At 41.8% G+C, this 72089-nt stretch overlaps 3 protein-coding genes across 7 annotated transcripts in view; 1 reads left to right on the forward strand and 2 right to left on the reverse strand.

Moving 5' to 3' along the window:
• The window catches only part of DUSP16 (dual specificity phosphatase 16), a 68815-nt gene extending 68179 nt beyond the window's left edge, over positions 1-636 (reverse strand). For 4 of the 5 annotated variants that reach the window (XM_042834893.1, XM_042834899.1, XM_042834895.1 and 1 more), the window contains exon 1: positions 329-441. The gene's annotated coding sequence lies outside the window, so the exon portion shown is untranslated. Of the gene's footprint in view, positions 1-328; positions 442-554 lie in introns of those variants that run through there. The other variant, XM_042834898.1, reaches the window with a different exon arrangement.
• Positions 637-20641: 20005 nt separating this feature from the next.
• On the forward strand, positions 20642-30215 carry CREBL2 (cAMP responsive element binding protein like 2). The gene is made up of 4 exons (XM_042835054.1): positions 20642-20752; positions 27344-27541; positions 28245-28392; positions 29086-30215. Coding segments are annotated over exons 1-4 (363 nt in total). The 5' UTR covers positions 20642-20737; the 3' UTR covers positions 29088-30215.
• Positions 30216-41722: 11507 nt separating this feature from the next.
• GPR19 (G protein-coupled receptor 19) lies at positions 41723-49286 on the reverse strand. The gene is made up of 2 exons (XM_042835095.1): positions 49273-49286; positions 41723-42992 (listed from the first exon to the last, which is right to left on the reverse strand). The coding sequence occupies exons 1-2, from the start codon at positions 49284-49286 to the stop codon at positions 41723-41725; spliced, it is 1284 nt and encodes a 427-aa protein (XP_042691029.1).
• Positions 49287-72089: the final 22803 nt, after the last annotated feature.

The following is a 72089-nucleotide window of genomic DNA, read 5'->3' on the forward strand; positions in this document are numbered from 1 at the left end:
TTTCTCTGGGAGTCCCGCGGGGTTGTAAAAGCATCCTCGACCTCTCTGAACGGCGAAACTCGTCGTCGGAGCCAGCACTGCTTGCTGAGCTCCGAAACGCGGCCGCGCGCACCGAGGCTCTTCGACGCGCCGCCCGGACGCCCTCGGCAAAGCCCTACGGAAGGCAGCGGTCCCTCACGCACCCCTACGCGGCCCTGTCCGCTCCGAGGCCGCTGGCCTCCCCCGCTACAGGCAGGTGGCCGTGCCCTCTCGGAGGTGAGCAGGGCGGTGCGCTGCGCAGGCCGGGAAGAGCTGCCGCCCCCCGCTCCCTCTCAGCCCCTCTCCTTACCGGGAGGAGGCGGTCAGAGCTGCCGGTGCGGGGCAGCGACCTGCCGGCTGCAGAATCTCCTACGGAGGTGAGGGGGCGGCGAGGAAGGGCATGGCAGAGGAGGACGGGCTGCGGGAGCCGTCCCTCACCTCCCTCCTCCTCCTCCTCCTCCTCCTCCTCCCCGCCCAGCCCGGCCCCCAGCCCCGGCCCAGGCGGGGTCCCGGCGGCGGCCTCTGCTGGCACTTACTGTGGCACCTCCCCCCGCTCCCGTCTGTCTGACTGCCTGCCCCGGGTCTCTGCCCGCGGCAGGGATGAGAGCTGGTACCGGCCTTTCACCGCTCTGCCGCCAGGAAACAACTTTCCGTCTCCTTCTACACGCTGGGGAAGCGCCTCTTCCATACAAAATTCATCCTTCTTTCATGCAAAAAGTAACAGACATTAAAAATAAATATATAAATAGAAGTAAATTGTTAGGAGGGGGAAGTGTGAAGATGGGAGGGGAGAAAAAGGAAATACTGGGAGCTTTTCTCCCCTCCCTCCCCTTCTTCCTCTCTCCCTCCCTCCCTAGATGGCTTGAGAGAATTAAAAAGTGACGGTGGGGGGAGGAAGTTTGGACGTTTTTGGTTATTTATTTTTTCAAAGTCTTCAGTTCCCAAAAGGAACCGAAAAATTACTAATAAATGGGAAGAGCAAACAGGGAGAAGGAGAATGAGGAAGGGAAAGATAGTGAGTTTTGCTGGTCAGTAAACTCCAGGCTGCTGGGATGAGGTCATCGGTGTAAAAATAAAGCGATGGCGTCACTTGAAACCAATCCCAGTGAATGAACTCAGCCGAGGGGGGAGGAAGGGGAGGGAGGGAGGGAGGCGAAGAGGGAGAGCGGAGCTTCGCCAAGAGTCCGGACAGCCGCGGCCGCGCACAGCGGACTTCGCTGCGCGGCCGCACAGGGACCGGAGAGCTTCCGCTACAGTCCTGCCACGAAGCCTAACGAGCGGTGAGAGGACCGCGACGGCGTAAGATCTTCACTTCGAGCTCCCCCTCGAGCTGCCCGGGGTCGGCCCCCTGGGAGGAGCCAGGGCCGCCGAGCGATTCAAACGCGCTGCCGCTCCCGCCCTGCCGTGCCGGGATGGAAGCGCCTTATCCGCGTCGTACCGTTCCGTCCCTCTCTGTATACAGTCGCGTGCCCTGCGGACCGTGCAGCAGCGGTCTCCGCTCCATCGCCGAGGCGGGGAGGGAAGGGATGGATTCGTGCCCCAACGTCCCTGGCAGTCCCGAGTCCCCTCTCTGAGCCTGAGCCTGTGGAGGAGATGGGCACAAGCCAAGACTGCCCTCAGAGTGCTCTGCCCCACGGTCAAGCGGACTGTGCCATTGTGGCTCTGGTGCTGCACAAAGCACAATCCCACTGGCTGAAGGGTCTCTGGTGCCACCTTCCTCCTTGGCCAGAGGTGCTTCAGGTGACTGTTTTCATTTGCCCAAAAGTAAAGCTGTGCGTGATACAGCATAGTTAAGAAGTTAGGACTTCGGGTCCTTCTGCTGTTCGGTAGCTTGCTGTGCACTGTTGGCTCCATGACATTCTAAGGGCTTTCACCCTTTAAGTAACCTTCAAGATTAAAAAAAGCACCACTGAAACCAATAACATGAGGAAAGTGAATATTAAGTCTAAGCTAAGATACACAGAAACAATTATTTTGTCTAGTGTTTACATTCTGGCTACTACTAGCTAACAAGCTACTCTTGCATCCTATTCAGGGGTCTGCTGGATGGTCTCTGTCCTACCCAAGAGCTCTGCAGACCTCCCACACCCAGAGATATCTCAACCTTCATCACAATCATCTGTCAGTTCTGCTGGCTGTGAAAGACACCTTACACTTTGGAATTCAAGCTCTGGTTAGTCTTTTGCATCTCTGTGCCACAAACTCTTGGAAGATACGAAGAGGAAGAAGATTAATTCACAGATTCTTATGCTCCAGGGGCTGTCTCTTCAAATGAAGCACTTTTGGAAAGGCAAATGCTTATCACTCACAGGAAAATGTTTTGTGTAGTTGGTATTTTGAATTGTCCCAAATAAATTATGTTCTGGCGGTCCTCGTCCTGGAAGAACTGACTGAAAACTGCCTCGACAAGGGTCTGGCATTAAAATGTTATGAGCTGTCTCTCAAGGGGAACTCTTGTTAGCAGTCATACTGAACAGCAGTATTCTCTCCAAAAGAGTGCAGAATGCGTGGAAGAGAGACAAGTCCAAAGTGAAGCCCTATCTGCATAAGACACTGATCAAAGAAAGATCAGAGGCAATGAAGTTGTGGCAAAGCAATTTGCATAGATGTCTTTACTATTTTGTATGGATTTATCTTGAAGAAGCTAAAGAGCATCTTTGCCTTCTTGCCTCAAGTAACCAGTAGCCCAAAAGATTCCTTTTGTAGCCCCCCGCACATTAACTAGTGGCTGATGGATCTACAAGTGACTCATTTCTATGAAGGAGAGATGGGAATGTGCCAGGGAAACTCTAGGCGAGAGCCAATGACCCAGCTCATTCAGACAGAGGAGTGCAAGAACAAGTAGTCCTAGTATCATTATCCTCATAAATAGCAGTGGCACCAGAAAGGGTTATGTGCTGAGGAAGAAAGATGTTTGAATTCTCTCTTCCCTTTTATCATCTGAACCTGGTCACATGTTATGGATGTTCACAATGGGGAAACTGAAAAAGTTTTCTGACTGTAAAACAGTAAGCAGAAAAAGTACTCGTGGTCTTTTGGAATACTTTAATTTGTAGCTTAAAAAGGATGTTTACAGAAAAACCTTGGACAGCAAGGTAAAGCTTTTCCAACACAGAGTCAGTATTTCTTTTCCTAATACAGTAAGAGGTGCAACTGAACCACTGTTACATTACAATTAATTTTTGCAGGCTGAGGTAGCACACAAACAAGAAGTCTGGCAGGCTCAAACACATCAGCATCTGCCCTTGCTTTGTAAAGGGCCACTCTCTTTGCCTCATCTCTGCAGCAGGCTAAACATGCACATGCTGGCAGTTAGCATGCCTCAGCCAGCAGGTGGTCACTCATGTAGGAGCAGTAATTCGTCTGAATATTGGTCTAACTTCAGCCTAGATTTTTTTTATTGAAATTTTTTTCTTTCCCCTTAACTGCTTGCCCAGCAGGTTCCTGGAAAGGGCTTGAAATGCATTCACAAACCACAGATCAGGCTGTAGTTCCATAAGCAATTGAAGATGCACACCTGAACCATCTGTGAGTGGGACTGCCCATCTGACATTCCCTCCCCAGCTTTCCCAAGTTTTATTAAGTGTCTGACTGTATGTATATATATATATATATATATTTTTTTTTTTTTTTTTCTTTGCTCACAATCTTTCGCCCCCCCCCCCCCCCCCTTTTTTTTTTTTTTTTTTCAAAGCAGCGATGAAAGAGTTAATGTAATTTCTAGTGTCCATTTATCAGGCTCAGAAGGTAAAAAGACTTGAAGTGTCAGCATGAGGTGAAACAAGGGCAAAAGATAGGACAGTGGCTATCCAACAGACTGTATAACAGCTTTTGAACTTTGACACACCCCAATGTCCTGCAGTTCATATTTGGCTTCTGTCAAGAACGAACTGCTGCATGCTGTCCCTGTTGTTTGTGGAGCAGAGAGGGAAAATTGATGTCTACTTTTGAGAACTGGAGGTTATGCGCCTTGTTTATAAAGCTTTCTATTTATTAACGTGTACAAGCCAGCTTGTCTGACTTCTTGTTTCTTTTCCATCTAATATTTTTGTTGTTTTTGTTTTGTGGCAATTCATTTGGTTAATCAGTTATCCGTGATTAAACATGGGAAAGAGGATTGACAGTCTGAATAACATCATCATGTTTTCTGCACATTGGAAAGGAGTGGCTTCCCAAAGGGGCCCTTCCCAAAGGGGCAAGAATCAAATTTTAAGCACAGAATTTACCATGCTTTCAGGTCCCTGCATGGGCCCTCATTTCCCGCACAGGCTGAGGCTGCTGAAGAGGTTGCTATCCCCAGCCAGCTGCCCAATGGCAGCTGTCACAGCCATTTTCTGTGAAAGGTTACCACCTCTCCTACCTACTTGCAAGCTACTCATGCAACCTGCTCCCAAAGTTGTTGCAGTCGAAGTCGTCCAGAGTAGCTTAAGCACTTTAAATAGTTGGTGTCAGCTGAACTGGTTTGTTTTGGCTGAAAAGGGTTAGGGGAAACCCAAGTCAGCACATGGGAAGTGAAGTGATGACCTTTTTATGCACAGTTTGAGAGACATTGGGTAGTTTGGTCTAATCTGCTTTCAGAGCAGACTGCTATACCAGACATATCTGCTACAGACAGCTCTTCAGGGTATCTAAAAATAGAAGGGTTGCCGACATACCTACGTTGAAACATTCATAGCATTTTTAGCTACCACTAGTTCTGTTGGCATACAGAACAGGGTATGGCAGCTGCAGATTTGTGTGAGAGCAGCAATGGGAGTGAGGATTAGGAGAATGGCAACCATTAGAAACAGAAGATGCGGGACCTAGGGTAAGGAAAAGAGCAGCAGAGAGGAGAGTTTGCAAACTGTGATCAGTTGGAGACCACAGACCTACAGAAGAGGAATTTGAAAAAAAACGCGGGCATCAGAAACATAGAGTGCAGAGTTGCCTTGCTTAGAGGAAAATAGTGAATTGAAACAATTTGCATCTCCCCATTTTTCTCTTCCATGTCTGCAAAAGACCTTCAGAAACTTCGCCCCTGCAGAAGATTTCAAGTAAGAGCAGCCTCACTGCTCTGTTGCTATGGGTAGTTTTCATGCTTTTGCTTCCCTGTAGATTCTCCAAGACTGCCTGAGTCAGAACATGTCACAGAAGCTGGAGTTAGTATGCAAGTGGAGAGCTCCGGGCTCAAAAGAGATGGATAGTTTTGAGCTGGTCTCCAGAGTAAGACAGAGCAATACACCTGTTGTCTGAAGGACAGTGGAGGAAATATTGAGGGACAGAAAAAGAAAGGAAAATTACAGGAACTGCAGAAAGTACAATGGTAGAAAAAACTGGAGTTGTCTGTATCATCTGCATGCTTTCCCTTATCTCCTTACTATATAAATCTTATATCCATTACCCTATGGGAATTTACATGATTCCTATCTTTATAGTTTCTGAACACTCTTCATTTTTTGTAAGCCTTCTGAGGAACAGAGGAGTGTTGTTATACCATGTTTTCTGGTTACAAGAATGAGTTACTCAGATCCCTTACCTTTTGGTAATATAACAAGCCAGTTGCAGATTGGAGAAGTAAACAAAGTTTTCTTTAATTCCAAACCTAACTACTGATTCATCCTTCTCCCTCTCCTCTTTTTCCATCTCTCAAAGGAAGAGTAACTTTTGTTTACCTGAGCATACACATTTAGTAAAATCAAGATCTTAGACAAAAGTTTGTTGGCTTAGTTTGCAATCTGAGATGACGGAAAAAATAAAACAACTAGACAAGCTATAAGATAGACAACAGGAAACAGTGAGAAGGAGACAGATAATAATTCCTGATTCTATAGACAAGCTTTATAAAGCTTAGGGAATATTGGTTGATCTTAATAATCTTATACAGAGAAAAAGGGTGGCTATCTTGATACTAAACCATTTCTGTGATTATTTCTGTGTGAAATAAGATTACATGTTAAAAATGCATTTGAAATTGGAGATCATAATAAATATTGTTTAGAAAAAAAATACTGTCATCAGGAAACAGAATAATGAAATACTGTTTTACAGAAACAGCAAGTTCAGACAAATCTACAACAACTGAGAAATCTCACTAGTAATATTTTTCACTTTTCTGCATGTCTAAGGAGAAAGTATGTAAAAATAGCAAATCACAAAAATAAATGAAGGGATAAATTAAAAAAAAAAAATTAAGATAATCATCATAATAACCACCCCTCTCACCTTGTTTCTTTAACTCTTACTCCCTGATAGTCTCTTGCCTGCAGGCTGGAGTACTGGTATTGAAATCAGCTTGTAATGGGCTGTAAGCACAGATGGTACAAATCATTGTTGCTCAACCAGCATTTAAGCAGCTATGTCAATTTATATTATCTGAAGTGTAGCTTCATCTGTTCACGTTTTGTTTGTGACCAATGATGAGTCAGAACTAAAATGTATTTGTGTTTATTATGAAGGCAACATAAAATGTATGAGGTCTTTGACTATACATATCCTTCCTTTTAACTACTTCAGCACTTAAATGATAGAACGTTATAGTAAATTATCAACCTTAAATACGTTTTACACTTTTTTTTTCCTTACTGTTTGTAACAGTGCCAAGGATCTAATGAAAAAGAACAGCACCCATAAAATGCTTTAAAGTTGTGATACGTGAAATGTAATTTGGGTCAATTAAAACATGAAATGCACAATTACTGAACTGACAACATAATGAAGTAAGCTCACAGTGAGAAAGTTCATTTCAAAGTTTGAACATAGAAAGTAAATAATAATCTGTGGGATTGAAGGCCAATTTTGCATAGTTTTATTTTTATGATGTAAAAAGAAGAGGAAATTTTCTGGCAGTTCTTGAGTTTTCATCATTTTTCCTAATCCGTATTGTATTTCTGCCTACCTTTCACAATTCCTAAGACTAGCTGATATTCAAAGCCTTGTGCATTTGACAGACTGCTGTTTATGTTATCTCTATTTCCCAGCTGCATTTTGTGTGATGCAGTAGTACTCAAGCTAAACGATATTGTTATTCAACTGCCTTTGAAAAATGCAGATTTGTCCTGTGTGGAATCATTAAAATGTTCTTTACAGATAAAAAGGGCCTTACATCAAAAAAGGAAAAGATAGGCAAAACTGTGAGGTAAATAAAGAAAAAACTCTTGAATTCTTAAAGAGGAGAAAGAAACCCCAACCTGATTTAATTATTGCTTGCCATTAGTGTGGGAAAGAAAAGCACAATGACCTTCATTTATAAGCTTTTGTTCGTATAAACCTTTAAGTGGATAACATCCCTAACATCATTACTTTGACCTCACAGTAAAAACATCCAGGAGAAAAAAAGACTTAACTCTGATGAGTTTCCTGTCTTGTCAAATGTTGTGGTCAGAAAATTGTCAGTCTGGTATTATCCCAATTGTCAACAACAGACAGCAATTTGTCAAGAAGGATGGGTGAAAATATCAGGTTACATGGAAAAGAAGCAGGTGAAAATTTCGGAGTGTGTCATTTTATTTTTTTCCCAGGAGGCAAGGTTAGAATATGCCTATTGTAGTAGCAGTCTGGTTTCAAAAATCTGAGGTGGAGGTGAGGTGAAGGACTGCTTGTTTATTTTTATACTGCCTCTTGACTGCTCTTCGTCTGCACAGGAACTCATTGGCTTCTGTGTGTTAGATATGGGTTCAGTTCTCTGGGCTGTTGACAATCTCTCAAGAACATTTCTGCTTCAGTGCAGTTTGCCACTTGTTCTTGTAGCTGAGGGAAGAATTATTAACATATTAAAAATGTTTAATCCCTTAGCTTATGTTCAGCCTGCAAAAAGAAAGGAAGAAAAATTAAAGAGAGTGAAGCAAAAGGGCTGCAAATCAAACACTTTGTTTTCTGTGTTTAGGTCTGCCACAGACTTCTCATGACTTAGTCCAAGTTTCATCCGCTTACCCCAGATACAGATTTGGCTTGTTTACTCTTCAGTCATTAAAAAAAATTGCTTCAAACCACTGACCAAATGATGATAACTTCCAGAAACATGCACTGAAGAGTGTGCATCTTCACAGTCATTTAATATATAAATGGGATATTGTGAAATCAACTGGGGTAGAAGACTTTTTAAGAAAGGGAATTTCAAGTAGAGGACATGGCTTTGCAAGACATTATTTACTGGCAACTGTGTTAGCTTAAGAGAACTCCTTAAATGAATATATACAAGGATAGATTCTTCTGTGACCCAGTCAGTGGGTCATTTATAGAAAAATGGTAGATGCAATTTGAGTTCCAGAATATAAAAGGAAAAAGAAGTCCCTGTTAGAAGGGCCTGTCTAATTACTAAGTTGCAGAAATTGCATGTTTGTTCATCTGTTATGATGTACTAGGAGTTACAATTGAATGATGTCAGCTACAGCATAAGGAAAATAGTTATTATAACAGATGATTCATTTTAAAAATCGTTTTTGCTTACAGTTTCAGTAGGAGGATGCAGTTGCACAGACACTGAAAGCTGTCTGTCACTGAATGAAGAGGCTCTGCCTCTGTGCTGCTCCATTCTTCAACTGTGACAAGGAGTTGCTAACCTCTATAGCGAGTTACATTGGAGACAAGATCCAAGCTAAAACCTTCCCCAAAACCAAACAAAAGTTGGCTTTAACTCAGCTTCCCCATTTGTTTTACAGTGTATGAATGAACAAAAGCTTGAACCAATGAAAAAGACAAGGCAACAGTGGATCAAGAGCTTGTAGTAACTGATAAAGAATGAAGCTGCTTGTGCCAGTGTCAGCTCCTGTTTATATGGGTGTGCTAGATTTGAGCAGATACAGGCAGATGTCCTGGTTGAGCCTATCTAACAGGTTGCCAATGATAAAAGATGCTCCAGCATTCAGTTTACAATCCCCTGCTTCTGACTGTGAGACCTTGCCACTTTCCACATTGCACATGTGACATTGTTGTGTTGAAAAATGAGTTGAATCAGTTTGCTAATCCAGTGGAGATAGAATAAGTTACCCTTTCTGATAGTTGCAAGACGGGCTTTTGCTTTCTAATAACATCAAAACAGAACACACAATGAAGATGATCAAACACTGGAACTGGTGCCTAGAGAGGAAGTGTGATCTCAGTCCTTGCAGAAGGTCAGCACTTGAATGGGCCTGCTTTAACTCAGGAGTTGGATTTAACTTTCAACTTGCCTCTGCTGCATTAGACCAGCTGGCCTCCAGTAGTCCATTCCAACTTCAATTACTGTATGGTGCAGATGCAGCAATTGTGATTCCTCTATCTTGTATTTTACACCATATCTTGTAATTTACACTGAGAAATCTTGTAAATCAGTATCCCCAGCTGAATATTTTTCTATCAGACACTAAGATAGCCTTGTAAGTATTATGAAATGTCAGCATATAGATTTACATGTATAAATTTCATAGAATCATAGAATCACCATGTTTAGGAAGGACCTCTCAGGTCATTGTCCTCCAGTACAACTGTCTACCTATCACCAATATTTCCCTCTAAACCATGTCCTTCAGTACAATGTCTAAACTATGAAATTTCAATGAGTATGAATTTCTAATTCTGAAGGATGTTTGGTTGGACAGCGTATGTCATTACTCGTAATGTATGTGTTGCAGGGTAGATCTCAGGGATTGGTATTGGGACCAGTGTTATTTAACGTCTTTATAGGTGATATGGACAGTGGGATTGAGCGCACCCTTAGCAGCCTTGCAGACAACACCAAGCTGAGTGGTATAGTTGACACCCTAGAGGTAAAGGATGGTATCCAGAGGGACCTAGGGAGGCTTGAGTGGTTGGCGTGTGCCAATTTCATGATGTTCAACAAGGCCAAGTGCAAGGTCCTGCACCTGGGTCAAGGCAATCTCAACCATAGATATGGGTTGGGGTGGAAAATGGCTTGAGAGCAGCCCTCAGGAGAAGAATTTGGGAATGTCTGTTAAGAGATTAAACATGAGCCATCCATATCCTGGGTTGCATCAAGAGAAGTGTGACCAGTATGTCGATGAAGGTGATTCTGCCTCTCTAATCTGCTCTTGTGAGACACCACTTGGAGTACCACATCCAGCTCTGAAGCCTCCAACACAAGAAGGACACGGAATTGTTGAAGCAGGTTCAGAGAAGGGCCATGAAGATTATCAGAGGGCTGGAACACCTCCTCTGTTAGGATTGGCTGAGAAAGCTGGGGCTCTTCAACCTGGAGAAAAGAAGGCTCCTAGGTGATAGTGGCCTTCTAACACTTGAAGGGGGCCTCCAGAAAAGCTGGAGATGGACTTGTCATTAGGGCAGGTAGAGACAGAACAAGAGGAAATGGCTTTAAACTGGAAGAGAGTATATTTAGACTAGAAATTAGGAATAAATTATTTCCTGGGAGGGTGGTGAGACACTGGAAAAGATTTTCCAGTGAGGTTCTGAATGCTTCCTCCCTGGAAGCATTAGAGGTCAGGCCGGATGGAGCTTTGAGCAACCTGGTCTAAAGAGAGGTGTCCTTGCCTATAGCAGGGGGCTTGGAACTAGATGATCTTAAAAAGTCCCTTCCAACAGAAACCACTCCATGATTCTATGATCTCATTACTGCTAAACCAAAAAAGTATAAAGCCAGGTTATTAAACTGGAATTTATACTGTGGAAGTTGTTGAAGTAACAAACACAGTTAAAGTTTACATACAATGTGTTAAATCCATGTTGAAGATAGTCTGCACAGTAGTCATATGAGAATGCATAATGTATTTATTGCTAATTATTAGCTCAGATTTCAGTGGACATTAAAAACGTAATGTCAGATCCCATCTCTACTTTGTCTCTCTGTGACATGCCCCAATGCAGCATAGCATTGGGATTTTATTGGACCAATTGAAGTCATTGTTGTACTTTGCAATATTTTGGTAGCAAATTACATTTACATCCGTTTAGAGGCCCTGTCACAATGATAGGGCCCTGGAACAAAATGAATCAATGTTGTATGCAACTGAAGGAATGAAGGTATTAAATCCTTAAGTGTCATCAACAAAAAAAGTCCTTAGTAACAAATGAAAATATGAATGTGAAAATGTATTTGATCCTTATTTTCACTTACACCCCTCCCTTTCCATGGCTGCCCTTAACATGACATAGGTATAGGTGTAAATGGTATGTTTACTTTCATTTAATTGTTCTTCAACAATTCTGGGGTGGTGCAAAATAGCTCAAGTGCACCAATCTCTTCTTTCTTCCCATAGTATTGTAGCTAGATTATAAACACTACAAGTCAAACATATATAAGGACAAAGCAACAAAGCTATCTTTGGCTTTCATGTATTATTACCATGCCAATGAGCCCTATGATTTTTTAAATTATCTCCATTGTACGCAGCTTTTCAGCACTATGAATTCAAAAACTTCTTTTTTTCCCTGCATTTAAGGAGAAGCTAGTGCAACTCCACACTGATCAATAATGCCCCGTCCTGTTTTCAGTGTTTTAAGCAAGTATGCTCAAGTGGATTGAGACTTTACTCTTTAAACATCCTTTTAAATAGGTAAGCACTTCCTGTGATTTCAATGTATTTTGATGGGAACATGGCCACAGTCTCCTCATTTGAGTTCAGGGAGGTTTTGGACCATAAATGCAACAGTGCTGCAAAGTGTCTGGCAGTTAGGGATTTAGACTTGTGATGTGCTGACCAGATTATGCATGTGTTAGACTGCAATGTTCACCAAATAGATGCAGTGTGGATAAATTTGCCAGAGTTTGCTTAGTGGCACCTAAGATTCCTGGTTGCTCTGTAATGCATCCATTAAAATTAGTAGTCTGCTGCCAAAACTGGCACAAGAAAATCACTATATGAGATAGACTAGACCTCTGGTTCAACTCTGAAATTCCACTTCAATTCTTTGAATTGAAATGTAGGATGTCAGTCACCAGTTTTGCTAGTGAAACAATTATTCTTTCTTGAATCTAAAGAGTCAAAAATTGTTTGTTTTATTTATAGTTCATTTCTAAAATCCTGAAATGCTGAGTCTGATTGCTATTTTATGGCAGCTAAAGAACTAATTCTTCAGGAGTTTCTATACTCAGTTGAAAATTATGCCCAAGCGGGAGCCAAGTACTGAAAGCAGAAAGTAGACATTTCCAGCTACATCTGTGAATCTCTTTCGTGTCTGACCTGAGCTAATGTGGAAGAGGAGTGAATTTGTAAGAGATTCTGTCCTTAAATCTCCACTACAAGCAGAGATGATAAGAATTACGCTTGTTCTTTCAGTATGTCTATCTGCAAATAGCTACAGTATGGTACAAACAGATTTAATAATCCAGTTTATTTTAGACAATTGATTAATGGAAGCATTACTCATATACTCAGTGCATTACATTTCCTATTACTTGTTCACATCATCTGAGAGTTAAAGGATATAAATACTTAGGAATTTGCCACCAGTTGGGTCACCACCTGTCTGCTGAACACATTTAAGGGGGAAAAGGGTGAGTTGTATTCCATTTAAGAATGCTGTAGCTATCTGAGGGACTCTGAGTAATATTTCTGACAGTATCCGGGGAGAATTTTCCATAGCGGTCTCAATACAAATTCAGTAATAGGGACTTTTCTCCTTGACATAACTAGACATTTAAAGGAGGTTTAAGAAAGATGGAGGTGGAGGGAATGATTTCACTGAAGCAAGTTTACAGTGCTCTGGGACTGATTCTTCTATCAGTAAAACAAGTCACTAGACAACTAAAGACTATATATACGCAAGCAAAGTGAACATTTAGCAAGCAGCTGTTGAACTCTGCAGATTCATTGCTTCCTTGGTTAATATTTATACCTGACATTGTAGCAGTTGGTTAATAAATAACTCATTCGCATGAAGAACTACAGATGGTAAAAAGAACAACAAAAAAATCTATAATGAACATATGCAAATCTCCCAGTTTTGTTTCTTTTTTTTTTTTTTTTTTTTTTTTTGGAAAATACCTGCCAAACCGATGGCAGAGTTATTCTGCAACATGACATCACTTGATCCTGTGAAGTAAGCACTGGTGGGTCTAATCATGGCATAAATAATTAGTTACTTACCTCCAAGCTTCAGTGATTCTTAGCAGAAGATTGATTTAAGCACTTTAAATCAACCTCTGGAGACACATATGATGCTAACCAGACAAAAAACTAACATGAGCATCAACACAACATCCATGTGTCATGGAAAAAAACTAACTGATGTCCGATTTGGAAATAGATAGCTGTAAATCTCACTGAATCCTGGTGAGGATGAAAGCTCTTCTTGCTATAGGTTCACTGCCCTTGAATTACCTACTGCATCATTTAGCTCTTTTCCAGATATATCCCCCAGTAGATAGAAAATGCTGTTGATCCCTCATAGAGTCTCACCATGTTATAGAAAGGGAGATGTTCAGGAATTAATACAACCTGAACATACGCTGCATCTGAATCTAACAGCAAAACAGTCAGAGAACTTGCAGGAAAAGGGCACAATATCACAGAAATTTGCTGCTGCGTGCAGAACCACACAGCACAGTTTGACCGTGAACGATTCGTTATGCAAGTCAGTGGAAGCATAAAGGGCAAAAGCTATTTCATGTAGTTCACTGACATCACTCATTGATTCCCTTCCCTCAGTCCCAAATTTGCAAGGGAAGTTCTGAGGCAAGAGTTTAAAAACAAACAAACCAAAAAGACCACCCGTTTAAAAACCAGGTAGCTTGATTTCAGTATATATTATTGTTTCACAGAGCTCATTCCTCTTCCTCTGGATCAGTCTTGACTGAAATTTAACAGTATTTAAACATTCAAAAGAAAAAATCTACAGTGTGTTCTTTTTAATTTAAAATGCAGTTTTTTCGGATGTAGGTGAAATCCCCCCAGATATTGTACTTCCACAACGTAGGCAATATCTTCCACAAAAGGCAGTTCTTCCTAATTTTGATCCTATAATTACCATTCCTCCCCCAAACCCTCAAACTGTTGTTGTAAACCAGTTAACTTCAAGTCTGAGAAAGTCTGGAGCTTATAATTATATTTATATAATACAATTATATTTTTATTTATTTATATAAGAATGAGAAGGGGAAAATTAGTAGATATTTATGGAAACATGTAGTCAATTTTCTGAATTGCTAATTTTTTCATATAATAGTTTAAGAACAACTAGCAACTTGTGAATTTAAATGCCATTTCTTCCAGATAAATTAATATTGGCAGCCTCAGAGTAACAAAAGACTAGCACTCTAGATACTCTGAAATAGGTGCTTTGTGCTATATCTCTAGGGACATGCCCACATCCGAATACTGGATGTGATACAAGTATATACCCAATGAAGGAGCTTTGCAGTGTTTCTGAGTCCCTCACTTTAAGTTGTTACCTAGATTGTTCCAAATTCATTAAGAAATCATTTTGATTTGCTGTGAGTTGTCAAGAGAGAAAAATGGGATAATCTACATTGCATCAGCATCAATGATACTTCCCAAGTAAGGTGACAGAACATCAGGTCACATGAAGCAAGGAGTTCAAGATTATTTATTCTTGTTTCAGATTTGGACCACTTGCCAGGCAACATTTCACAAAGGGTATATATCCTTATACAGCCTTACTATATAATGAAATATAATGCAAAATTTAATCAGCCTACTCTTTGTGAATACATGTCTCAAATTAATTTGCTCTAAAATCCACCTACTCCAGAGAATCAAGCTATGGCAGATCCAGCCAAGTTTAAAAAGTGTTACATTGAATTATCCTGCCCCTTTCATCTGAATTATACTTGCATGGTTCTGGGCAAGCGTAAAGAGCAGTAGGTGCCAGGTGCCATCACAGATGTGTTAGTCATCAGAGGACATCCACCCCAGCCAACTCATGCAAAGGCTCATTCATAGAAGTACAGCAGGTTCCTGTCAAAGGGGAAGGGCAAGAGAAACAACGTAGGCAAGGAAAGAGAAAATTTCATGAATTATCAGTGGAATGGGAGCTGTGGGATGTGTCGGAAAAAAAGATGAGAGCCAGGGAGAAAGAAACTAATGGTTGGCTAAGGGTCTCTGTGCTTTGTTATAGAATCATAGAATAATCCAAGTTGAAAGGGACCTACAAGGATCATTTAGTCCAACTCCTGTCTCCACATAGAACCACACAAAATTCAAACTCTGTGTCTGAGAGCATTGTCCAAATGCTCTTTGAACTCTGGCAGCTCGGGGCTGTGACCACTGCCCTGGGGAGCCTGTTCCAGGGCTCAACTACACTATGGTGATGAATCTTTTGTTAATCCCTAACCTGACACCCCCAGTGCAGCTCCATGCCATTCCCTCAAGTTCTGTTGCTGTCACCAAAGAGAAAAGATCAGTGCCCACCCTTCCACTCCCTTAGTCAGGAGCCACCATGAGGCCTCCCCTCAGCTTCTTCTTCTCTGCATTGAATAAACCAAAAGACCTCAGCCAATCCTCATATGTCTTGCATTCTATGCCCTTCACCATCTTCACATCCCTCCTTTGGATGCTTTCTAATAGTTCTATGTTCTTCTTACATTGTGTTCTATATCTTTATACTGCTCTGTTTCTTTCTGAAAAAGCATGTTTTTCTTTCCCCTGTATGGATGGGCAAGGCAGGCAGCCTGTTAGCTCTATAACTTTCCGCTTTTATTTTGTCTGTTGCCTTGAAATAGCCCTGCAAACAAGTTTGTGTTATCCAGATGTGTGTTCTTGATTTACATTCAGTTAATAAAATTATTCATGATGCAGCCTTGGATCCTGCAAGCAACTTTTGGTCATATAAACAATCTCATTAAATACAAATCCCATTGAACAGAAATACAAGACTCGTCAGCAGTTACAATGCTAGGAAAATCAGTGTGCTTTATCATGATGGCAAAACAGAAGTTAGCTGATACAATGCTGTCTTAAGAAGGGGTGAGAAGTGTAGGCCAGGGCAAAGCTGTATCATAGATAAACCTGACCTTTCGCATGAAATGCACATTTCTTAGAGTGGTCAAGGGCATGATGGCAGTCCTCTGACCTACTTACAACACAGATCCAGCTCGCTGTGTGAGTCCTTCATTCTGTGCTCAAACTAGGCAGAAATCTTGTTTGTGTCCTTGAACTGGGCAATAGTATCAGGCCTAGATTGGTAAATGTTTCGAGTGTGAACCTAGCTCATGTCACAGAATCTGGGTCAGAACAAGACTGCTTCAGATGGCTTAAAGTGCTGCGGAAAACAACCAGAAATTCTGTTATAAGAACGACCAGCTACAGACGGCAGATTTTTGTCTGACTCTAATAGGTATGCATATGTAGGCATACTTGCGTAGGCCAAAGGGGAAAAGCATGTTGCAAAATATCTTACAAACAAAAAATGACACAGAGATGAAGTGGATTTGTAAGCCACTTGAGAATGAACAATATGCTTTTTATTAAACCAGTTACACATAGGGATCAATGCACACAATTAAAAGAAAAAGACTAATCCTGCTGTACTTCACCTCAAGTATTTCATGAATTTCACATGATCCACCCACTTTTTTTCTGTACCTCTGCAATTTCCATATCAGCAGCAATAATTCTCTGTTGTTCAAGTGCCAGTTACAACATGGCTGTCACATTCCTGAACGTGGCATATTGTGCCGCTGTTTGTTGTTTCCGAAGCAAGATTAGATTTTATTCACTTACACACCACACTGATCTTTAACCCACTCTTCCTCATCTTTTTAATCAGTGATTGGTTTGTCTTGCTCTTTGGTCCTGTTTTTTTTTTGTTTTTTTTTTTTGTTTTGTCTGGTTTTGTGTGTGTGTGTCTGCGTGTGTGTGCTCTTTTCATTTGTTTTCGTGTTTTTGTTTTTTGCTTTTTGTTTTCTTCTGGTTGTGGTTTTATTTTTCTAATTTAATTTAATTTAATTTAAATTCTGCATGTTATCCATGTCACGCAAATACCTTTCTGAACTATGTCTAGCCTTCTACTGTATTCTTATTTGCAGCTATTGTGTGTATGAAGTGTTGGAGACCCTGACACTTTTTCCCTCACTTCTGCCAGCTAGTTAAAAATACAAAGTATCTCATTTCAGATTCCCCATGAACATTTTCATGCAGTGAAACTAATTTACCAAGATTTATCAAGATTTTACTTAAGCAGGAAAGTTTTTTTGGCTAGGTAAAAGCATGACTTTTCTCTGTGTGTATGCACAGGACAAGAACTGGTTATTGCACGCTATCTTGAGTCTTTTGCAATAGCTAAATGGGAAGAACTCCTGTAGCCATGACTTCAAGCATTTTAAACCACAGTAGTTGCTAATCTAGTCACAAAGTAGAATATTTAGTAAAGATGAGAGCAAACTCCTTATCAGTGTTCAGTTGTGTGGAGTATAGTGACTACACCAGGCTGTGCTTTGTTCAAATACAGCTTACGGTTTTAAAATCTGCTTTCAAAGAGATTGTTTATTAAATTGGAAAAAACAAAAAAAAACAACAACAACAAAAAAACAACCAACAAATGATAGCAGCAAAATTACTAATCACTTCACCAGAGCACAGTATATTCTTTTTAGCATGTGCTGCTTATGAATTTACCAGGTATACTTTTATATTTGTGTAAGCAGCAATAAGATATATTACTGCACCCTTGTTTTCCTATCTATAAATGGACTGATCTCAAAGTTCGTTCTCAAAAAAACTAAATCTGCTAAGCCTCCATAAATGGACAATGGAGCAATTTCAGAAAATACTGAATTGTAATACCAAGAGAGTGCAATATTTATTCCTGTTTCATGTAGGTTGTCAGAAGAACAGACTTCCATTTGCCCAAATTCAAATTGTTACATTTCTAGAGGGAATAAATAGCTCTCTTGAGATGTGTTGACTTCACTGCAAATGCAAGCACATGGTGCAAAGTCAGTTAGTTATATCTCTTTTTAGTCACTCTGACATAAGCAATGATTTTTCAACTACTGCAAGATCACTGAACAAAGTTTATTTATATACCTTCAAGTCTATCTGGATTTGCCATTCCAAGAGGCTGAACAACCCTTCTTTTAATAAATGTAATTCACTTGAGCAAAGGACTGCTGAGTAGTTCCTGTGTAAGACAATTTGTCTTAATTAATTAAAAAAATACAAAAAATAATTAATAAAAAATAATACAAGGTAGTGTTAATAAAAAAATTAATACAAGGTAGTGTTTAGTTGGCGTGTCACTTGTTTAGCAATAGAACTGTTAGAATGTCTCAGAAAATTGCTTGGGAATGATCATTCACTAGGGAAAACAGTAATCTGCAGTTAGTGAGAGTTAGTTGGTTTAATACATAGATCATCTGCCTAAGGAACCTTCACTCAAAAACCTTAGTACACTTATAAGTCTTTGCTGGTCAGTATGGTGATCTGCTAAAGAACGTGAAAGAAATAATTCTGTACTAGCTCAGGCTGTCAGACCATTTAATTCAGCATTGTTTCTTTGAGAGGCTGTAAAAGACACTGTTTAGGGAAGAGTATGTGAACTTTTCATACTTATCACACATCCCACTGTCCAAAACTGTTAGATTAGAGAAGGTGGAAGGTATGTGCTGCTTTTTTTTTTTTTTTTTTTTTTTTTTGAGGCTGCTGTACTCTCTGCTGTGCAGTGAGTATCCTTTGGCAATAAATTCCAAGTGTTCGCTATTTGCTGTGCAAAGAGGTATGAATGTTAAATTCAGTTTAAAACATCCTCAGCTCAGGTGCAACATATGTGCATATATGCAGTATTCAAATATCTTTATAATTTTCTAATGTTTTTACTCTTTACTCTTTTCTAATGTTCTGACAAACTGCTGTTCAGTTTGCATGTTCATATTAATGCACAATTACAGCAAAACCACAGAGGTAAAGCAGTTGTTCTGTTCAGAGCTAAAGCATGGAGGCTCTTACGTGTTCAGTCAGGGAACTTTTGCATAGCTTTGTCAGAAGTTGAAAGCTCTGTTTCTTATGTGATAAAAAGCAGAATGGAGAGAAAAGATGCAGCTGTAATTTTAATTTGCTGGTTAAAAGGATTCTGGCCTTTCTGAATCAGCAATTGGGGCTATGTCTAATCTCCTTCCTCCACTCATGTTGCAACAGAGGGTTGCCTAAGTGAGCTATGTTGGCTCTTTGCCACTCAATATTTCCCTTCACCAGGGAAACCCCCAAATGGCTTTTAAAGCCATTTATAGCCTCAGGATAGTGCCAAAGGTGAAGGCACCTCATCACCTTCTTCAAGAATTTGAAGGCAAAGATGTGGGAGGGAGTCACAGGAGGCAACATAGGCAAGCTCATAGCAAGCTATTTCTTCCACAAACATTTTTTCCACTGTTGATGCCTCTTGTTTAATGCATTAATCAATCTAGTAATCTCTGGTAGCTTTATTAAAAAAAAAAAAATAAAAATCAGGGGCAGAATTACAAGAACTGATATATAATTTTTGGCAGGCTAATAGGAAGAAGTGCGCAAACTGCTTTGACAACTGAAAAGCATATAAGCTTATGAAAAAAGCTTATAAAAGTGCTTTGTCTCTGCCATGCAGATGCAGAAAGTATATCCCTCCAAGAGGAAGGTTTGTGATTCAGGGGGAAAATCCCATGACAAAGCCTTAGTTCTAACAATTGCATGTAAGAGAGATTAAGTCATGGGAAACTCTTGTGAATAGCACTGCATGAAGAGCTCATGAATAAAAAGAAACATGCAGCAACATGAAACATGCGTAGCTTCAGGCTTCACTGCAAACCTGAAACACAGACCGTGTTTACAGAACTGTTTCCTGGGGTACATGCGTCTTTTGAGCAAACAGGGACCTAATTTCAAGCGACCTAGGGAGGCCCTGGGTTAGCTTTGCATCAAAAGCATTCAACTTTTTCTGGTATGCGTTGATGTGAAAGGAGGCGAAATCCGGTATTCCTGAAGGATTGCTGGTACTACTTCTTCAGATGTGGTGGTGCGCAGATTGCGGTCTCAGCACTCTATGCAGTTTTTAAGTGGCTGGGAAGACTCAATTCTGTCTTCAAAACTTAAAAGGCAAAAGAAAGCAAACAATAGCAGACAATCAATATCTGATTAGCCCACTTCAGGGAAAAAAAGTCTGTTCCAATCTTTCTCCTTCACTTCCCATCATCTTGGTGGTTGTGCCAACCTGTTGCTGTATTCAACCCAACTTTGTATGCCAAATAACTGGTTGACTGGCTTTGTTTCTCTGTAACACAGTCTATGCTTATTATTGTCCTGGTGGCATAAAAACGGATCCCTAGGAATAAACCGCGGCCCTCTGTCAGCCGACAACAAGCGCTTCATCTTTTTTCTGCCCTACTGTTCTACACCGCCCCACTCAGGGGACAAGCTTGGACAAGGGAAACTTTGTTTTGTCTGCCCCATCTTGCAGCAAAAGGGCCGGGGCCCGCGGGCTGGGCGGGCCGAGCAGAAGGGGAAGGCCAGCTCGTGCAGCAGCGCAGGCGCCGGGCCGGGCATTGACGGCCCTAGGGCCTCCTGGGAAATGTAGTTCTCCCTCGGAGCCGTGGGCGCCACTTCAGAGCTCCTCCTCGCGCGGCCTGCTGGAGACTCGTAGTTCGTCGTGCTCCGACCTCCGCGGCAGCCGATAGCGGCGGCGTGGGACAGGACTACCCTTCCCAGCGCGCACCGCTCCTCCGCAGCTCCGGCCGTAAACAAACGGCGCGGAGCGGGATGGCGGCGGCTGCGGGACGGTGAGCGTCGGCGTTGCGAGCAGCTGCGAGGCGCGGGCGGCCGGCTTCTGTGCGCTCTGCTTGGGTCTGCAGGGGCTGGCGGGGCACATGGATGACAGCAAGGTAAGGGCCCGTCCCTGCGTGTTAGTGCCGGGGAGAGAAAGCAGCTGGGCTTCCTCGGAGGCCGCGTCCTTTTTCAGAGGCGGGTGGCAGAGCTGCACAAACCCCGGTGGATGGTTCAGCTGGCTGCGGTGGCGGTTGTGGGTACCGGTGTTGTGCCTGAGAGCAATGAGAGTCCCCAGGAATCGGGCAGGTGGAAGTGCAGTCAGGTTGGCCGTGGGATGGGGTAATTTGCACAGAATCACTGAGTATCCCGAGTTGGAAGGAGCTTGCCAAGGTCACAGAGACCAACTCCTGGCTCCGTGTGGTCTATCCGTGTTTACAGATTTGTCAACTATCACTTACGTCAACAAAATGCTTACAATCGTGTGGGTGAACTGAATGAAACAGTATGTATGGTCAGGCACTAATTTAGAAGATACAGAAAGCTTAATTCTGGAGGTGTATATAGCTATTTCTCCTAGAATTAATTTATTTATAACAGGCAATCTTCAGATTTTTCATTAATTTTTTTTTTTTTTTTTTAATACAATCATTGTGTTTCATGAGGTCTCACTAATTTGCTTCTCTTGAAAAAGTTGTTGGACACATTGACTAAATAAACTTTACATTGGCACCCAATCAGTAACACAGGTGTTTGCTCTTTTTTTCCTTAGAAAAATTCATGTAAAATGAAGAAAAGAATATGCAAAGTGGGATTTTTCCTTTTCTTCTCTTCAGTCTCAAATACATTTTCATAATATGATGTCTTTATGTAATGCCTACCACTGAGATATTTTTAAGGATGACGACTCTGAAAAGCAGTGCTGCCCAGAACTACTGGATGTGGCTGTTAGTAAGGAAAAGAGCAAACTGTATTTCTGTCAGCAGCTTTTCCCTTAGATAATACTCTTGGGTGATTTCAGATCCCCATATCTTCTACTGGAAAATGTTGATGTTTTTAGTAAGTGCCTGCTGCTCTGAAAAAAATTTCGCTATTTTCGTTATTTTGTAGAGCTGCGATTACTTTCAGAACAAATTTATGAGGCTTAAGAGTTTGATGGCTCCACTGAAGAGATCCCCTTTCTGTTGGGAGGGTACTTCCCATTTTATGTTGCTATGTGAGAATGAAGCAAGCACTGTTTATACTTCATTTTATAGCCAGCATGATCTGCCAGCTCAAGCCAGCATGTCCTTGAAGCCTTTTAAAGCTTCCACCTAATCATATTTTCCTCATTGTTGGAAGGGCTGGACTGTGTAATCTGAGAGTCTTATCGTGGAAGTGAGTGAGTTGACTGTGAAAGGAATTTTCCTGTATAAGCTGAGGTAAATAAATTACATCAGCAGTGAGGTAACCATTCTATAGCTACATCCACCCATGTTCAGATTTTCTGTTTGTCTGTGTAAAAAATTGGGAATTGCAAGCTGTTCATTTTCTCTAATTCTTAGTGCTCTATCACAGAAACACAGAATGGTTGAGGTTGGAAGGGACCACTTGGGATAAACTAGTCCAACTCCCTTGCTTCAAGCAGGGTCACCCAGAGTAGACTGCCCAGGGTCACATCCATGTGGGTTTTGAATATCTCTGTAGAAAGAGATATGGGCTTCTTGTTCCAGTGCTCTGCCACCCTCACAGTGAAGAAGTTTTTTCTCGTTTGCAGGTGAAACGATCTGTGTTTCAGCTTGAGCCCATTGCCTCTTGTCGTATTGCCAGTGACAAAAGGAAACAGCCTGACCACATTCTCTTGATACTTTCCCTTAAGATATCTGTACACATTAGCAAGATCCCCCTTCAGTCTTCTCCAGGCTGTACAGTCTCAGGTCTCTCAGCTTTTCCTCATACAGGAGGTTCTCCAAGCCCCTAATCATCTGGACCCTCTCCAGTAGTTCCCTGTCTTTCTTGAACTGAGGAGCCCAGAACTGGACACAGTACTCCAGATGTGGCCTCATCTGGAGGGAGGGATCACCTGCCTCAACCTGCTTTTCATGCTCTCTTTAATGTGCCCCAGGATACCATTGACCTTCTTGAACACCGGGACACGCTGCTTGGCATGGGGCGTAATGTTTGCATGATCAGCCTGCTGTCCACCAGTGCTCTTAGGTCCTTCTCTACAGGGTTACTTTCCAATAGATGAGACCCTATAATTTAGCTTTATCTGGTTTAAGAGGTCCTTAGAGGAATAGGTCAGCCATAGCATATTCCTCAAAATGAGAAAGGCCACAAAGATGATTAGGGGCCTGGGGCAACTCCTGTGCCAAGAAAAGCTGAGAGACATTGGACTCTTCAGACTGGAGTAGGCATTTATAAACATCACTGTTTATAAACATCTAAAATGTGAGAGTCAAGTTGATGGGGGGGAAAGGGGCTCATCTCGGCTATGTGCAGCAATAGAACAAGAGGCAATGGGCAGAAATGAGCACAGGAAGTTCTGAGCAAACACAAGGAAGAATTTATTTACTGTGAGAGTGGCAGAGCACTGTAACAGGCTGCCCAGAGAGGTTGTGGGGTCTCTTTCTCTAGAGATATTCACGACCTGTCTAGGTGCTTTATTTTGAGGCCTGATTTCGGAAACATGCATTTGTAGGGGGTTTGGACCAGAGGTCCCTTCCAACCCCTAAAATTATTTGATTGTATGAAGAAATAAAGAGAGAGGCAGAAAATAGAAGCATTATATCTAGAAAACTTCATTCATGTTCAAGTTTAAAAGGATATTTTGAAATTAATAAAAAATAAACAACAATAGAAAAACCCCAGAAGCTAAAGTATGACCCTCTCTGCTAGAGATTATCTTAATAAATTAATCACTTACTATTGGGAGACCTTTTGGATTGATTTCTATTGGTATACTTGCTTAAGGTGTATAAATTGCTTGCTCCCTTAGTATCTTACATTTTTGGATCATTATCAGATGCTTGTTCAGTATGATTCAGGTTACTGAGTGTGCCAGTGAAAGCTAACTAACTAATCTGTGCAAAGTGCATAAAATATTGTGCAATGGAAGAATGCTGAGAGTACTTTCTGGATGGGTTCTATACTACAACCTCATGTGATGTACTGTTACTTAGCAGACTGAGTAACTTTATTGTAACTAACTTGACTATTTATTTTGAAAAAAATGTTTGCAAGCGTCAGTGGATTATTTTTCCTTTCTGCTGCAGTGAATGCAGAGTTTAGGCTTTATTTTGTTCCTTCCCAATCATTTTTATGGTTTTGTATAATTTCTGCATACGATCACCATTTGGATTCTGCAGACCTATACTACTAATACAAACAAGAGTCTGCTGAATATGATGTCTTGAGTTGGATCTAAAGCATTGGCTGGTATAGCACTTAGGAGCTATTTGTTTGTCTGTGAATGAGCCAAGAACTGCTGGAAGGTACTGGGCTGGTCAGCATTAGCAGCACTGAAGAAAAAAATGTAGCGTTGTTTTAACTTTCCAGATTATCCAGTTCCTGCATATGTGACAGGCCAGCATTATCCCAAGTAGCTCAGTTCCTTGGGCAGGTGAATGGTAGTAGCCATAAAAAATATCTCCTTCCCATGGAGGGTTTCTCTGTGACACATTCTGGCCATTCATCTGCAGACATCTGCTGAAACTCTTTTTGCAATAATAATAATAATAATAAGCCCAAAATCTGATGGCTGTTTCTGTGTCAGGGCAGATAATTGAAGCTATTTCCAGTTCCAGGTCAAATAATTTTGTTCTCAAACACTGTTAGCAAAAGAGTGATGTTACAGCCTAAATGCTGTATCAGAAGGGGAGATAAGCTGTGTTCTGAATTCTGATTGAACTGTAATATGGACTTGGATGAATTTCTGACAGATGTGTGTCATTATTAACATTTCTGTGACAAATCTTATCAGTAATATTGTTCTAGGTCCTGATGGCGTATAACTCCCTGAGAAAACAAATCCCCACTAGTCCCTATCCTTTTATAAACTCCAGGGGAATACAGAGGGAAGACAGTACATTTGTTTGCTATTTTTTTGTTGGTTCTCTGCCATGCTGAGGATCAGCTAGAATTTCTGTTTTGTCTTTTTTCTGTCACATCAGCATAGTGACTGATTAGGTAAACGTGACTAAGGATCTGGTAATGTGGGATGCCAATGAAGCATTTATCAGGCTTTTTGTTGTTGTTGTTTTTTCCCCAGCTGGGTTGCTTAAGGTTACAGGAGAAGCTTCCAAATATTGGTAAAGAAAAATGACTAAGGATGAAGGATTTGGTTAAATCACTTATTAAATTAGCTGTTGTGGGTGACTCTGATTATATGGTGCTGTGGAGAGAGTATGAATCCTTTGGGGTTGTGTGAAGGCAGACAATTAGCGTCCAACTGCTGAAAGAGTTAGAAGTGGAGGAAGCTCTTCATTATTTCCCCAGTCCTGGTGGTAAGAGCCCTAGCAAACAGTGACCTACAGGGTGCAATCCTTTCTCACGTGAGGGAAGAGATGTGCTTCTCATGCTCAAAAAAGGACAGCCACCTTTCTTTAGCTGGTGCTGCTGCTTCCCTTGGCCATGGCTCGTTAGCTTTATACAACTTTGGTGGCTTGCTGTGTAATCAGATGAGTGCTGAGGAGATTAAAGTTAAGATTTGGAAATCCCCAAATTTGAGCAAAGGGAACAACAAATGTAGCAGATGTTGCTTTGTGTCTTGGACCAGACTGTCTTGTTGTAGAGCTTGAAGTTTAATGTTTTCCCACATGCACTAACTGAAAAACAGTATCTGAGCTTAAAAGATTTTAGGAAGTGCATTGTGAAATAAATGAATCATTCAATCTGTGTTCTGTAGTTCAAATGTAAAAGACTGGATTTTTGTTTGCTTTTCTGAATGTGTTATGTTTGTTCCATTATCGCTAGATGTCCATTAAGTACTTTCTCTATTTGATTCTGAGGGGCAGCTACTCCTGAATAAATTAGGAGAGGCAATGTACAAAAGGGTACATTATGTTGGCATGTGATTGTTGACTTGCTTTCCAAAGAAAGAATAGGCTCGATTGTGTGATCTGTTTTTTCATTCTAGCACATCAGTTCACTATGTTATTGTTTTTATTGCAGCTTGCTAAGTTTATAGAACAAATGACTTCTTTGAATGTTGAAGCTGACTTATTTAGCAGCATTATACAGTAGAAAGTGTCTTTTTTTCTTTATGAACTCTGATATTTTGAGCAGTGTCTTTTAGGAAGAAGTAGTTTATACACAGTGCGGTGAATCATTGGCTGGCATTGAAATTCATATATATAGGTGTGTTAGGTGTGTTTCTCCACACCCTCTCCAGTCAAACAGTGTGGTCAGAATGCAAATAGTGAGAAATTCTCACTTCCCCTCACTTGAGAGGGGAAATGGAACTTGTGACTGAAGTCATGGCCTTATGGCCAGTGTGCTGAGTTTCATACCGTATTTAAAAGGCTTTTGTAGGCCACATTCCCATAATAAGAGTAATATATTTGGGTGGGGAGGCACGGAGTAAACTTTAAGGAAACTATTTTTTTGTATTTGTAGGAAGAGGTGCTTTCAGACCTGTAAAATGGGACCACGAAGGAAAGGACAGAATGATTCCAAAACTGTCAGTGGTTAGGGCCAGAAGTTATGTGGTTACTTTTCTGCAAAGGAAATCTAAATTACACAGTGGCAGAAATTACTGTTGGGATGGGTTGCATGAGAAGACAGTTTTCCAAGTTGTGTCAAACTGTTTCAAATGTAAATATGAAGTGGTTCGGTACAGCTCAAATAGAGGCAGCAGAGGGCAGAGGTAGGACTGAGTGGAATTGAATCTCCTATTTAGTAAAAAAAATACTCAGAAGGTTCCTTTGAAATAAATCAGGACAGAGGAATTTCAGATGAGGTGCAGATAATTTGGAGATTTTTATCTTCAGAATAGGCTGAAAATCCTGTCATTTTATTGCAGCAAAACAAAGCTTTGGTTTGTATTGATATAAATCTTGTTTTGTTTTTATTCAAATTTGAAGTGTAAAATTCCATATTAACGCCTTCTTGAGCTGGCACGTACTAAGGCAAGGGTTGCTGATAATACTAAAACAATTTGGCTAGAAATCATCTCTTTCCCTCCTAGATGTTTCAGATATCCTCCTAGAAATCTGTTGTCCTGTGTCTGGTTTAGGGTTCTGCAGGAAAAGGGAGATACAGAGCTGCTGAAGAGAGGGCCAGAAGAAGCAGTGAATGAGTGACAGAGCACTGACACAGGTTGCCCAGAGTTGTGGTGGAGGATCCATACTCAGAAACTGTCTGGATGTGATCCTGAGCACCCTGAGCTTTGGTGTTGAGCCAGATGAACCCAAGAGGTTCCTTCTCGCCTCAGCCATTCTATGTTTCTGGGATATTGCTCCTCCAATTTGGCAATTAGTAACATTTGCAGTAGGACTAATTAAGAACTGATGCAATATCAAATCTACCCCCTTTATTTTGTTTTTGGTGCTACATTCAAAGCTTTGGACATCAGCCTCTGAAATGAGCTACATCTTCTTTCCTCTAGTGCTCTAGAATTGGTCCAGGTATGTGCGAGTTTTTCTGCTTGAGACAGCTACAGGCACGGTTACATGGCTTCAGCTTTCTCTTTGCAGAACATCATCGTCTTTAGTTGTACCTTTCATTTTCAGGTGGTTGGAGGCAAAGTAAAGAAACCAGGAAAGCGAGGTCGTAAACCAGCCAAAATAGACTTGAAGGCAAAACTTGAAAGAAGTCGTCAGAGTGCAAGAGAGTGCAGAGCCAGAAAGAAGCTGAGGTACCAGTACCTGGAAGAGCTGGTTTCAAGCCGAGAGCGAGCCATCTGTGCTCTCAGAGAAGAGCTTGAAATGGTATGAAATCATCACTTAACCTGACCTTCAGCATTATTTGGGGCCTACCATTGTGGGCTTTTGTGTAATTGCATTAACTAAAGTGAGAGTGGGATTTGGCTAGCCATAGACTATTAAAACATCCTTAACAGATGCACTCAGCTGCTTGCCTACTTTGCTTGATGAATATGAACATCATGTTGTAAGTTATCTGCTGGTTAGCTTAGAAGTAAGCTAAGAAAGCACCATTGCATATGACTGTTTTATGGGTTTGTTAATCAAGAATTTTAGATGAGGGAGTTAGGAACAAGGCAGATGTCCTTTAATTCTGCCTTGCACAATCAGGAAGGACCTCTTAATAGTCAGTCAGCCCCAGAGTCATGTGAAATATTTCTTTTTAATAGGCCATGAACTGGAACGGTATTCTGGCATGTTAACAGCAGGAAAATGCACAAAGTGTTCCATGTTGTTTAATAATTACAGTATTGTGTCTAGCTCTGCCATCAAGTAGCAGCTTATTGACTGAAACAGGACTTACTGAAGCCAGGTATGCAACCAGGGACACATGCTTAGCTCATTTGTACTCTGCAGTTTTGTAAAAGGCTTCAGTCCAGCCAATTCAAACCTTAAACGAATATATTGAAAGGTAAAGATTACAGTTTTGTTTAGACTGCTAATGTGATCCTGGCAGTTTGCTAATGCTTAACATGTTTGTGTATTTCAGTACAAGCAGTGGTGCATGGCAATGGACCAGGGGAAAATCCCCTCTGAAATAAAAGCCTTACTAACAGGAGAGGAGCAGGGCAAAGCACAGCAGAACTCAGCCAAACTCACCAAGGCTGGGAAGGCAGAACCAAACAGCAGCAATCCTTGTAAGTATCTGACTATAATTAATTCCTATTTCATTACATCTTTTGTTATGTAGGAGGATGGCTGTGGTGTAGGAAGAAACATAAGGATGTACTCTTGGGCACAAATAGTTGATTGAAGCAAAGGGTTTAGTGGGTGGTACAAAGATTCTGTGTAATGTTTACATGGACAACACAGAAATCATACTAGTTAGGAAGCTGGGTAGTTATTTTAAAAATAGACTCAATCCTTGTGTTTCAGTAAGGCCTGTGAAGGCCTGAGACCATAATCTACTACATTTTTTGTTTTCCTAATGTGAGGGAAATTGAATACCTAACATAAGTTAATTTTTAAAACTTGATCAAGAAAACATTATTCTAGCTGCAGCCACTCAAAAATGAGAAGTGCTGAACTTGTGATTTCCAATGGAGTTTTTTTTTTTTCTGCCTCATTTGTGCTTGTCAGTGGAATAAAATAAGATTTTTCTGGGGATTGGAAGATGACTTTGTTACATGATCTTTCATTTTGCTGATACATGCGTGCAAAGGACCAAGTCAAGGTAGCACAGGCAATTCTGTATCACCTATTTTCTAGTCTTTTAATATTTCATGCTACAGATTAAATTACGATTTACATCTTTCTAGCTTTGCTTTTAAGAAACAGTGCAGAAACCACATTTGTCACTGTAACAGTCTTTCCCTCTGCATCATTCACAGGAGTGAAATGCAGAACCTTCTGCACTACAGCAGAGATAGCTTGGTTGCTAGCAGAAGAATGCTGTTATTGGAGAAGTGGATGCATCCCTGGGTCCAGGTTGAAGGATGCCAGTCTGCTGTCTTCTCTTCGCTCCTCCCCATGTGAAACTCTTTGCTTGTGGTATTCTTAAACCTGCATGGAGTGGGGCTTCTGGGGTAATAGGTGTTTGTGTTAAGTGGAGCCTTGTTCTTCCTTTCTCTACACCTCACCCCCAAAAAATACAGCTATGTATTTAAAGCTATGTAGCTTTTGGACATTCTTAGTAAGAGATGGGGGCTGCTTTTGTGTTAGAAGCATGAGACTAGAATTAGACTGGCTTTGTGGTCAGTAGTCATGTGGTTGGTAACCATCATGGGAGTCTCGGAGGTTCCGTACAATAAAAGCAGGAGAAAGATCTTGTAACAGCTTTGCTAAAGCTAAACAGAATGCTGCAAGACGAGGAAAAGGAGTCTCATCAAGTTTTCAGTGAAAAGTTTTCTAGCAAAGTAACTTGCAACCTGACTAGAAGTGTTGTTTTCCGCATCATTTATAACACTAAATGTCTTTTATGTTAATCAGTTCTTAGAGAAGTACTACATATATTCTCTGCTTCTGCCAATGTATTTTTCACAGGATTAGCCTCAGTAAGACAGTCAAAGCCTACACCGTACGTACAGCAGCGGAACAGCTGCCACCAATTGTGCCCTGCTATTTTCTTGTATCTACCTAAAATTTGAGGCCAGGTATCTTCTTAGGCTATGATGTGATGTGAGCTCCACTGTGAGTTCCCAGCCAAAGATAATACCAAGAACTGATGAATAGAAAAACAAGTTGCGTCAGTTCAGTCTTATCAAAACAGAGGTGAGGGCAAAAGTTTTGTGGACAGATTTACTTATTTAAGACACTGACAGATGACCTGTTCCTTCATTTAGACTACACTTTCTTCTGCATATGCTCTTTTGTGTGTGTGTGTGATGAAATACAAAGAGTGGAGCTCCCAGGATTTTCAATGGGCCTTCTGCTTTGCTTGTACTCTGTTTTGTTTGTGACAGTGTCTTTCTCTGTATTTTATAAGATGCATGGAGAAAAATGTCATTTTATATTTTCTTCTTTGTTTCATAAAATAAATATTGTAATGAATGACTTTGCTAGACTGAATGTTGCATTCTTTTTATTGAACTAATAATGTCTGTTTGGAATTATCTTCAATTAGTCAAAAGCACTGAAAATAATGAAGTGTCATATTTCATTGTACAACACACGGTTCTTTTCAGAATTTCATTCTGAGTACTTGTATTAATCCTTAAAGCATGGTTTTCTCTAGACCTACCACACGTGTACTTAGTTAGCAGTTTCCAGAATGTTGCATAGACATAGAAAACTACTGTGAAAAGTTAAGTAATGCTGAAACAGAGATGGAAATGAGTTGATTTTTTTTTTCCTGCCCCCTTTTTTAAGCTCTGAACTGCAGTTTGTTCTGAAAGACAATGACAAGCCAACCATAAGTGTAGATCTGTTGTATTCTTGCCTGTCCTTTTTCTGTGTTCTCTGCAAGAAAAAAAATAAGAACAAGTAACAAAGTAGGCCAGATGTTCAGTACTAAAATCCGTGAACCTTGCAGCTGGATTTTGTAACATGAGCATGCCAAAAGTGTAACATGTTGGATTTAGGTAGCATTAGACTTACACAGCACCTCTAGTTTCATATGTAAACCATGTAATTAAACATATGTTTTAAAACTTATTTATGTACCTAAGTATCTTTCTAAATCAAAGATGCTGAAAACATACAGGAAGAGTGTGGTATTTGTGACTGGAACAGTTTCACTGTGATAAATGCAGCATTGATCTCATAAAAAATACCACACCTGCTCTCTTCCCTCCATTCTTTTGTGGTTTCACTTTCTGTGGTACTATGCGAGAAAGTTCTCTGGGAGTTTTCTTTTAATGAAGGAAATGGGGAACTGACATTTTTGGATGTGATGAGCAACAGTGTTTGTTTCCCACTCTAGTGGCTCCTGTTTCTGGGCTTAGTCAACAGTTGGCATTATGGGGCTGTGTTTGGGAGCCTCGGTGAGCTCTGGGGCACCATTAGTGGGCAGTGGGACAGCTGGAACCATGACTAGCTTTGGGAAGGTGTCTGTGGCTGACTTCTTTTTTTAACTTTTGCATGTTAGGTTGAAGACTAGTCTACATCAATAATGATTCTAGCCTTTTCTGGCATCCTGTGAGGAGAAAGGGAAAGTTTAGCTGTAATCTAGTTTGCTACTTTCCAAGAAGTAATAATCTCTATAATTAGCAATAAAATTACTGCTAATGTAAGAGGCAAATGTTTTGGGTTTGTCTACAATCAGGAAAAGCTGAAATAAGATCCTTATTCCATATTGTATTTCAGAGTTGTAGCATGAGTGATAGAGGATCAGCTCACATAGAAATTCCTAGTGTAGGTAATGAAGGCAAAACTCCAGCTCCTGCTGTTAATGGCACTGAGCAACAATTTCACTGTAAATTATGTGCATAGTTGGATTTCTTGTATGTCTTTGTGCATTTATATTGGACAACAAAGGCTGCTTATTTGCAGTAATTTCTGTGGTATCTCATACCAAATGAAATCACTGGACTACAAGTGATGCTGTGTTTATGAAATGTATATAGATTTATATATATAGATAAGCAGGATCAGCATGGTCAGTTACAACCATTCTCTTATGCAATTTCTGCACATTTCTGCTGCTTAATTGCTGTATTATTCATACTGTTGTTTGTATTCTCTTTTTTACTTCGTATAAGTCATAGCTAGAAAACACTGTCATTGTTCAGCTAATGATTTTCAGCAACATCTCATTTAAAAAAAACAAACCCGCCAACAACTGGCCTTCAGTTTCTTTTTCTCCTCCAGAAAAAGCACTTGGGAGGTGGAAGTCTTACTTCCATAGCTTGTGCAACATTAGCTCTGCTTCTCTGTGTCTGCTTGTAACTGAAAAAAGGCTTAAGACAAAGCTATGAACTGCTGCTTCGAGCAACTCTTACGTATGGCCACACTATTGTGGTGGGCAGTGATGTTGTTATGAACTATGCTGCAGCTAATAGATATTCAGAATTCATGTAGATTGTAAAAGTAGTAAAATACTTACCTTCATGAGACAAGATGTTTGATGTGAATGGAAATTGTATGGTATGAAAGCTGATCTTTTCCATTCCTTCTTTCTAATGGCAACTTTGAAAATGCATTTTGGTCAAGGTACAGAGTGCTGGCAACAGCAGTGCTGCATGTTTCTGTCGTAGAGCTTACCAGCCTGCCCCAGATACCTGCTGATGTAAAAACAATTCTTTCCTCCTCCCTCTTGAACACAGATCCTGCCGTATTGCTGCATCAGTATTTTCTGATTGGAATTTCAGAGGGACCTCGACAGGCTGGAGGGCTGGGCTCGGGTGAACCTAATGAGGTTCAACACAGCAAAGTGCAAGGTTTTGCATTTGGGCCGGAAGAACCCCAGGCACCCGCACAGGCTGGGAGGAGTGGTCCTTGAGAGCAGCTCGGCAGAGAAGGACCTGGGGGTCCTGATGGACGAGAGACTGAACATGAGCCAGCAGTGCGCTCTGGCAGCTCGAAAGGCAAATGGGATCCTGGGCTCCATCAGGAGAGGGGTGGTCAGCAGGGACAGGGAGGTGATTGTCCCTCTCTACTCGGCTCTTGTGAGGCCCCATCTGGAGTACTGTGTCCAGGTGTGGAGCCCTCAGTACAAGAAAGACATTGAGATTTTGGAAAGGGTCCAGAGGAGGGCGACTAAGATGATCAGGGGGCTGGAGCACCTCCCCTATGAGGACAGGCTGAGGGAGTTGGGCTTGTTCAGCCTGGAGAAGAGAAGGCTGCGGGGTGACCTCATTGCAGCCTATCAATACCTGAAGGGAACCTACACCCACGAGGGGAGTAAACTCTTCAAAAGGGCTGACAACAGCAGGACTAGGGGAAATGGATCGAAGTTGAGGGAGGGAAGATTTAGGTTGGATGTTAGGGGGAAGTTCTTTACAAGGAGAGTGGTTAGGCCCTGGAACGGGCTGCCCAGGGAGGTTGTGGATGCCCCGTCCTTGGATGTGTTTAAGGCCAGGTTGGACGGGGTCCTGGGCAACCTGATCTGAATGTGTATGTTTGGTGGCCCTGCTAGGCAGGGGGGTTGGAACTACATGATCCTTGAGGTCCCTTCCAACCCGGGTGATTCTGTGATTCTGTGATTCTGTGAATTTCTGAAATCTCCCACTTCACTGTGTGCATCCATTCCACACTACTGAAGGAGACTTCTGTGAGTCCTCATTCTTCGACAGATGACCTGGCAGCTATTTTCAAAAGCCATCAAGGCTTCCTTTCCCAGAGGCCAGCATAAAAACATGAATTATTCTGCTGTGATTTTTGGCTTGTCCGGATGTTCTTCTCTTCAGCTGTATGATCAGAAGGAAGGCAACACTTTACAGATAGGGGCAACAGACAGCAGCTGCTAACATTGACAACACTAGTTAAATACTGGGCATGTGTTGGAGTTGTTGTGGTACTCACAAATTTTAAAGTCCTCTTTCATCTTGAACATTCTGAAATTTAAATTATTTTGTAACATGTATGTCTTTGTAAGCCAAGGTTGCCTGTCATTTTCACTGATGAGAGAGTTTGAAAATAAAAGGGTAAATTCAACTTGCCAGCATGGAACTAAAATGTGCTGTGAAGCTAAGGGGAAATTTGCTTGTGGAAGAAAAGATTTTGGCCTACAGGCCTTTATTTATCTCATTAATATATGCCAGAAGTTTCATTTAAGTAAATAAGATCATAGGGTTAGCTTTCTATTTAAACCTAGAATCCTGTTCCAGCATCTGAGATAAAGAGGAATGGGATGTTGCCTAGATTTCTGATCAGACAGTTATTCTTGTGACAAGTACTTGTGCAAACCTTCACTAGGTGATCATTTATACTCCAGGGATCTATTTATTAGAACAAAGGATGTTATCATTCTCATATAAGCAAGATGCACCTCTCATGACTTCATTATTATCTTTCAGAGGGTGAGGAAATCTTAAGAAAAACTAGCTTTTTAATTGCCAGTACACCAATGCAACCAGAGGGGAGTGCTGTGGGTGTTTGGTAAACAGCCAATTGACTACTTTAGCTTTCTGAACTTACATAATCTTATGTCTTTGCAGTAGCCACTTAATGTTGTCATTGTTTCAGTCCAGAGTCACTAACGCAGAGGCACTGTCAGTGGAGTTGATACTGTCTACACGTGCTGGAAGATAAAAAAAGGCTGACTGACAGCTGGAGAAAGATGATAAAGGTTGTCTGTTTTAATGCTTTTGCCATGAACTTCTGCCTCTGGGAATGAACACAGTTGCAGTTTTGTGGAAGTATGAATAAAGAAAAATGTAGGCAGAATGATGAATGGCCTCTTGTGATTGCTTGAATTTACCCTGCATTTTTTTCTGAATTACGCTCTTTGCATGACATAAGTCATATAAACAAGACAAGCCTGTTGTTAACACACTTTGTCTTGTTCTGTCAGGAATACTATCACCAGCTATAACCTGAAATATCACCTGGTAATGTGGATTAAAATTATTTTCTTTCAGTTACTGAAAACCTTCATTTTCTTCGTCTTCATTAGTGCATAGCTGATTTGAAACATCAGTGAGAGTTTTATAAAGAGCAATTTCAAGTTTATTAGAAAGGAGGGAGAGAAGTGCTAGAATTGTCAAGGATGCTTCTAAGCATAATTTCTTCCATGAATGCCATCCTCCCGCTATGTTTGATTTGAAGCTCTACATGGAAATGGTAAGGGTAGGGAGGAAGTTTAACCACACTGAACTCAGATTTGTTTCCTGACCAGTACCCTTCTGAAGTGCACAACTTTGCTGCAGTACAGAGCAGAGGAAACTTGGCAGTTTCTCCTGCAGTAGTCAGGATACAAGAAGGAAGCAAGCAAAAGACATGTGGCTGTTGTTGTTATTTGTCCTGAGAATAGTTGACAGTTGGAAGGCTGGACCCCTGCAAGCTCATCTTCTGTCTCCCAGCAGAATTTCGGCTGCTTTTCATTTAATCTAGAGTTTCAAGCCCTCCCCCAGACTGGACACCAGCTCTTTCTTTCTCCCTTTATTCCTTTCTCTTTCTCTCTTTCTCTCTCTTTTTTTCTTTTTCCTCCAAAGTTTTCTTTTAGAGAAGTGTAAACATAGATTCCTTCCTTAAAGGTTAAAATATTGCTATCTGTGTTTTTCTGATACTGTCAGAACCACTGAAGGACTCTTCATAGACTCTTTTCCCTTTGTCTTGGATCAGACTGAGTATATTTAGAGTCAGATTTTTTTCTTCTCTGGAAGACAGAAACTTCTTGATTTGCTTCAACTTGATCACTTGTGGCCATATCCCTTAAATGATGCAGAAGCTGATAGATCACTAGGCTCCTTTTTGCTTGCCTCCAGTGCACTTTAAAAAAAATATTTTTTTAAATTTATCTTATCTTAGCTTTGATAATGCCAGTGTATTTCTATGCTTGTGCTGATTCCGTACACTGATACTACAGAAATGTTTGGATTTTCATGGTGTAAAAGAAACAAAAAAAAAAAAAAAAAAAAAAAAGGGATTTTGACTATTTGACTTTAAAATAAGTTGTTCTGTGAGTTTGATTCCCTTCAGGTTTGTGATCTTTGTCTTGCTCTTCTTTCACTCTTGCTGATGGATAGCAGGCAAACTGGTCATCAAGGACAAAATCTGACTGGCTGCTGTTGTACTCACAGCCTGCAAGCAGTGTTGGATTTCTCTTTTGCCTTCCCCTGCAGGTGGATAGGCACCAAGTTACCAGTTGTTACTTCTCAAAACTATATTAGCTTTATGATTGCCTTTTCAAAGAGGGTTAGAATTGGTAACAGGCTTGAAAGTTGCTGATGAAATCTGACTGCAAACAGTATTGCTTAAGTCCTGGTTCCCCAACAAACCAGGCTCAGGGTTCCAAACAAAGTCTCAGAAATGAGCAATGTGTACCTAAGTCTGATTGATTTTTGGTTCCATTTCTGCATTTTGGATGAAATTTGACCAGAGTCATCTAAGAGAGAAGAACTCTGTGTAACCAGAGGAGCTGAAGAGATTGCTCTATAAATCTCAACTCAACAGTTTGCTCACATTAGGGGTTCAAAATTTACAGCTGGGTTATGCTGGTTGATGAAACACTTTTTCCTTCAGGAAGTTTTGTACATTGATGGCATGTGATGAACTTCTCAACATATGAAAAATAGTTGGTTTTTCAACTGGCACTTCTGAGATACCCTGTAAAATACTCAATCTGAAAAAAAAATCTGTTTCTGAAAGTTGTATCTTTTAAAGTTGAATGGCAAAAGCCTAGTCTCTGATGGGAATTATGGAAGCACTGTTGTGGGTTCAAGAGCAACTTGTGGAAAGCCACTCTTTACCATATCGACTTCCTTGAAGTATCCTGACATAGCTGACATATATCTGTTTTCTGGCCTGTAGTGAAGTGGTAGCTGCTTCTGTTGTCCTACAGATACGCACAACTCAGCTTCAGAAACTCAGTGCTTACTGCCATAATCTGATACAACTGGTGCAACCCCTGGTAAGAGGACCAAAGGTCATGTCGACAACATCCCTCTTCTTCAAGAAAAATATGTAAAAACCCAATACTTAATTCAAAGATGGATCCGCTGGGTTAGTAGGAAAGACCAGTCCAACGATGTGTCGAGAGCTGTTTCGGACTCTGCAGAAACCCACACAGCAAATCCACTCCCAGTGGTGTTGCAAGATAGCAAACTTGATGCTGCTCCTGCTGCATAGACAGGTAACTTGTAAATAATCTGAAGTCTTGATAACTCTGAATATCACTTAATTGCTGTAGTTACTGTATTTGGATCAATATGGGGAGGGACTTTGAAGAGTATGTGTTGCAGTGGAGATGATTAATGTACAGAATTGAACTGAAATCTGTGATCAGTGCTGTAGTGTCAGTGGAAATAAAGTAGATACTTAGAGCCATTCATTTGCAACCTCTGCTGCTTAATGTGTCGAATTCTACAAAACTTTAAGAAAGATGAATTTCCTGACTATCCCCCCTCACTTTCCCAAAGAAAGAAATGAGAATAACTCCTGTCTTACTCACACTTACACATGCAGTGTAAGGCTAGTGTCTGGCTGGGCATGAGGTGAGGATAAATGAAATTGTTTAGTGATGTAGTCTTTATTTTCTCTCTTTTTTCCCCCTTTCCTTGCAAATATAGGACCAAAACAAGAGCTGGTCTAAAATGCCTGAGATTCTGAATGCAAAGGAGTTAGTGCTGTCTGTGCCTCTTCTGAATTTTATCCAGAGGCCAGTTTTGTGAGAAGACTGAAAGAAGACTTGTGTATTAGCAATAGTGTAGAATAAAACCATGTTTTAGTTCAAACTGCTTGCCAGAAGGTGACATTTATGTAACAATCTTTCAGTAGGTTTGTTACGTTTTACTAGAAGTCAGTTCAAATAAATCTCCTGTAATTTATAATGGCCTATTCCATAATACTTGTGAGGTTGTAAAGAGCCAACTAGTAAAGGTATATTAACTTACAGAATCACTTAAGGAACTAATAACCCTTCCTCTAACTGTACAGATCTGGATTTAATATACTTCAAATCTACTTCGTTTGAACTCAAAGGTTCTGATATTCTGAAAGGCTGAGCACTCAGAATTTCAGCTGCAATTGATGGCATGCATTTGGCACTTCAGAAAAACAACTCCTAAGTCAATGTCAGTTAACTGTGATGTGAAGCTGATTGAGGTGAGGAGAATGACGAATACAGAAGATTCTTAACCAGACATATGAATACTTTCAGGTGTAATTATGAGTAACCGCCACTTTGCTATCACCTCTGGGATGCTGGTTGAAAAAGTTCCAAGTGGTATGTGCCTCTGTTTCTCACTGCCTTCCACTCCCAAGCTGCACATTTTTAAAATGCATTCAATAGAAAATAAAACTTTTTCCTGAAATAAAATGGAGGGCCACAATCTGATGATTTGTAAGGATGACATAGTTAATATCAAAAGTTAATGGTGATGACAGAATTTTCACCTGATGGGTGTCCACTTAATGGAAGAAAGTGTTTAGTGGTTGGCACTGGCCATATTCTTGCACAGAAAACTCTTAAGAATAAATGTTGGATGGGCTAGAAATCCAGAAGTCCTTTCTTTCTCCCATAGCTGCTACTTTGAAGACATGATTGAGGTATATTTGTGAAATGAGGCAGTTTGGTTTGCTAGTTGTCAAGCTTGGTACAATAAATTCTGCTGGCTTCAGCCTGTGTATTCTGACTCCTCTCCTTCTCACTAAACACATTTGCTAAGGCACACACAGGTACCCACAGGTAAAGTGTCTGCACACTGACCAGACCTTCCAGTCTCACCTGGAGCATGGGAGCATCTGCCTCCAGAGCAGCATGAAGATCCAGTGGCAGTACCTGGCCATTTCCCCATCGAAGAACGTTCTTTGAAGGTCCCCTTATCTGAATAGGATGGCTTGGTTTAGTCTTAAAGTTCTCTCACTCTTTAGTAATTTTATTGTTATGCTATTGGCAAAGCAGCTGTTGGTAGTAAGGAATTTTGAAGAAGTGTGGAAAGATTTCTAGATATAGATATCTAGACATCTAGATAGACAGATACATACTGATCAAATCTCAGTGCATTTTCCATTTCTTGTTTGGTTAATGCATGATCTCCCTCCTGAGTCTCTGGAACTCCTGGGGCATTGGCAGACTAAGTGATACATGATGTCTGGTGTTACCAAGCCAATAAAATAATGCTTTAAAAATAGAAATAAAATATAAAAATAAGATGTGGAAAAGGTTTCTTCTTGTGCTGGCACAAAGTCAGCATCTATCAAGCTGCCAAGTATTTTCCATCTTCAGCCCTGCTACAGCACAATGCCATGTTTAGCTCCTATGGCAGTGGCACAAAGCTACCTGTGGCCTGCCTAAGGAGGATGGGAGCTGCCAGGAGTGTGGAGGCAGCCTTGTCTGGGGCACGGTGCTCCTAGCACATCAAGAGGACAAGGGTTGGCAAGAATGTGCAGGGCTGGTAGGACAGGGAGAGGAAGGGGTTCCATGTGAGCATGCGTACCTGATGTTCAGGCACATCACTGCTCCTCTAGCTTCTTTACAGCTTCTGGAAGGTGGGGAAATAGTTCAAGTTCGGAAGAGGAGCAGTTATATGAAAGTCTCTGGCTTCACACCTAAGCATTCCTCTAGTTTCATATTCAAAATGATGTCTGCCAGACTTTTTGTCTCAAGGGAGGTTTTGGCATCTCAGAGGTGGGTTTCATCTCTTCCTCCCTTTTTTTACTGCAGAAAGTCTGAGGCAGCAGCCCCTGCACAGGGCGGCAATGATCTGAGCCCTGCTCCTTATCAGCACATGCTGCTATCTCAGGGAGAAAAAATTTGCCTGGAAAAATGAACCACGTGGAATAAAATGGTCTCATTTTTAAGGCCCTCTCCTCTCCTAGAACATGGGGATTTTTGCTAACGACTTTGATGAGAAATGTCTAATCTTCATTTAATGGGGATTTCTGAATTTGTGAAACACATACAGGAAATGTTCCCACAAGCAGTAAGGGTTCTTATAGCCACACTTAGCGTGGTAGAGTAGGGGGAAGGAAAATGTCTAAAATACATGCAGGAATATTACTCAACAAAGGAGTTTCCCTACACAGTATTCCAGCACTACAGTCCATCCAGGCCACTTCTGTCACCCGGGGTTGAACAATACATGCGCTTCTGCTCTCTGCTGATCGGAAGGGGAGATGCATGACTGTGGTTAATATACCCTTAGTACTTACTGCTCTTGTTCTATTATCTTTTGTTACTGCAGGACTTTCAGGCCTCAGGTTGTGCTACATTTGCTCTGAAATCAGAAGAAAAAGAATTATTCTCTGAAGAGTTTGTGACTGAGGTTGCATCTTTCAAAGATGGAGATTCTGAAATAGGGTGTGTGAAGGGGGATATCTGATGTTTGCATGTTATTTTCTGCCCCGTAGCTGGCTTCTGCCTAGTTGAACGCCTAAGGTCAAAGAACCCACAATGCTTTTGGGATGACCTGATTTTGAAATGCATGTTGGTAATCTGATCTTTAAGATACTGGGCCGTACCCTGGCTGGTACATTATGATGATCCAAGCAGAGCCTAGTCTGAAGCAGTTTCTGCGTTGGAAATAATAGTAGGATGAAAATCTTTGGTGTGGAAAAGAAATAACAGGACTGCTGGTCTGAAGCCAGCAAGAATCTCTTGTTCATGTTATAAGACAACACAGGAACTTTCCAGGCTGAGGTAAAGTGCATACACTGATCCATCAGAGTGAGGGGAATTCACCAAATGCTGTTTGTGCTGACCTTATTTTGTTATCTATGATGTTTTCTGAGTGCGTTGCTGTAGTTTTGGGCAGTAGAAGAGGAATTAGGAAAATAAATCAATATCAAACACGCAGGCTCTTTCCAGTTCTTCTTAATGGGTTTGATAACAGCATGATGTAAAGGCTGCCCATTTCAGACTGGTTTTAAAAAATACACCCCTCTTCATTCTCCTGTGGATTTAATGATCCAGTCTTGTAAATCTTAGCAGATAACTGAGAGTGGTGTTACCTAATCCTAATGGGAAGAGTGGATCTGTATCTCAGATTAAGCAAATGTCAAAAGTAAATATCAAGGATGAATGAATTCATGGTATACATGTCCACGGTGTATATGTGTCCCCTTTTTTTTAGCTCAAGATGCTCAAGCTGCACAATTAGCCAAGCACCTCCTAGGCTGGCTTAGGAATTTTGTTCTTTGCATTTTGGTTCCAAACCAGCTGCTGAGCACTGGGGAAGTAACTTTGGAGCTTCCCACTGCATTTTGCCATTGCCTAGGGACTTTTGGTGGTGAGGTCAGATCAGGTGATGCTGCTCCTCTTCTGCTGTGGCTGCTCATCAGGCACATCAGTGTGGGTGTAGACACGGCTAGAGAGGAGTTGGGGAGGGTAATACATGGGGTAGGACTTTTCTCAAGCTGCTTCTACCACTAGATCTCTCTAGAAGTGCAACACTGAGTATGCAAAAGCACTCAGTGCTGACTCTACAGAGGCAGTGGAAATTTTATAGCTGAATTCAATCTGCTCAGTGTTTTGCCAGCATTACCACATACAAAAATCTTAGCCATGGGGTCTGAACAAGAAGGAAAACCCTAGTGCAACAATATTCTTAGGGGCATAACAAAAGGCTGTAGAGATGTCTTTGGGTGTATTTTTATATTTAAACATGGTGGCCAATGTACAGTGATTAAAAATGCAGTGGTATTTTTTCTCCCTTTTATCCCTACAAACAGAAAATGCAAGAGCTTTGCTTTTTTTGTAAAAAAGCAAATATGCTTGTGATTCAGGGAGAGTACTTACAGAAGAAAAATGTAGCTGAAATTACATAGACTAGATACATCAAAATCAATGCATTTAATAAAATATCTTTTTTTTTTTCTCTCTCTCTCTAAAAGTTGTTGTAAAAACAAGTGTGTTTACATTGGTTCAAAAAGGAGATCAAGTTTTTTGCTCTGATGGTACATAATCACCATTCAAATGTATTAAGCCAATTAGACAAATGTATTTGGAGGATTTGAATGAATAGGCCAGGCAAGCTTTTTTTCTTTTGCTTCTCTGTTAAATGAATGATAGATTGAGTCTTTGGTTACAGTTTTGGCTGGTGCTGGGATTTCTGAGATCCCGACATAATTTTTTTTTGCTATCCTTGAGCTGGTGGTGATGGTGTATGCATTGCTTCTGTAGCATTTCATGGAGGACATGCAAAACGTTTCTTTCATCCCTCTTCTGAAGTTTGCATTATACACTGAGTACAGGGTTGGCTTAGAAGCTGAAGAACTGAAAGAGATCCATGTGACAGCCATGAAAATCAAGGAACTTTTCCTGTAGTCTGTTTCCTCTGGGTGCCACAGTTGTATCACATAAAATGGGAGCCAGGACAGGAGAAACACTAAATTTAACATTAAGAACATCTTGATTGTTTTCACTTTCGTTCTTGGGACAATATTCATTGTTCTTCTAACAGTCCTGCCATCAGTGCCTATTCTCCAAATGTACTTAATGACCTTTTGGTAGAATAGGATAATGAGGATGGATGGGGTCAAAAACACCACCAAGAGATGGATAATACTGTAGATGGCTCCTTCCCAAGAACCTGGGAGAAAAAAGTTGCAATGGTCATCCTCATTGGAGCCATAGAAAAAGAAAATGGGTGATGTAAATGCAAGATCAAAGATCCAAGCTGCTACAATCATTTTCTTGGCTTTCTCTCTTGACACCTTGAAGCTCAGTGGGTAGACAATAGTGTAGAATCGATCCACACATATGGAGAGGAGCACATATATCTGGACTCCAGGAGTGAAATACTGAATATACCTTACCAGTTTGCACATCACATTCCCCAGTGTCCACCTGCCTGCTGTAAACTGAAGCAGCACAAATGGTGCACTTCCAACACTGATGAGAAGATCTGCACAAGCCATGGAGACAACAAAATAGTTGGTGGTTGATTGCGTCCTCCTGCTCCTGTGGATCACTAAGCAAACGAGGGAGTTTCCAAAGATGGAAATTATCCACAGTACTCCAAAAACCATGCTGGCTGATACAATTTCCCCTGGCTTCAACTCATACTGCAAGACAGTGCGGTTCTTGCTTGGCCTGGGCTCCTGGGGTGACTCTGTCATCTCATGGTCAGCTGCAGGAAGGGAGGTCTTGGGGTAGCTTTTGTTCTGCAGCAGAAGCAATAATGTAGGGAGAACAAAAGAAACGTTGTTGTTGTCCGTACTATGGTCAAACATGACAGTCATGTCTCCTGCTTGGGCTCTGTATAAATGAAGACAAAATGTTATAAGTATTTGTGAAAACTTACTTTAATCAATGAATAATAATTTTAAATTGAATATGTGAATTTCAGAGAAATAGTCAGAAATATATTACAAGATTTTCTAATATAGCAATAATCACTATGTTTCCCATAGATTGTCTTAAACTTCACAAGCATTAAATGGCAGAACATGTTGTACTGCTGACTGTGCATGTATGGACATCTTGCCTGATGCTCTGAAAAATGTCCATTCAATCCAATTCCAGGTGAACTGCAAAACCTTCTTCTCATTAGAAATGGAAGTTCTGTTCCTGTGGTTACAATATGAGAGTCTTTAGCTCTAGAGACTTTGTACTAACTCAGATATATCAGGATTAATCTGTTAGCAAAAAAAAAAACAGTTCATCCCAGAAGCCAAATGAGAAAGTCAAAAACCACCACAGTCTTCCCTGAGATTTCAAGTGATCCAGATCAGCAGATTTGCTTTCTGAGGTTTTATCCAGTGTTTTTCTGACGTTTTTTTTTTCTCTGCCTTTATCTAGCTTTACACCAACTACTTTCTGTAAGCACAAAGCTACCAAATGAGTCTTCAAGAACACAATAAAAAAATAGCCAGATGTGGAAGAGGAAAAGATGTACTAATTGTTTGATGTGATTACAGAAGATGTTTTCCTTGAGCTATTTAGACTTAGTGTTCACCAGCTGATCTTAACGAAACACTGTGTGCATGGCACATCTGCATAGATGCAGCCACTCTGCGCAGAACAGCTGGGCTGTGACAGGAACCTGCTGTGTCATCTCCAAGTCTTGGCCCCACAGCATCAGCCCCACAACATGCTTGGCTGCTGGCTGGGAACCAGAAAGTGGGTCAGTGCATGAGTCACCAACACTACTCACAGAGAAGCTAGCCTTATTGAGCAGCTTTTGTGTTCATCTAAACTGCAAACATCTCATATTAAGTTTAGCTGAAGCGGTCTAAGGCTGATAACTGCCAGTGTTGTTTCAGGAATGTTATGCGAGTCCCTCTTTTCAAAAACAGTTGGGGATACAAGGAGAGGACATCCAGAGACCAAGAAGTGCGTGTCAGCTGTCTGGAAGGGACCTCAGCCTTCAGGAGATACCCTGCCCCTCGTCCTTTCTCATGCTGCCCAGTCTGGCCTCTGCTTCTCCCTCATCCTTACCTGCCTTACCTAAATGTTTTCTTAGTAGATTTTCCTGGCAGAAGAGTCCTGGTTCCTGAAGTAACCCCTTTCCCCCTCTCCATCTAGTGTTCTCCTGGAGATATCCTGCCTTTGCCAACAGTCTGCAGGGTAATAGGGTGCTTTCTTTGGCAGAGTGGCAGGATGCACTGTCAGCACAACCTGCTGAATTGCATGCTGGAATGATCTGTAATAGAATAATACATGTGGAGCCTATTAGCCAGATATAAAAGAACTATTATATTCTTCCTTAATTTCCCTTCTTGACATGCAAAGGTATCTGCCACTCAGAAATATCCAGCTGCAATTCTCATGCCCCTTTTTGCTGCTTTGCTAACTAAAATGCAATTAAGTGTCAATGAACTGTCAAACTTGCATGTATGAAAAACGGCACTGAGCTCTTTATTTTCCCTCTGCCTTCTTTGTCAGTAAGCAGGTATTGGACACACAAAAAAGTAAAAATTACATAAATACATAAGGCCTAATGACATTTTTGTTTATTTTAAAAATACTTCTGCTTGTTTTTCCATTTAAATAAAAACAACATAAATCTGAGTTAAATTACACTTTTACTAGTTGAGAATCTGCACTGATGCAGCTATACCAAAATTCTCACTCTTTTGTTCTAAATATTTTGGAGTAAGAATCCTCTTAATATTGATATGAGGACTTCCTATGTTTTTGTTTAAAATCTGAAGCTTTGTAGATTTATGTGGAAATCAATAGGGTATAAGGAAATTTTCATTATCATCAAAGAGGGATTTCCTGGTACTGCATGTCCTACCTTATGGACTTGCTTTGTAATGTGAAAGCCCAAATGCATCATTTCCAGGGATATGCCTTTGAGTTGATAGTGAAAGAAATGCTAACTCTTCAGAAGAGGTCTGTTACTCAGAGAAGAAGTACCTGAGCCACAAGAATGACATAAAATCACTGCCACATCTTCTGTGCTGCTGTATAAAACCTAAATGGCATAGTTACTACATGTTTACTGTCCTGTCTAGAAATGTCATTTCCATTGCAATTTGGAGCAGTAAAACCTAAAAAGATTCAAAAAGGAATGCAACAGATGGTCTTTTTTAGTGCTTAATCAAAAGAATAAATATTTTTCCCAGTCACTGTTTTTTTTTTTTTTTTTTTTTTTTAGGAACAAAAGATAGCTAAGTAAATAGCAAAGTGGCTTTTTTATCCAATGTGTTTAAGTCCTCTGCATCATCACTGCAAAATGCTGGTCATGCTGAGGCCCAGACAGTTATTTGAAGGACATTATGTTGGTCTTTTACTCCATGAACTCCCCTCTCAGAAGAATTTCTTGGGAGTAGCTGCCAGACTGCAAGAGGAATGCTCCATCTAAAGGAGTTTAATCCATGTGAGAAGCAGGAGTAAATTGAATCAGGATGGGGTGCTTTTGTCTGGGTATAAGATGCTAGGAGGTGACATTCACTCTTGCCTTAACTCAAATTAACTACGCTACATGTGCTGGGTCTCAGTGCAATAATCCTTTTACAGAATAGCACAGAGCCTTTTGACCTGTAACTGTCTCTTGCTGCATAGGGATGCCTGTGTGCATCTTGAGGCCATTCAGTACTTGTGCTTCCAGGGTAGGAATGTGGCTGCACATGCTTCTGAAAGCATGCAGATTCCCTGCCAGTTCTTGTCTCTGTGCTAGTATTCATAAAAACTCGAAGCTCCTCACCCTGCTCTTGTTATGAAGGCTTTCCTATTCTCCACCTGCTCTTCTGAGCACAGCCTGGAAATCTCTTGAGTATGTTCTTACTCTCTTCATTCCTGTACACAGGGATAGAAAACATCTGTCTCTCTTCTATTAGGAGAACAAGACTTTTGAGATTCATCTTTTGAGATTCAAACCCATATTTTATATACCGCTGTCCGCACCCCTGCTTCTGCCCTCTGCTGGCAGAGAATCCTGTTCAGCAGCATCGTTAGCTAAAGGTCGTGTGCCTGGAGGTGTGGGTAAGCCGGTGTACAGTAAAAGCTTCTGAACTGAACTGACAGTGTAAGCTGACACACATTGCTATATTTTATGTCTGCTTGTTGTATTTTATATCTGCTGCCTAGCCTATACTGCAGGGTGAGAGAGTAGGAAATGGGGATGGAATCAAGTAAAGGAATTCCTTATTTCCATCACATATAACTACCGTATGTTGTTTTCAGCTACTGCATGAATCTCAACAATATTTTTCTGCTATGTGTGTGAGGAAAATAAGTGGCTGACTGGGCTTAGTAATTGGTGAGCCATGCAGAAACTCACCAGCCAGGAACTGGGTCCACATGTTGCTTCTGGATGTCACTTCACATCTGAAGCAACTCCTCTGGCTGCAGAGCTGGGCCTTGAGTTTTGGCCCAGAGGCTCATGAGTTTGGTAAACATTCAGTGTTGAAGAACATGTGCAAGTTACAAGGTACTGCGCATTGGCTGAGACTCTTAAAGACAGTGCCAAGATATACAAACAAGAAAAAAGGTTATGGTCTTCTGTTTTAGGCGTAATTCTTCTTACTCAAAAGGAAGATCCACTGAATATTAAAAATCTCTAAGCTCTGTTCTACTCTCCTACTGCTGTGGCTAGTAGCCAAAACTTTAGCTGAATACTGATTGAAAAACGATGACAGAACCCATATCTCTTTGCCCATTGTGACTGTGGGGGGCAGGAAGATTGGGAGCAAGGAGGAGGGGGGCTGACCTAATTTCCAACCCTGCTTTCAAAACAGGTTCCACCTACTGATGTTGTGCAACAAAAGCTTGAAATATTCTTCTGCAGGCTCTGCTTTCTTCAGTGGGGAATGAGGCTGTCCTTCCCTGATTCAGAGGTAAAAAAAAATAGGTGTACTCTCCCACACTCGTACACTCATTTTTGGCAACACCAGGCCCTGTTCAAAGCACAACACACACTTGTGCTTGATGTGAGGAATGCAATGCTTACAGGACTAGTTTTTCATGGTGGGTGTTGACAGATGAGCTGTGATGAATCTCATGCCTGGCTGATTTTTCTGCCTATCTCCTGGAAATTCTCATCCTCTCCCCACCAAGCCTCCTCTCCCCCGCATGGAAAACATGCCAGCAGCATATGTGAGGGTGACAGCAGCTCAGCTCACACTGACAATTTACTTAGGAGAATATATATATTTTCTTCTTCTACATAAAAATTTCACACAGGAATGATTTCTTGACATTAAGTTGTAAAAGTTGCTTTATCAGCACTCATGCAGTGAATATGGTTACAATATTTATGCACTGGTCCAAACTTTCATGTCTGGAATGAATGTCTGCTTTATGATCCTGTATCTTCTCCAGTAAGACAGATCTAGAGCTCACGTGACACGGGTCACTTGTGCCAGGTGTAGAGCGGAAGAGTAGGATGGTACTGGTGTCTAATAATAATGCCAGGGGTAGAGCTGCCAGAGACCTGAATATGATTTCATGAAGACTTATGTGATAGGAATAAAAGAAGAAGTCCCAAACAATCAGTAGGAGGATGCTCCTATGGCCTCTGTCAGAGGATATGGTTTAGTGAGAGCTTTTCATGGCCTTCTCATACTGACTTTTCTGAGGAAGCAGGAGGGAACTGGAGGCCATGCAAAGCCTGCAGTTAGGTTGGAAATGCCTGGTGTAGAAATGGTTGTTGGAAGGGATGTCCCGACTGAGCTGAGCTCAGGGAAGACTAAGCCACTGAGGAAGAAGCAGTCCCTGCACTGGAGACACTTACTTGGGCAGGGTGCCAGCTGCAAGACTTGTTCTGGCTGCCAATTGAAAGGAAAGTAGGGAGAGATGGAAGATGTTGTAATGGATAAATCTTAAAAACACAAATACTGCTTCAAGTTTTGTTGCTGAGAAGACTGAGGTTGAGGTAGGAAGGGGAAGTGGGCTCTGCTTGAGGCTTATCCTGCATTCTCTGGTTGACATTTCTCTGATTGGGAGTCACACTGAATTGCTGGACACCTGAGAGAAGATGCCTGGTGGGACTGCCAAAGGAAAAAATCACATGAGATTATGTGGTGCAACCCAGATGAAATTGCACTGCACAGCTTCACAAGCAGAGGCTTCACAGGAGTACTGTGGAGGTGTGAGGGTTTGCAAGCTCTCCCTCTGAGCTGAAGAGCAGAGCTCCCCAAATGTATTAAAGGTACAGAAATTTCTTCCCTTACTGTCTCATCCTGACTTCAGTATATTTCAAATAAACTCACAAATCAAGATTCCAAAACCCAGTAATTATACACTGAAAGAGTGATTTACTGACAACCCTTTCGAGAACCACTGTTAAAGATCCTTGCCAGAAAGAACTGGCTTGGAACCCTACCTCATACAAACAAATGGCCTTTTGAAAGTAGAAGGCAGTTTTACTTCTCTTTAACTCTGTGGAACCAACATATTGCTTGTCATCCTAGAAGTCATCTGGATACATGAAAAATATTGCTATGCATTTTTAGAGAGTATCTGCCTGAATTAGCAAAAACGGAGTCGTCTTCTTGCCTCTGCTGGGTACAGATAAGCAAAGATTACTGCACCTGTGTTTTTTTTCCTAAGAAGATGCATCCAGGCACCCAAACAGAAGAAGGGACTTAATTCTTTCAAAAGCGATAATTAAAAATTAATGGCAGAAAAACACAAAAGTGGCTACAATGGTGCAATTTCAAGGGGAAAGAAGAAGCTGCATGAATGCATCTGGCAACTGAGAGTAACAGATGGGCAGACTGGTCTGCTTCTTCTCAGTTATTTTCTTTCATCATACTGTCCATGTCAGGGGATTGTTTGAAAGCAAATAAATCCCATATAAAAATACTGAATGTTGATACACAATGCATATATTTATATAGAAAATGAAGACGTTTATTCTGCAGTAGTTCTACTCACCCTTTTGCTTTCAACAGAATCACCTCAACATTCAAGCCTTGCAGAGTGTTTATCCCTGAATAAAGCTCTCCTTGCTAAAACCCATGGATTTTAAAAGCATGTATGAAAATATACATGAAGTAAGTCGCTGGAGAAGATCATCTTTCTTTACAAGGATAGCTATTCCTTTAGCTACAACATTGCTCAGCATAGCACCTATAGATACACGTACCTGTTCCAAAGCATAATCCCAGAAGTCCTGGTCTCGTCCTTCTTCCTTTTATAATCCCAAGTGAAGTCATATTGAAGAACACGCAGTATGTTCACATCTGTGCCCGGCCACTTGCAAATCCAATAGAAGGAGGGGTGGGTTATTATGCCCCTTTACTTTAAGGGAAAACGACGTGTTGCAGGGCTGGCTGCTGACTCGCGCTGTTCCCTCCTCCCCCGCCCCGTCTCGGCCTCTCCCGTCAGCACCGCGGACAGCGGCACGGCTCCCGCCCCGGCCCCGTGGCCCCGACGGGGTGGCCGCTGGGTGCCCCGGTTCTTCCCCACCGCTCTGCCGGCTGCGGTGGCTGGCGGTCGGCGCTGACGTCCCGGTTGCTATGGTGAGCAGCGGCTGCTGGGGAGGATGCCATGCCTCTTTCGCCATGGTCGCCATGAGACCCTGCCTCCTGAAAGAGAAAGGGATAGTGGATAAGGACAGGGAGGTGGAGGGAATTTTCAATTAGCTGCCTTTGGGAATGCATGCTCTTTTTCTTTCTTTCTTTCTTCTTCTTCGTCTTCTTTTTTTTTTTTTTAATTTTTTTATCATTTTTTTTTCATTATCATACAGATACTGAGACTAATTAGGAGAAAAAAATAATAGAGAAATCAGAGTGTCTGTTTCCCATTTGGAATTAGACATCTTTTTTCAATATGGAGTATAACACTGACATAATTTCTTTTAAAATGTTTTCTGCCACATATGCTTTAATAAGAAATACGTAATAATGACAATTCTCCTCAGTATTCAAAAGTGAGTCTCTCACAGGTGCTGTGGGATCAGTGTGCACAAAGCCATTGACCTTGATGTGATGCATCCACACGTGCTGAAAGAGCTGGCAGAGATGACTGCCGAACTGCTATCTATTATCTTTCACAGGTCTTAGAGAACAGGAGAGGTACCTCAAGACTGGGAGATAGCCAGTGTCACTCCAGTCTTCAAAATGGACAAGAATAACAGAATCACAGAATTGTAGGGGTTGGAGGGGACCTCTAGAGATCATTGAGTCCAACCCCCCCTGCAAAGCAGGCTCCCTAGACCAGGCTGCAGAGGTAGGCGCCCAGGCAGATCTTGAGTATCTCCAGAGAAGGAGATTCCAAAACCTCCCTGAACAACCTGTTCCAGTGCTCCCTCACACTCACTGTGATAAAATTCCTTCACAAATTTGTGTGGAGCTTCCTAACAAAAGCAAATATAGAGTCTTGCACTTGGGAAGGAGTAACTACATGTGTCAGTACAGACTGTGGAATGACCTGCTGAAGAGAAGCTCTGTGGAGAAGGACCTGGGGGTCCTGGTGGACTATAGGTTATCAGTGCATCAGCAATGTGGCTAGGTGACCAACAAGGCCACTGGGATCCTGAAGTGCATTAAAAGGAGTGTGACCAGAAGGTAACTTGAGGTTGCTGAGGGAGTTGGCGGAGGTGATGGCTGAGATGATTTTCACCATATAACAGCATTCCTGGTCAAGCAGAGAGGTCCCGGAGGATTGGAGGCTCACCACTGTGACTTTCTTCTACAAGGAGGATCAGGGAAACTACAGCCTGACCTCGGTGCTGGGGAAGCTTATGGAGCAGACCATCTTGAGTGAGATCACATGGCATGTGCAGGGAGGATCAGGCTCAGCCAGCATGGGTTCATAAAAGGCATGTTGAACAACTTAATCTCCTTCTGTGAATGAATGACCCTTCTGGTGGGTGAGGGAAAGGCTGTTGGTGTGGTCTACCTAGACTTCAGCAGAGCCTTTGACACTGTCTCTCACAGTATTCTCCCAGGGAAGCTAGCAACCTGTAGCTTGGACAGGTACACTCTTTGCTGGGTAAAGAATTGACTGGAGGGTTGGGCCCAGAGAGTTGTGGTGAATGGAGATAAATGCAGCTGGCAACCGGTCATAAGTGGTGTTCCCCAGAGGTTGGTACTGAAGCCTGTCCTCTTCAGTATCTTTATTGATGATCTGAATGAGGGCATCGAGTGCAGCCGTAGTAAGTCTGCAGATGACACTAAGTTTGGGAGAAAGTGTCAATCTTCCTGAGGGTAGGAAGTCCCTTCAGAGGGATCTGGACAGGCTGGATCATGGGGCTGAGGCCAGTGGAATGAAGTTCAAGAAGCTCTGGGGCCTGCACTTTGGCACTTTGTCTGCAACAACCCCAGGCTTGGGACAGAGTGGCTGGAAGACTGTGTGGAAGAAAGAATCTGGGGCTGTTGGTCGATGCTTGACTAAACAAGAGCCAGCAGTGTGCACAGGTGGCCAATGGCATCCTGGCTTGTATCAGAAATAGTGTATCCCCTCACTCAGCTCTGGTGAGGCTGCACCTCAAGTACTGTGTTCAGTTTTGGGTCCCTCACTACTAGAAATACATTGAGGCCCTGGAGTGTGTTCAGAGAAGAGCAGTGAGGCTTGTTAGGGGTCTGGAGAACAAACCTTATAAGGAGTGGCTGAGGGAACTGGATTGTTCATTCCGGAGAAGAGGAGGCTCAGGGGACATCTTAAGGCTCTCTACAACTACCTGAAAGGAAGTTGTGGTGAGGTGGATGGTCAGCCTATTCTCCTGCATACCTAGTGATAGGACTAGAGAGAATGGCCTCAGTTTGCACAGGGGAGATTCAGGTTGGATATTAGGATAAAATTATTCTTCTATAGAGTGGTCAGCTGCTGGAATAGATTGCCCAGGGAGGTAGAGGGGTTCAGGAATCATTTAGATGTTGTATTGAGGAACATCGATTAGTGGGGAAATATTGGTGGTAGGTGGATGCTTGGATCCTGGAGATATTTTCCAGTCTTAATGATTCTGTGATTCTATTATTCTAATGATATCTAAGGATAGAATAGTTTTGCTTGTTTCTTCCTGTTTAAATCCCAACAATGGTTCAGAGAGTAGCAAGCAGACCCATAGCTAAGCTAGAGATGTAGTTCTGCTTGCTGTCTTTAGACTCCTGTAAAATCTGAGCAAAACCCTGAAGAGAAACTGAAATTCTGGGATAACTAGCTCAGGGGACATCTTATCTCCATTTCATGTGGAAATAGTAAGTTGCCCAAAGTAAAAGGTGGCTTGCTCTTATTTGCATTCAGAAAAGCAGTTTTTGCTTCATTAAGGCTCAATTTGAACTAGATGTCTTTGTCTCTTCTCTAAGCACTATATGCAAAGCAGAATTCACTGTGCCTTGAAGTTAATATTCTGCAGTGTGAATTCTAATAGCTGACATTTAATTGATCTGCATACATGGAGCTCAGCTGAGATGAATCACATTTGTGTCTGCCACATCTGCTACATTCTTAATTTAAGGATGTATTTCAAATGAATGGAGAGTCGATGCTGAAGTTCTCATTCAGAAGTAACGGTGAGGTCTGTGCCTGCTTTGAAGTGGTACTCATTGCCCTAGGGATACCAATCTTACAGCTCTACTCAGAGGCAGTTTCCGATCATTCAGTGTTGACAAAGTCAGACCAGTAGAATCAGGACAGAAAGGATTTCTAACAGTGCAAATCAGGGGTTCCTGTATAAGGATACTAAGGTAAGTACCAGAAGTCTGGATAATCCAATGCAGAGGAAAATGGAATAACAAATTGTTATCTTCACCTGATATATTCTCCTGAATTTGACCATGACTTTTTTTTTCCCCTGAAATTAAATGGGAGATTTATTTTTATTTTTATTTTTATTTTATTTTTTTGGTGGGGGTATCTATTTCCTACTTGACAGAGCAAAAGAGAAGTTTTACTTTTCTGCTGCTGACTCATTTGTATGTGTGTGGTTCTTTGGCAGAGAAGTGATAAAAATGTTCTGTTGTATAAACAGTGAGTAGGAGAATCACAGCTTAGTCTAGGAGGCTCATGTAGTCCAGAACTGGTGATGTGAGTCTTAAATGAACATCTTGACAAATTTCAAGTTAGCAGAGGTAGTTGGAGATGTGTCAGAAAGTTGGGCAAAAAGTTTGTAAGTTGAAGTCACTTCCGACATCTGCAGATTGCTTGGTAGGTTGAATGCTACTTTTGTTACAAAATATGTTTCTGAGAGATTACAAGCTAGGAATCTTTGTGATTGGAACGTAATGCATCTCTAAGAACCTGACTTCATTTCTGAGTTAACTTTATCATTGTAAAAAAAATGGGGCACTGATTTTCGGGAACCATCATGAATCAATTAAAGGTCAACCAAAGGATCGGCATGGGTTTATCAATGGTAGATCCTGTTTGACAAACCTGATTTCATTCTATGACAAGGTGACCTGCTTAGTGGATAAAGGTAAGGCTGATAATGTGGTCTACCTGGATGACAGTAAAGCCTTGGACACTGTTCCCCACAACATCCTTGTGGAGAAGCTGGCTGCACAAAGTTTGGATGGGCTAACACTCTGCTGGGAGAAACACAAACTGGATTGCTGGGCCCAAAGAATCGTGGTCAATGGAGTTAAATCCAGTTGGCAGCCAGTCAGGAGTGGTGTCCCCCAGGGCTCAGTACTGGAACTGCTTCTATTTAACCTCTTTATTAATGATCTTGATTATTGATGGGATTGAGTGCACCCTCAGTAAGTTTGCAGATGACACCAAGTTGGGAGGAAGCGTTGATCTGCCTGAGGGGAGAAGAGCACTATAGAGGGATCTGGATAGACTGCATCAATGGGCCAACATAAATTGTATGAGTTTCAATAGGGCCGAGTGTAGGGTCCTGCATTTTGGTCACAGCAACCCCAGGCAACCCTACAGGCTCCTACAGGGAGGAGTGGCTGGAAAGCTGCCTGATGGAAAGGGACCTTGGTGTACTGATGGACAGTCAGCTGAATATGAACCAGCAGTGTGCCCAGGTGGCCAAGGAGGCCAATGGCATCCTGGCTTGTATCAGGAACGATGTGGTGAGCAGGACTAGGGAAATATCCTGCCCCTGTACTCGGCACTGATGATGCCTCATCTCGAGTACTGTGTTCAGTTTTGTGCACCTTAGTACAGAACACACTGAGATGCTAGAGCAAGTCCAAAGAAGGGCAATAAGGCTTGGGAAGGGCTTGGAGAATATGCCATATGAGAAGCGACTAAAGGAACTGGGGCTGTTTAGTCTGGGCAAGAGGAGGCTGAGGGGATGCCTTACTGCTCTCTTTAAATACCAGAAAGGTGAGTGCAGTGAGAGTGGGGCTGGTCTCTTCTCACCGGTGACAGGACAAGGGGAAGTGGCCTCAAGTTGCACCAGAGGTTGGATATCAGGAAAGGCTTCTTTACTGAAAGGGTTGTTAAGCACTGGAATAAGCTCCCCAGGGAGGTTGTTGAGTCACCATCCCTGAATGTGTTTGAAAACCATTTGAATTAGGTGCCCAGGGACATGATTTAGTAGAGGATTGTTAGAGTTAGGGTAGTAGTAAGATTAGGTTGTGGTTGGACTTGATCTTTAAGGTCTTTTCCAACCTGAGCAATTCTATGATTCCATGATTCTACAATTCAAACAAAGCTTTAACAAATGATAAACAAGCTCTGCGAATAGACACCAGGTTTTATCACATAATGGCTTTTGTTTCCCCTCAGCTTTTAATTTAACCTTAAAAATGAGAGTGAGGCTGTTGTGCATGCCTATTGCAAAAATAGCAATCATCTATCACTTACCTCAGCCAACAGGTTTTCTTATTTGAACAGGTATGGTAATTTCTTTCTTCCTGCTGTGAAGTAAACTCTGGTGTTGTTTGTGAGGCACTCAGGCCCATAGCTTGAATCCTCTCTCACCAGGAGCTCTGTAAATGGAGTTACTTCTTTGAAGTGTCCGAGCGGCACTGCTGGATCCAGGCCTTTGTCTGGTCTGCACAGAGCAGCAGCTGCATACATAATTGTGGCATCTCAGTCAGAATGGGGATCCTGCCGGAGCAGAAAGCAAGACACTGGGTAACCAGAAAGACGAGGGAAACCAGGATGACCCTGAGTTGAATAAAGTAAGGAGGTGCTTATGCTGGGACATAAATTCCTCTCTGGAGCATTGTCTGAGCAACCAGTTCACGAATCCTTGTGACAGGTTCACATTCACTTTCAGAAAGCAGTTATAAGCAGGAGAACTTACAGCTCTTAGCATTGGCTCTAGCAGTGAAGATTGTTAGTTTGCCCTTGGTAGAGAATTAGAAGATACAGACATACAGCAGAATGAATCCACTGCTCCTTCCAACACTGTTTCCCTACAACTGCGAGAAAGAGAAATATACCCCCAAAAGGCACAGAATACAGTGTTGTGAGATTGTTGTTGCTATTGACTTCCTAGGATCAGTGTGTTTTTGGGGCTTTGACATTCAAAGGGACCTGCTCCCTGTCCTATCCTTCTGTATCACGGTAAATTCAGCCCCATGTGTTTATAAACCAGAAAAAGATGCTGTCTTTGTGCACCAGCATGGATGCACTTAGACACTCTTGATGACACAGAGACAAGAAACAACAACTAAACAAACAAATCACCACCACCCATAATACTTTTGCACTCTTTCAAAATGTCCCCATTTGAGAATGAAACTCTCTGAGGACCTTTACAAAAAGGTATTAGATATATGAACTGAGGAGCTAAGTACGTATCCGAAATACAAACATATGCATAACTGTAATAAGTTTCCTGCTCTCTGTCTTCCAGACCGATTTAGTAACCCTTGGAAAAAGTCTCACTGCCAGATGAGCTTTTTGGCACAACCCCAAGTGCAGCGTCTTAGAGGAGAGATGCTCTGGGAAGGGAATAAAAGGGGGAAGCACAGAGAAAACCGATGCTGCCCTCGTGCGGCACCCGGCGTGCCGGGTCAGGGGAGAGCCCTCGGCATCGGGACCGCCCGGCTCCATCTACGCCCGTGGAGATGGGTGCCTCCTCGTCTGGTATAGAACGAGGTGCCTGAATCTGCAACCCCAGCTAGAGAGTCAAGTAAAGACAAAAGCCAAATCGCCTACTCGCCATTGTCCTTTGGAGGAACAAGTCTTCTCCCTTGAGTACATGGGGAACTCAGGCAACACAGAGGCAGGAGACTGAACAGCCATCAGTACCTGCCCAATCTCTGAGGCTTCCCTCAATCCTGTATTTTTCTTCTTGTTTTATTTATTTATTTACCGATTTGTTTATTTATTTATTGTTTTAATCTCTGATACTTAATTATTCATTTAGTTATCTCTAAATTGGAGAAATATGGATTTGAATGATGGCTGAATGGTGGCACGCAGGGTGTTGTGAGCAATGGCTCAAGACCCAGGTGAAGACCACCAAGGATTCATACTTGGATCAGTTTAATAAATTTATTAGCAGTGGGATTGAGTGCATTCTCAGCAAATTTGCCCACGAGATTAAGCTGAGTGATACACTTGAAATAACAAAAGTAAGGAATGTCATCCAGTAGCCAAGCCTGAGAACTGGGTCCATGTGAATTTAATGAAGTTCAGCAAGGCCAAGTGCAAAGTGCTGTAGCTGAATCAGGGCAATCCCAAACACCAATAGAAACTGGAAGATGAACAGATTGAGAGCAGCCCTGCAAAGGGCTGGAGATTCTGCTGAATGAAAGCCAGTAGTGTGTTTGCAGTCCTGATGGCCAACAGTATCTGGGCTGCATAAAAAGTGGGGTGGCCAGTCCCATCCAGCCTGGCCTTGAATGCTTAAAGAAATAGGGCATTTACAACCTATTCCAGTGTCTCACCATCTTCTGAGTGAAAAATTTCTTCCCAGTATCTACTTAAAATCTCTCCTCTGTTTGTGTTAAAATATTCTCCTTTTTCTTATCGCTGTCAGACTATGTAAAAAGTCACTCTTACATTTATAAGCTCCCTTTAGGTACTTAACAGTCACAGTGAGATCACTGGAGCCTTCTCTTCTCCAAAATGAGCAAGCCCAGCTCCTTCAACCTTTCTTCATATAAAAGATGCTCCAGTCCTCTGTTCATCTTCATAGTCCTTCGCTGGACATGCTCCAACATTTCCAGAACCTTCTTGTGCTGGGGGCCCCAGGCCTAGGTGCAGTACTGCAGATAGTGCCTCATGAGGGGGACAATCACTTCCCTTGTTTTGCTGGCCGCTCCTCTTTTGATGAAGCCCAGGATACCATTGGCCTTCTGGGCTGAAAACACACACTGCTAGCTCATGTCTACCTTTCATCCACCAAAATCCACAAGTCCTTCTCTGCAGGGCTGCTTTTAGTGAGTTTTTCTCCCAGTTTGTATACATACCTGGGATTACCCTGGCACAAGTGTGACACATGGCACTTTATCAAGGTTCATGCAGGCCCAATTCTAAAGCTTGGCTTCTGGATGGCATTCTGTACTTTTGTTAGTTCAAGTGTACCACTCAACTTAGTGTACCACTCACCTTAGTGTTATTGGCAAACTTGCTGAGAATGAATTTAATTGAAACTTTTCAAACCTGTCCAGGTCCCTCTGGATGGATGGCATCTCATCCTTCTGTTGTGTCAACTGCACCACTCAGTGTGGTGTCACTGGTGAACTTGCTGAGGATACACTCAATTGCACTGTCTATTTCATTGATAAAGATGTTGAAGAGCACTAGACCCAAGATGGAACCCTGAGGGGCACAACTCATGACTGGCCTTTACCTGCTCAAGGAGCTGTTGACCACAATCCTGTGGTTGTCCAACCACCTCTTTATTCTCCAAATAGTCCAACCTTCATCTCTCCCCAGTTTAGAAACAAGTCCAGGCAGAAGACATCTGTTACTCTCCCTCTGTCTACCATCATTCTATCATAGAAGGCCACCAGTCAGGAACGACCTGCCCTTGGTGAAGTTGGGCTGGCTGTGTTGGGTCGCCTCCTTATCTTACATGTGGATTAACTTCCCTTCCAGGGTGATCTGCTCCATCACCTTCCCAGACAGGGAAGACAGAAGCGAGTCTCACCAAAATGTAGTACCCACAGTCTTCCTTTTTCCCCTCTCTTAAAAATGGGAGTGGTGTTTCCCTTTTTCCAATCACCCAAGACTTTGTCTGTCAGCTAAGACTTCAAATATAGTGGGGAGCACCTTGTCAACCACATCAGCCAGTTCCCCCCAGGACCCCAGGATCTATGTCATCTGGCCCCATAGACTTGCACATACGCAGTCTCATGAGTTGATCTAGGACTTTCTCTGCTCTTACAGTGGGAGAGATTTTGCTTACCTGACTATTTGGCATGTCTCCTAGCATTAAGGCTTTGTAGAAGAAGGGGAGACAAGAGTCAAGAGAAATCCTTGCGGGGGACAAGACTGTTATTGTATGAATAATTGATGCAAAATTGAATAATTATTCTATTTTTTGATGGAACTTTTAATGTTTATCTGATATGAAGTTCATAAGAGTAATGATTAATCCAAGCATGGTATTGCTTATGGTAAGAAATGCTTGGCAAATAGGTATATTGATTTTGAGGGACAAGACTTGTAGCAGATTAAAGTATAAAAAGTATACATGGTTATGATGATAATTAGAGCTGAATTAGTGCTGCCACCTTTGAAATTAAAATGTGACCTTGTCCACACAGCTGCTGTATGTTTGTACAGGTTTCAGGGGAAGCAGACAAGCCCAGAATGAAACTGGCCCCAGTTCACTGCGGTCAGCTATGTGCTGGGACCATGGAATGAATGACTTCTGTTCAGACTCGTATGTAAGAGATAAATACACAACCCAAAATGTCAAAGTAAGGAGGCACCAGTGTAGATGAGATTTGTCTGAATCAGAGGACTAAAATGAGGTAAATTTCTAGGACCTTGCTGGTATACCATTATCATGTGTACCTGGTGTTAGGGAAAAAAAAAACCCAAAACTAAGCAACTAATTGGATCTTTTAATATATCTTCATGTTTGTCAAACCATGTGGGGAAATTTGGTGTGATTTTCATGATGATGTAGTTATTTATTTTCTTCTAAACCAGCCTTATTCAGAAAAATGTCTGTTGTGAGAATGGGCCCCAGTCTTACAGCAATGATAAAATGTTCCACCAAAGCGAACCTGCCTTGCTGTTTTTTGCTGGTTAGGGCTCTGCATCATTAAAATTATGGGAATTTAAAAACTGTCAGGAAAGGCAAATTGAGTAACACATCTCTTTTTTTTTACTGTTAATAGTGTGTGATTTTGTGTGTGTGTGTGTGTGTGCGTACTTTCTTCAATCAGCATGTAATTTGGCACATGAGCTAAATTACAACAAAGAGGAGAGAAAGGAAATATCCTTAGAATTCAGTCATAAAATGAGACAGACTGGATGACCATTTTTTTTTTTGCGACAGAAGATTGTAGATTTGACACTGCACGGTGCACAGTGGGACACATGGAATTATCTGCCTGAGAATAATGCAAGAGATGCCATTGGGCTGCTCATGGCTCAAAGAAGATGTCTTTGACTCACAGGGCCTGAGAGGAGATCATGGCTCCCATGGTGCAGATAACCAGGGTGGGACAGTGGTGTGAAGGGATGGGACTGTGCCAGATGTGCCTGCAGGAGGAAGAGAGCAGGGATGGAGGCCCTGTGTTTACAAAAGGGGTACAGAAAGCTGTGGGTGAACATCAGTATGTCAGTCTTTCTTGAGTGTATTAGTTCTGAGCCTGTGAGACTGAATCACAGAATCACAGAATCACAGAATTGTAGGGGTTGGAAGGGACCTCCAGAGATCGAGTCCAACCCCCCTGCCAAAGCAGGTTCCCTACACCACATGTGAGGTGCTCATCAGCTCAGAGGTGAGAATTGCCTCCTTCCTGATTTTTTTCTCTGCTTGGCCCAATTTGCAGATGATGTCCTACATCTTTCCTTCATCCCTCCTTTCTTCCCTCCCACTCTCTTGACTCCTTTCCTCGCAGAACAAGTGGCTGGCTGATGTTGGCAGGGACCTGAGGGTCCACCTGGCCCAACCCGTTCTCAAGCAGCGACGCCCGGAGCAGGATGCCCAAGATCACGCTCAAGCAGATTCTGAAAGCCTCCGAGGACCCACTGCCTCCAGGACCCACTGCCCCGGCTTCCCTCCCTCCGTCCCCCGCTCCTTGCTTTTCCCGCTTCCGTCGGTAGATGTCAGTGAGCTCCACTCCATGCTCCTGGAGCCTCCGGGCTGTCTCAGACATCCTGCGAGGAGAAATCCCTTGTGAAATGTAGAGGAAACATTTGGCAGATAAGTCAGTGGAGGAGGCAGTTCAAGAGCAGTAACCTGACAGGGAGAAGTGTTTGGGGAGATTTTCCTTGGTGAGCCAGAGCAACCTCTCTGATGTTGATAGTGCATGCACTGTGCGAAGCTGCAGGAAGGAGTTTTATGGCTGGTTAGAACAGATTCAGCTCCAGCAAAGCTGCTGTTTTAGCAGAGACAGCCAACATAATGGTGTCAGAGCTGTATATAGTAAATGCCTCATCTATGTCACTGTGTTAATATAGAGTCCTCGTGTTTTTAGTACCCTTGTAAAGTCCCCCACATGTTTTAGAAAAACTCATCCAATTCTGACTTTGCAGATACAGCATAATCTTGGGCAGATCGCTTATTGTGATAGGCCTGGTTTGCCCTCCTGTAAAATGAAGCTCATAATAACCACATGCCTATTGTTCCCAGGGCTGTGGCATATATTACCTGTTTCACACCTGACTTGAGGGTAGTTTATAAACATGAGGGTGACTGACTTTTTACATGGTCTGATAGTGATTGGACAAGGGGGGTGGTTTTAAACTCAAAGAGCACAGGCTGCCCAGGGAAGCTGTGGGTGTCCAATCCCTGGAGGTGTTCAAGGCCAGGTTGGATGGGACTCTGTGCAGCCTGATCTAGTGGATGGCAGCCCTGCTCACAGTAGGGTGTTCAAATTAAGTAATCTTTGATGTTCCCTCCACTTTATAATGACATGATTCTGTGATTCTATGATTCTATGACTCAAACAGTTAAACTGCAGCAGGAATGGGGATGTTATGCTCTGAGACAGACATGCTCATTCAGGATCCCTATTCTTGTCCTTTTTGTATTGAACTGCAAAAAACAAAGCAAAACAAAACAAAACAAAACAAAACAATGCCCGCTTGTAAAGACAGCTGATAAATGTAGTTAGGGAAAATGCTCTTTTTAATAAAAGAGCTGTGAAACCCCTGGTGACAATCTTTCAAGTAACTGAATGTGTGCAGGTACAGCCTGCTGTACTGCTTTGGCCCACATTGGAGGTAAGTGTGCAGTAGGCTCATTGATATCATTTTGTCAGCACATCCCAACCCGAGGCAGTTTCACTGCTGATGACACATCCATGGTGATGACAGTTTGAGACAGAGGCAGGTGGAGTTCTGCGCCTGTCCTGCCTGTGCTATCTGTGATATCTGTGGGGAACTGAGTGAGCCTGGAAATGGACTGTGCTGAAAGCAGCAGTGGAAGGCACTCAGTTCCTGTTTTCCAGTGAGAAGACAAGGTTTTTTTTTTGTGTGGTGACAGAGGAAATAGACACAACATTCAAGCTGGTTATCCAGAGAAGGAGGCTGAATACAACCACATTTCTTTTTCTTTGTTGCAGGGAGCCTGGCAGGCCTGGGAGAAGAAGGTCTAAATACTTTGTCAGTCTTTTGTATTAGGGATCACAGAAATATGTCTCCTATAGACGCCAGAGTAGGTGGTCTGACTATAGCCCTTAATCCCTCTGTGCCTCAGCTCCCTCTTTCTTAAGATACTGATAGGTATACTTGCAGCAGAAATTTCTCACAGACTGATATTTGTGGCACTTTGTAAATACAGTGGCAAAATACGTAGGCAGAGCAATATCATTTGCTATTATACTTCCAGAGCTGGCTTTTTAAACAGGAGCTTGCATGTTTTGGAAACAGAATGAGGTAGGGCTGGAAACAGAAGATGTGCTCAGTCTGACTGTGGAGCAGGATGGGATAAGAGGCTGCTCAAAACCTGTCCTACTGGCTATGAAGCCATGCTGTTGGGCATCAAGCTTGGAAGGTCTGCAGCTGAGGGCCACTGATATTGGACACCCCATCAAAAAATAAGAGAAATCCACCACCTGGGCAACTCACCTTTATAAAAAATGTCAAATCTTCTGGAGCTGTATGTTGGTGTTTGAGAACATGAGAGTTATGTATGCCAGCAGGATTTCTCCACAAGAAGGGTCACAGAAACTGTTCTGTGTTAGGACGGAGGCCGGTCATAAGCAGTGTCCCTCAGGGGTCCGGTGCTGTTCAACATCTTCATCAGTGACATAGATGATGGCATCAAGTGCACCTTCAGCAAGTTTGCAGATGATACCAAGCTGAACGGTACAGTCGATACAGTGGAGGGAAGGGAAGCCATCCAGATGGACCTGAACAGGCTGGAGAAATGGGCTCATGTGAACCTAATGAGGTTCAACAAGGCCAAGTGCAAGATGTGCCAGGTGTTTATACAGACTGAGCGAAGAACGCCTTGTGACAGCCCTGTGGAGAAGAACTTGGGGGTCCTGGTGGGTGAGAAGCTGGATATGGGCCAGAAGTGTGCGCCTGCAGCCCAAAAGGCCAGCTGTGTTCTGGGCTGCATTAAAAAAGGAGTGACTACCTGGGAGAGGGAGGTGATTGTCCCCCTCTATTCAGCTCTTGTGAGGCTTCATCTGGAGTACTGCGTCTAGGCATGGGACTTCCCAGTACAAGAAAGACATGGAGCTCTTGGAGCTGGTCTAGAGGAGGGCCACTAAGATGATGAGAGGGCTGGAGCACCTCTCCTATGAAGAAAGGTTGACGGAACTGGGTTTGTTTAGCTTGGTGAAGAGAAGGCTCCAGAGGTCCTCATTTGACCTTCCAGTACTTGAAGGGAGTATATAAATAGAAGGGGGAATGGCTGTTTACAAGAGTGGATAGTGATAGGACAAGGGAGAACGCTTCTAAACTGAGACAGGGGAGGTCTAGGTTAGATATTAGGAGGAAGTTTTTCATACAGAGCGTTGTAACGCAGTGGAACAGGTTGTGCACAGAGGTTGTGGATGCCCCATCCATGGAGACATTCAAGACCAGGCTGAATGTGGCTCTGGGCAGCCTGGTCTGGTGGCACATATCAAGGGGATTGAGACTAGGTGATCTTTATGGTCCTTTTCAACTGAGGCCATTGTATGATTCTATGATTCTATGAAACTTTCATGTCCTGCAGTGGCTCTGTTACAGGCAGTGGTGCTTTTGGGCTTCATCATGTTGTACAATGCAATACAGAAGGCATGTAATAAATTCCCTTAGCCTGTGGGCACCAAATGTTTGACTTAAGGAGAAAAGGCTCTAATGTGGGTCTTAACACCTCAGGTGGATTTCCTAGTAAGCCCAGGCATAAGATATTCATACTGAAAATATTTGGGTTGCTTTGTAAAAGTAGAAATCTGGAGATCTGTTCATTGTTGAAGAGAGAAACAGAAAAGAAATGATGTAACTGCAAGTTCTTTCATAGGATGTGGGAAGATAAGAATGTGTTTGGAGGTGAAAAGCAGACATTCTTATGAGTGCAGGAAAAGAACTGTGCTTTGGGAAGTTGTGATATGAGAAGCATGGAAATGGAACATACATAGAGATACAAGTCTCAGAGACCTGGTGGGTGCAGTTACAAAAATGATGTGTAACCAATGGAGGTGTAAAGAACCAGTGAGAAGGGGAGGGGGGAAAAAAAGTAAGAAAGAAAGATCCCAGCATATACAACAGGTTATTCTTACTTTTATTTAATTCTTTTTTTTTTTTTTTTTTTTTTTTTTTTTTTTTTTTTTTTCCTGTAAAATAGAAAAATGACAACATTGGTCCAAAATAAAATTGCCTGTGGAACAGCACTTGTTTTATTCTGCATCTGATACAGAGGCTCCCACTACCTGCTTTGAAGCTGAGGTATTCTTTTAGTCCCATTTGCTTTACACATCTCTATAGTTAACCAGTGGAGGGAAGTGCTTCCTCAGCCCAGACACTGAACCTGATTCAGCCAATATCTTTTGGTGAAACTGCACAAGTGACTTCTAATAAGAGTTTGAAGATATATGAGTATTCATGGCATAGTATATACGAGTATATCTGTGTTATCTGCTATCCTGACAAAAAAAGAGATGGAAGAAAATGTCTCCATATAGGGTTGACTGCGCTGTTGTTTGGTATTCAGTGTGGTTATTGTACTTTGACAATGATAAAACATTTTGCTGCCTGGCATTGACTTTACCACTGAAGAGCTGGTGCCTGTTGACCAGGGAAAGATGTTTCTGTTATATGGAAGCTCTCTGTTAAATATTAACTTATTGTTGCTGACCTTACAGGTCATTTTATTGTATCTGCAGATCTCTTGACACACGAGGATATTTGTCCTGTGATGAGAATTTACTTTGTCTGTTTCACTGTTAATTTTTTGGTTGAAAACTTAGGCCTTCATCTGAATGTGCATTTTCAGTAAATGTCTGCTTTCCACATAAAATAATTTTGGTCAAAAGCTAGCATTTCTTAACTTTCATCCAAAAGACTTTAATTTTATGACAGTCATTGTGTGAAAGTATGTGCTCCTCAAGTCAACTTGAGGATTTTATATTGGAAACTTCCTGTTTTTCACACAGTTTCATAGCTAAGCAAAGCAGTTCATGTGCCAGGCCAAGAAGAAGAACAGAAGATGGACAGTGAACTGCCTGTAACTATTCCTTATTTGGGAGAGGAGTCTTTAAGCTAAGATGTGTTTAATGCAAAAGCAGAAAAGAATCATTTTTTTTGGTGGAAGGGAGGCATATGTTGTGAAAAACATAATCCTGACCCCTCATCCCACAACTTCAAGGTCTGGAATATCTACTGTTACCCCCTCTTGCAGACATGGGAAGTAATAAAGACAAGGAATTGTCTGAAATTCTCTTTCTCATGCACAGATCTGTGCTAGTTGAACAGGGCAGAGCTTCCACCTTTAAGCAATCGCGGTTCCCTCCTGCACACAATGAACACCAGTGATTTTTTTCCCAAATAATATGTAATGTTGGCACACTGATTCTGGCTGTAAGAGAGAAGGAATTAATATAGAGGGAATGAAGAAAGAGGGATGAACAATGTTCTTCCAAAGTACTTCCAGGTTCTGTACTCCCTTGGCACGGGAGCTGGCTGAAGAGTGCCCAAGGTCCAGAGCTGGAGTAGTGTGGTCAGCCAGCTCCCAGACTGACTTGCACAACAGCTGTGGATGTGTTCAGAACCAATCTGGTTTGCTGGGAAAGTGTGGAAGTATGAGCAACTTTTCTAGGACAAAGACAGGAATGTTTCAAGGTGAGTAGTAAGGCATACTACCAGCCCAAATTAGTTCCACCCCTGCTGCCTGCCAGGGGTAGAGAGGATAGGTTTGAAACAGGGTGATAAATGTCCTTGGCTGCCTGGAGATAGAACAGCCCAACTGGGCATCCTTAGGGATGTCAGGGCTCTGGCTCAACTCCGTATTTAGGGAGACAGTGCCTACTGCCTTGGCTTGAAGGGTGTTCATGGTGTGTCTGATATCTGCCTGTGGCCCAAATATAGGAAGATTTCATGACATGAACAAAGGAATGGAGAGCAGTTGGGAGGTGGATACTACCTCTGAGAAATGGAAGATGAAGCTTCAAATGTTGTTTGACCATGAGCACAGAGGCTGTGTATGGTTAGTATAGCTGTTGTAAGCCTTTTATCATGTACTGTGCAGCAAGCACTTGATCAATATATTGAGCAATAATTACTTTTTAGAGCTTCCAAGCAACCTTAGCTGTGAAACTGTTGTTGTTTCCAATAGAAAAAAAAAAAAAAAGAAAAAACAACACAGGATGAAAAAAATGGGTTTACATGTATTTTGTTCTTTCCTTTTGAGGTTAACAATGCCACTCATCTCTCTGCAAAACCATAGTGAAAATAACTGCATTCCACTGAAATGAAGCAACTCCAAACTAATCCATTTGAAGAAAATTCCATCCTTTACTCTTCTTCTTCTTTTTTTTTTTTTAAAGAAATAGCAAGCGAGTTTTAACTCTGAGTTTTCATAATGATAGAGCAGGAGCTTTCTCCACCATCCCAAATTTGAAATGCATCTGATGCAGGCATATAGAGACAGGGGACTGTTATTAGAGCTGTGTAAATAATCAAGAAGTAATTGAATAGAAGTCTTCAGCCTTTTTGCTGTTTGTAACTTATTTGTGAGCCTGCCTGGATGTCTTGAATGTGTTTGTTGTTTGAAATCATTCTGACCATAATTTTTGTGAATAATCGTTTATTTGTAGCTAGCCTATGAGCATTTAGATAATCAAAATGTGAGTTGTTTGGAGTAGGCAATGGGAGATTTCTGTTCCATGTTTATACAAGTGTAGCTCTGAGATTTGCACCAAGAACACTCAGAGTAAATTAACTTTCTGCAAACACAGAGATTAACATTAATCTTTCTGGGAAATGTATGTTCATCAAATGTACAATATTCATGGAAAATTTAAAAAAGAGATGAATGCAGTTAAAATAATATTTATTTGTAAAGCATTAAGAAGTATTTCCTGTGATCCTGTTTATATCTGAATGAGTGACTGAAGTTTCTAGAGTTTGCAGTCAGGAAACTTAATTAGACCTAACTTAAATTTCTCCTCAAGCTGGGCACAGCCCCTCAGTCCCGTGGCTCCAGAAGGGTATGTGCATTCTGTCACTTTCTGTGTAGCTGGTGGACATCACCTCTTTACACAAGAAGAAATGTCTGAAAGGGCTGGTGAAGGCCTCACATAGGAGCCCTTGATAACTCAGTTCAGCAGAAACTACCACAGCTCCCTGGTATTAGGAAAAGTGCCTTGTCTCCTTGCCAGTTCTCAATACAAACGAAGGTAGCATTTCAGCAGGAACCTAGCATACCAGGGAAGCTCAACATGCACAAAGAGGGCCAAGGCAAAGAGAAAGCAAATGCCTCACCCACGTGCCACAACCGCTGCCAGGGCCTGTGGAGCTGCAAACAGATCATTTGGCAGCCAAATGGGTTTTGTAACCTCCTTACCCTCCAAAAATTAGTATGTACTCGGTGCCTAGAGCGCTCTAAGTGCTGCCTTGTGGCGTGTACTTGGCCAGTAGCCTCCAAGCAGAGTGGCTGACAGCACTGAGTTTACACAGCAGGGATGAGCTAGGAGCAGATCATGTGTTTGGTTTTACCTACAACCCTTTGGTTACTTGTCATGGGTAGATGGCTTTGTGTTGAGAACACCTTGGAGAATGAAACACAGACATCTTAAAGGAGAAATACTTGATACTGGGTACAAGCTAAACATCTCCACCTCCTATTCAACTTTTGTTTTCAGTAGGGAATAAGGAGTATTTTGCAAACACAACAGTAACAGTTTTTTATTTTAAAAAAATTCTTCTATTTCCTTGACATGATTTTGTTTTTTACACATCATATTTTGAAAGAAAAGTACTACGTAATTTTTTTTTCTGCAAAATTTCCCAGCTCTTGAGCCGTCTGTTTCCAAGGAGCTATTCTTTGTGCTATTGTGTGTGGGAAGGCATTTTCACAGTCCTAGGTTTCTCTTGGCACATCAAAACGCAATGTGAGCTGCCAGCCTTCTGTATCTGCACCATGAAAACATGACAGCTCAGTCCACAGAACCGGGGCTGCCCTGTGTCTTGGATGTCAGAAGTCACCAGAGCAATGGAGTCTGCTGAAGTTATTCTTTCTGATGTCTTATAATTTTCTCCAGCAACGATAACTTTCTCAAATCAGTTTCACTAAAAATTGTCATTGCTGTCACATTAGCTATAGGCTGCCTGGGAACTTAGTAGAACGTGGGGAATCAGTAAATGGCAGTTAAATTTAAAGCAATGTGGATGAAAGAATCGACTTGGCATCAGGAGATAAAACAAGATGTGAACTTGGACAAATCACTTCACTCCATTTCCTTTCCCAAACTTTACCACTTAGGCCATAAATATGCTGGGTTTCCTACCACATTTGAAGAAAAGAAAATTAAACTTATTTTAAAGGGGAAGGGGAGAAAAATAATCCTGTCCTTTCTTTTACCCTTCCTGCTCCCACCATCTCGATTTTGCTGGGTCCTTTCCACCTCTATCTATGCTCAGCATAGAGTTCTGGCTCTCACCCTCTTCCCTTGCAGGCATCAGAAAAATAAAAGAGAGAGTGCTGAGCAGTGGAGGTGGAGGGGAGTCATCTGAAGGAGAGAATACCTGTCCATGCAGCTTGTGACTAGTCCAAGTTGAAATGAGATTTGAATTGGAACAAGACTTTTTGTGTGTGTGTGTAAAATGAAAACAATATCTACAGAATAACATAAGCCAGAATTTTTGTGCTTTGGCTACTGAAAGTTTTGACCAAATTTTGCCAATTTCTACAAGTTTTTTTTTTTTTTTTTTTTCCTCAGTTCTCCAATTAAAGAAAAAGAATATATTAAAAAAACAGGGGTCTTTCACATACAGCTCTCTCCTTTTCCTGTTCCTTCTTCTTCTTCTTCTTCTTCTTCTTCTTCTCCTTCTTCTTCTTCTTCTTCTTGTTCTTCTTCTTCTTCTTTTTGGTGAAAGAATCAGTTTTCCATTCACAGTGACATAATACAGTGTTTTTTGCTTCAGAAACCACATAGCAAAAATGTTAAAAAAGAGTCCAGAACTGGCGGATTTAATGCTTCACTCTTAGCAGTTTGTATTTTTTTTTCATTTAACTTTACCTTTTTTAGATTTGCATTTGTTGGTAACTATTTTATATGCCCCATGTGCTCCACAGTTCTGCTCCGATGCTGTGCTGCATGGCTGAAGGGTAGCTAGCCAGAGTACAACATGTGATCACCTCATTCCACAGTGAGCTAACAGCTGATGATACAGGTCTGTGTATATAGCTACCATGTGATCTATGCTGGCTGAGGAAAAAATTTTTAACATCAGCTGTTCCCAGACAGCAACCATGCATAATTTTTGGCCACTACATGATGTGTGCATGAAGGATAATAGAGTGTTGGGATTGATTTATGCTTGAAAAAGTGCATGCAAGGTTGGTAGTGACACTACGGACCACAAGAATGATACTTCAGTTGTGTGCAGATTCCCCCTCTTCCTTTCTTCAAAGGAGAAGAATTTTATGCCATTTACTAACAATCTTTGTTTGCTTTTTTCTTCCCTCCCCCTGCTTTCTGTGTTCTGCTGTTTTGTTTTTTTTTTTTTTAAAGTGATATAAGGGCTTGTGGTAATTTTTAAAAGAATTGAAATTAAAGAGAAGGCAATAAAGGGACGTAGTGTGGGGAAGTCTTACGAAAATGCTGAAAATGGCTGCAGAAAACACTTGGGCACAGCTTTTCTGTGAGGGAGATGGAAGATGAGGGCTCTTTACTTAAAGACAGTGTTGACTTGCACCTCAGACACTGTGCTGGTACACAGCCCATCTGACTGCATTTGCCTTGTGTAATCACATTACAAGCTCTTATGCGCCATGTGCTGACAGCACCCAGCCTGATTCAGGTCTCTGGCTTCTACCTTAGCCTGAATAAACAGGGGTGAGACATTCGTTGAAAAATACAAAGGACATTGGTTCTGAGAAATGCAAGGGAATCTTTCTTGGTGGTAGTCTAAGGGATTTAGGCTTCCAAACATGGGTCCAGAAACCACGATATGCAGCAAGGATGGAGCAGACGACTCACTAGTGATGGATTTTTAATTGCTGGTGATATTTAATGGTTGTTCCATTGATCCAGATTGATCTGCCTTCAGCACAGTCCTTTTTATTCCCCATGAGTAGGAAGAATTTTTGGATGGAACTGAGTAGAGTTTCACCCAGCTCTTAAGGTGTTAAGTCACCCTCATTCCCATTGAGGACAATTACGCAAGTGTCATTTTTATTACAAATGGTAACACAAAAGTCCCACAACATGACTGTGTCACCAGGAAGGCTAAATTCCACTCATTGGGCATGATGGAGACTTGGCCTGAGATGTACACAGAGTCTGGCAGCACCGGTAAAACGGAGATAGTGATAGAACTGTCAAAGCAGATATCTGCCTGCTTCATTTTCATTAGTTTGGTCACAGTGGGGCTGCTCATACCAGGCTAAGAGATTTGACAACAGTATGAAGTTTGTCTCTAACCCAAATTAAGAGTAAATTTCTTTCACAGTGGGTACATAATGTTGAAGCAGATTTTGCATATGTTCTGAAAATATTCTTCATCCTTTTAACCTTAGACTTTTGTGGCATTGTCTGCAAATATATAAAAAAGAATCTCTGGGTGTCTCTGTGCTCCAGTGACTCTGAAGAAGTGTTTCAACCCTGTCTGATCCCAGTGTACTACCAGCAACTCTTGAAACATAAGATATATCTTAATATGTTGATATATATAAGATATAGAAAGATAGATTTTGATCTAAAGATCACAAACTTGTTTCTTGCCATTAATCAGAAAGAAACATGAACCTGGAGCAGTGTTTGAACAAATGGACAGGACGGTCAAGACCAAGATAGTCCATGTGGGTCTATCTCCAGAGTTTCCCTTCAGAGTCTGTCCCAGCATGGAAATTCATCAAGTGAGCAGACAGGAAGTGCCCAGCATGGGGAGAACCTGGTTTGGTAGCTCATGTTATACTCTTTCCACTGCATGAATTTACACTGGGACAGTAAGATTTGTTAACTATCTGATGATCAAGATGAATATTCACATTAGTATCTGACAAGTGAGAATGAAGGAGAATGACAAGCTGAGGGATCTGGGCATGTTCAGCCTGGCGAAAAGAAGGCTGAGGGATGATCTCATTGCAGCCTTTCAGTACCTAAAGGGAGCCTACAAACAGGAGGGGAGTCAACTCTTTACAAGGCTAGATAACAGCAGGACAAGGGGAAATGGTTTTAAGTTGAGGAAGGGAAGATTTAGGTTGGAAGTCAAAGGGAAGTTCCTTACAGAGAGAGTGGTGAGGTGCTGGAACAGGCTGCCCAGAGAGGCTGTGGATGCCCCGTCCCTGGAGGTGTTCAAGGCCAGGTTGGATGGGCTCTGGGCAGTCTGGTCTAGTATTAAATGGGGAGGTTGGTGTCCCTGCATGTGGCAGGGGGTTGGAGCTTAATGAGGTCCCTTCCAACCATGTCCATTCTGTGAGTTCATCCAGGTGAGAAGCCATCACCATCCATCCCCAGAATGGCAAGTCTTTATCTAGATTAGTGTGTTTGATGGCTAGAGTTTATTTTGACTGAACTACCAGATAGAAGGAGAATAACTCATCTCCTTCCTCACAAGGGCAGATACAAGGATTATATCAGTGTAGTTGGATGTGGTGACAAACCAGAGGGCAAAGGAGGCGATAGTGATATAAGGCATGTTTACATAGCAAAGGAAAAGGTGTGACTGCAGCATGTGCCAGCCTGAGAAACAGGAGCAGGAAGGGACAAGCATTGGGCTTTGTGTGGTTCTGGTGGGAGTAATTAGCAGCAAATTTGTCTCTCAAAGTACTGTGTTCTGTGTGGCTGCCTGAACTAAAGGCTGCATGGCTCATCTTTGCTGTCAGGGTTATCCACAAACTAGCTAGATTAAGGTACACAGAAAGGATTTTATATGTCCACAGTCACATCTCCAATACTATCGGTTTTCAACTGCAGATACAAGAAATCAAGTGCTGGAATTCTCTTGCTGAAGGCCACCTGGACCTTCTGATTGCACATTGTGATCCCAGAAACACATTAAGCTTAGTAGAACTGACATGGAAATAGAAGGAAATTCTGTCTGTGCTTTAATTTATTGTCTTACATTGCTATTAAACGTGGTTGCATAAATCAAAATAATTAATAATTGCCCTTATTTCCTATTCCAGCTTATCCTAGCAATTTTTTCACATGTATTTTTTACTCATATTTTTTTCTGATTAATTTCTGGAGATAGCTCCAGAATTATCTTTTCTGGGATCTTATGCTGTTTTGACATTGGAGCTGTTTTCATTAGAGG

The sequence above is a fragment of the Centrocercus urophasianus genome, unplaced genomic scaffold (assembly GCF_019232065.1).
Source record: "Centrocercus urophasianus isolate 14NV4802_14NV808 unplaced genomic scaffold, USGS_Curo_1.0 seq_5, whole genome shotgun sequence".
NCBI classification, from domain to species: Eukaryota; Metazoa; Chordata; class Aves; order Galliformes; family Phasianidae; genus Centrocercus; species Centrocercus urophasianus.

Bases quoted from the DNA above. Each gene is read 5' to 3' on its own strand.
- CREBL2 (XM_042835054.1), top strand. The intron at 27,542-28,244 runs GTATGAAATCAT...TGTGTATTTCAG, and splicing joins TCAGAGAAGAGCTTGAAATG to TACAAGCAGTGGTGCATGGC.